At 36.7% G+C, this 72,089-nt stretch overlaps 1 protein-coding gene and 1 long non-coding RNA gene across 4 annotated transcripts; one reads left to right on the forward strand and one right to left on the reverse strand.

Moving 5' to 3' along the window:
* The first annotated feature begins 13,951 nt into the window (after nt 1–13,951).
* Nucleotides 13,952–30,737, forward strand: LOC149177370 (uncharacterized). The gene is made up of 2 exons (XR_016258106.1): nt 13,952–15,478; nt 30,354–30,737. It is a non-coding gene; the product is annotated as an uncharacterized LOC149177370 (long non-coding RNA).
* LOC149177371 (putative inactive cadmium/zinc-transporting ATPase HMA3) lies at nt 28,311–40,509 on the reverse strand. 3 transcript variants are annotated; one of them, XM_089420107.1, is made up of 11 exons: nt 40,111–40,509; nt 39,566–39,861; nt 38,987–39,244; nt 38,778–38,875; nt 38,430–38,685; nt 36,023–36,160; nt 35,600–35,930; nt 34,954–35,153; nt 34,718–34,848; nt 31,327–31,395; nt 28,311–31,228 (listed from the first exon to the last, which is right to left on the reverse strand). In XM_089420107.1, exons 2-11 carry the CDS (start codon nt 39,825–39,827, stop codon nt 30,290–30,292), a joined length of 2,682 nt encoding a protein of 893 aa, XP_089276233.1. In that variant the 5' UTR covers nt 39,828–39,861; nt 40,111–40,509; the 3' UTR covers nt 28,311–30,289. The 3 variants fall into 3 exon arrangements, with proteins under 3 accessions (XP_089276233.1, XP_089276231.1, XP_089276232.1); XM_089420105.1 differs by having other exon boundaries at nt 39,961–40,509; XM_089420106.1 differs by having other exon boundaries at nt 39,951–40,509.
* Nucleotides 40,510–72,089: the final 31,580 nt, after the last annotated feature.

A 72,089-nucleotide genomic window follows, 5' to 3' on the forward strand; every position in this document is an offset into this window, starting at 1 on the left:
ATATGTAAATGACAACAAGCATCCAAAGAAATCAAGCAAACAATACTCCCACAAGCAAAAACACAAAAAAACAACAAAAATGCAGCACAAGGCATGGGAAGTGGGCTTACCCCAAAACAGTTGAGTTGAACATGCCCACTGCTCCTAGATGTGATGTGGGATGTCAGAGCTGTAAGGTTGATGTCAGGAATGAGCTCTGCAGTGTCCGGTTGATGAGTTTTGATAACATCGATGTTGTGACGTGCATGCCACGAATCTAGGGGAAACGACACTTGGTGGGAGGTTTCAGAATTGCTCCTTGCATGTAACCTCCAACTACTAAACATAGATCCCTGAAACAAGGGATGCCTTTGTCTGCTACCTTGGGAGAATCATCCCATGCATGCAATTTTGTTTTGCTCGGTCTAGGAGGGAACCAGTCAACTCAGCTGCACATGCAAGAGACTGCTCGACTGCTAGAGAAAAATGCACATTTCTGGCTAGGAGCTGGGTTGGCTGCCCAGGAGATTTGCGCAATTTCTGGGCAGAGCAGCTGACTGCTGCCCAGATTTGCACAAATCCTGGGCTGAACAACCTGTTGCTAGGAAAATTTGCGCAAATCCTGCTGGGAGGGTTGGCTGGCAGGATTGCACAATCCTGGAGCCCAGCAGGTTGTCAGAGAGGATTGCGTAATTCCTGGAGGGAAGGATGGTTGCCCTTGAGAAATGCACAATTTTTATGGGAAAGTTGCTCAGCCTGCAGCTGGACCAAGTCCGGGTGAGCAGCCTGTGAGGGGAATGGATCAACTGTGATCGACAGGCTGTCTTTGTGCAAGGAAAACACTTGAAGCTTGAGTACTTGATGAAGCAAGACAAAGTGCTGTGTAAGGTTGATAGTGAGGCTCCAAAACAGGCTAAGGAAAAATTTTGGAGGGTGGTTGTAGCCGCTACAACACATTCTTATGTTTAATCCCATGAATCTTGATGAGGTCCGTGTTCAAGCTACACACCTCGAAGCAAGAGGGAAAAATGTACAAGAAGAAGGTAAGAAGAAGCCATTCCAGAGTCGTGAGAAAGTAAAGAAATCTAAAGGAAAGAAGAAGAAAAATGCTTTTGTTAAGAAATAAGGGGAGAAACCCATGTGCAATAATTGTTCCAAATAGGGCCATGATGAAGCGCATTGTTGGAAGCTTCACCCTAAATTAAGACTGAAGAAATTTAACAATAAAGGGAAACAAAAGATAAACATTGTTGTACAACAAGATTTGGGTTCCGACTCAGGTGATGAAACAAAGATTGCAACCATAGTCACTAAAGGAAAAGCTGTGACAAAAACAAACAAAGAGGAAGCTGTGGCAAGCACCAGTGCAGCAAATAACTCCAACAACACTTCAAATGAAGAAAACATAATTAAGTTGTTCCATATTAGAGTTATTTCCAAACACACCAAGATTGATATGTTGTTTGACAGTGGATCCCAAGAAAATTTAATTTCTACAGACTTGGTCAAGAAGTTGAATTGGAAACTATGCCTCATCATAAACAGTATCCGTTGGGTTGGATAACCATGGATGCAAATATTCAGGTCACAAGGAAATGCATTTTCAGGTTTTCTATTACTGCCAATTTTGTTGATGAAGTCGAATTAGATGTAGTGCCATTGGATATTTCTGGAATTGTGTTGGGAATCCCATATCTGTATGAATGGAAAGCCGTTTTCCATAGATTTGAGAACAAATATCATTTGTTCAAAGATGGAGTGGAGTATATTGTGAGAGGCCATCGTAGAAATCTTACTCTGTCTTTAGCAAGCGCAGGGCAAATGAAGCGACTCATCAATTCCAGCAAGAATCTCGTGCTCCTTATGATAAAGCAGGAGAATGAAATGAAGCGTGAATCCTTTACAGGTTATGATGTGAAGCTGAAATCCAAATTGGTTGATGTGGTCAATCAATATGGAGATGTGTTTCAAGTACCAAAGGGATTGCCACCAAAAAGAGGAATTCAACACGAAATTCAACTACAACAAGACTGTCCACTCCCAAATATCTGTATGTATCGAATGTCAATTCTGGAAAGTTTAAAAATTAAGAAACAAGTCCAAGAATTGTTAGATAAAGGTGTAATTCGTCCCTCTATTTCGCCATGTGGTTCACAAATTGTTTTGGTACCCAAGAAAGATGGAACTTGGCGCATGTGTGTAGATTTTATCGAGTTTTGAATAAAATTACCATAGAGAATCGATACCCACTACCCATAATAGATGATATGCTAGATTAGTTGAAGAATGCAGAATATTTCACTAAATAAGACTTGAGAAGTGGATATCATCAAGTTAAATTAGCTGTGGAGGATATTTGGAAGATTGCTTTTAAAACTAAAGAAGGATTGTTTGAGTGGCTGGTTATGTCTTTTGGTCTTTGCAACGCTTTGGCTACATTCATGAGAGTTATGAATGATGTTTTAAGATCCTTTCTTGATTAGTTTGCAATTGTCTATTTAGATGATATTTTGATATTCAAAAAATCATGAGAGGAGCATGTCAAGCATGTGAGGAAAGTGTTAGATGTCTTGAAAAAAGAACAGTTATTAATGAAGATGTATAAATGTGAATTCGAGAAAACTTCCTTAGTGTATTTGGGCCACATAGTTGGAGGAGGTGAGCTGAAGATTGACCCCTCTAAAGTTTCGGTCATTGTGAATTGGCTAATACCCAAATCAGTCATAAAAGTAAGGAGTTTTCTGGGAGCAACTTAGTACTAGAGGAAGTTCATTGCCAATTTCTCATGCATAGTAGCTCCACTACATGCTTTGACTAGCGTGAAGGTTCTCTTCCAATGGGGAGGCAAACAGTAAAAAGAATTCGATGCTTTAAAACAAAAGATCAGTTCAACCCCAGTTTTAGCATTGCCGGATTTGAAACAACCATTTGAAATACAAATAGATGCAAGTGACTACGCCATGGGTGCATTTCTTTTACAGCATGGTAAGCCCATTTCATTTCATTCTGATATTTTTAATGGTGTTGTTATTAACTATCCTACATATGATAAAGAGTTTTACACATTGGTGCAAAATGTGAAGAAATGGAAGCATTACTTAATGGGAAAAGAAACCATTATTCACACTTATCATCAACCTTTGCGATATCTGCAATCTCAAACAAAATTGCAACAATCAAGGCGCTTTTGGTGGATGGGATTCTTACAGCAATTCCACTTTGTAATTAGGGACAAGAAAGATTTTTATAGCATAGTTGTTGATATGCTTTTTAGAGTGGTTGTTTATGTAGCCTTTTTTCATGAAGAATCTTTCTGTTTTGCCTGAAAGTTATATTGAACAATACGCACATGATACTAACTTTCAAGAGGTATATTCAAACTTGAGTCAAGGCCACCAAGTTGAGGAATTAGACTACCATGTACATGATAATATGTTGTATCATTTGGGAAAACTTTGTGTTCCATAGGGAGAGGGAATAAATGTCACAAGGGAAGTGCACAATTCTCTTATTGCTGGACATTTTGGTGTAAGTAAAATAGTGGCAAATCTTTAGAGGTATTTTTACTGGTCTCGTGTGCTTGAAAATGTGTCATGTTTTAATAGAGGTTGTTCATTGTGTGGATTCAATAAGTTTAATAATAGGAAACTAGGATTGTACACACCACTTCCATTGCCTTCACGTCCATGGGAGAGTATTTCTATGAATATTGTAGGAGGTCTTCCTTTATCAAGAAAAGGTCATGATTATTTGTACGTAGTTGTGGATAGGTTCAACAAGATGTGCATATTATTGCCTTGTAAAAAAAAAATTACCGCTGAACAAATAGTTCAACTTTCTTTCAACATGTATGGGTTCATTTTGGATTACCTACTTCTATTGTAACTAATCATGATTCCCGATTTGTTGGGCATTTTTGGTCAAATTTATGGAACTTGATGGACACCAAGTTGAAGAAAAGTACAACCTTCCATCCACAAACAGATGGTCAAACTGAAGTGGTTAACATGACCTTTATTCATTTTCTAAGAGGATATTGCAGCAAACATCCTAACTTGTGGGATGAACAACTGCATTATATTCAACATGCTTACAACCCAGCGAAATACTCTTCTACTCTAACTTCGCCTTTTGAGGCATGTCTTGGTTATTCTCCTAAATCGCCTTAGTATTTCATCTTTGAGAAAGATGTAGTTGTAGATGGAAATAACGACATAGACAGAGCAAAGATATTCAATTGATTCACCAAATAGTTCAAGAACAACTAGAAAAAAGTTAAGGCAAGGCATGATAAGCATCATTTGAATCATCTGTTTCAAGTAGGTGATGAAGTTTGGCTTTACATTAGCAAGGAAAGGCTTCAAGGTGAAGGTAAAAAGCTGAAACCAATCCGTTATGGTCCATTTAAAATTATGGAAAAGATTGGTAATAATGCTTTCAAGCTTTATTTGCCTTCATATATGCAAATTTATTTCGTTGTTAATGTTGAAAATTTGAGATTGTATGAGCCTCCTTCGGTTGAAGATCAAGGAGAAAGTGTACAAATTTCATCAATTGAAGATTTTTCTCCAGAATTTCTTGATGAGCTTCAACAAGACACCATACTTGACTTTAGAACAATGACAACAAAAAGAGGGAATGTTGATTATCTTCAAGTGGGTCTCAAAGGTATAAATCCATCAAAGGCCAAATGGATTGAAGAGGGGAAGGTGAGGGAACAATACCCTCATCTGTTCAATAACTGAATATAATCTTTTGGTGTCCAAAAGGCTTCTAGTGGGGAGGAGTGATAAGGTGGTCAAAAATCAAAGTGTCAGAATTTTGTTAAACTTAGCTTCAGATCGAAGAGCTCATCATTTTGAATCCAACGGTGTGAACAACACTTGAATTCAAACTCGTATGCAAAAGTTAGAGCAAGTCAAAGTTCAAGTTTGACTTGGACATGTGGCAGATTGGATAACATGGCAAAGGTCCCAGCGAATGGGGAAATGCCAAGTGGCAGGTTGCCACTGGGTCTCACATATCGTATATTGGAGAATATAAGAGGTCATAGGTTAAGAATCGGCCCCCAGCAATGCTGATTTGCGATTACGATATCACATATCGCAGATCGGAGGTGGACGAGTATTATAGAATAAGCCCCCAACGAAGCCTAGTTGTGATGCGATTTATCACATATCACAATCGCAGAAAATGGTTGGTGTTTGTGACACGGTTCCGACAGTAATCACCGATTGTGATTTGTGATAGACTGCTCAGACGCAATATTTTTATATGTTGTAGTTTATATCCCGTTGGGTCCACCGATATTGCAGTGTATGGATTTCGGTCCTTGCCGACTACGACTTCCGAAGCCTCCGGGAAGTATGGCTTCGGTGGCCAAAATGTGGAAAATTTGGCACATTTAAGGCCGAATTTGATGGTTAGTGGCTGAAATAGGGGAATTTGTTGAGCAAAATTGTTGGAGAACTAGGAGAGGTCATAAATTCTTCAGTTCTTATCCAAATTAGGTGCAAAAAGAGTCAATTCTAGTAGTTTTGGCTATTTTGAACTTATTGAGACAAGTTTCATGGGCATTTGAGCATTGTAAACACACTTTTGTTGTAATTTGGAGCATAATAGAGAGGTTTAAGAATTGGAAGCTGAACCAAGGAGACGTAGCCTAGGAGGGGTGAACTCCTGATCAAATCTCTGTGTTGTGTGTTGTATTTTGATGTTCTTTGTTGTTATTTTGCTGATGTTTAGCATATGTTTTATGTTAGATTGCTTATAACATTTACATAAGAAACTCTCATGGGAATCAGTTAATTAAGCAAAAATGGTGAATCCTTAAGCACGTGATAAGCAAATGATAAGCATATTGGGTTTTATTCTGAATGGGGAATTAGCACAACATTACTAGCCTGCTCCATTACAGATCAATAGTAGCGAGAGGAATCAGTGGGATTGATGCAGTCAGAGATCAAAGCGATAAAGACTGGAGCAGTTAGATACTGAAGAGAGCAGAGAAGGGTTGAAAATAGTGCAGAAAGGTAGAGTCAACAAAAGCGCAAAGTTTTCAGTCGACAGAGGCAATAACAATTAGAGACTTTAATGACAAATGCATCATATTGATTCAGGTAGGATGGTTTTTTTTTTTTGAGTTGTTGTAGTAACACTAGAGAGAATTGTTGCGTGCAAAACATTGCAAAGGTTAAGGATCGAGATAGAGTTTAATTCCTTTCTTGTTGAGAGGGAGTGTTGAAAATAACAACAAAAATGTTAAAAATAGAAACAAAAAATTCCAATTTAATTTGTACTTGAATTAAATTGTGAATTAAAATTCTAATTATTTTCTCATAGAAACTTGTAATGGTTAACTAAGTTAAGTTGACTAAGTTAACCTAGGAATTTCGAGTTGGAAGTCTTTTGGAAGTCATGTATATGTTCTCCCTAAGTTTTAAGGTTCTAAAATGAGTTTATTTATGAGTTGTAATTAGATAACTCTAGTTACTGAGTTATGGTCAGTTAAATTATTTCTAACTTTTTGCGGAACTAATAGAGGATTAAAATTTAACAGTTAGTTAGTGCACTGGTGCATCCACAAGTGCTACTCCAGTTTACTGAAGATTCCTTCACTCATGCATGTCGATTCAGAGAAAGAGCCAGTTGAGACTAGAGTGCAGGGACATTGTACTATCAGTTGTATGATTTACTGAGTTGTAAATATCATGTATGCAATCAGAGAAGGACTTAATTTTGGATCGCACAGTTATGGATGAGGAATTTCCCTTTAAATACAGGCTAATTCTCTCAGGAATTGTGCAAAGAATTAGAAGCTTGGAGGCTTGGAAATTTGGCTAACTATTGACCAAAGGAAATCATCAGGCGAAGGATAGGAAAACTTGTGCAAGTTAAGCTCAAGGTTGAGCAGGGCATATTGTATTCATCCAAATTCTTTCACCAAGGACGCAAGAGATTAGGGGCTTGGAGAGCTGCAGAATTGGCTAAGTGGAGGTAGCTTGTGAGCTGAGAGAGTTGAGCATACTTGTGCAGAATTGTTCTAGTGAGAACAAACTTTGTATCTTCACTCATATTTTTGATATATGCAATACATATAGTGGGTTTTTGAGCTGTGGATTTCCCCAGATACATCTTGTGTTATGTGCCATTTATTTATCTTCTTCTTGTTCATATTGTTTTTATCGATCTATTGGCTTCCGCTGGTTAAAAATAGAAGTAGATTCTTGTCCTGTGCTTTAGTATATTGCATGAGCTTGTGAATCTACATGATTTTCTACACTTACTGCATTTCTTAGCAGAGATCAAAGAGATGGCGGTAGGTGGGGGCTACCTTTGGTATCCTGTATAACTTAGTATCCAAAGAAATAATAACAGAGCGAGGTCTAGACTCATATACAACATGCCACTTCCATAAGTATGGTTGTCCTAATAATACATCACAAACTTCAAGAGGAGAAACATCACACAATACCTCATTCGTGAAGGGCTTGATGCTATAGGGAAGGCGACATTTCTGGTTGATACAGAGATCTCATCCTTGATGAAGCCACCCAATGATATACAACTGCGGATGTGCTGTAGTTGGTAGGCCCAGCCGCTTCACGACCTCTACTGAAATGAGGTTCTTTTGTGTTATAGCTCTGATACCAATTGTTATAAATCTAACCCAAGAATATTATAGATCTGATATGAAAATATAAGATAATGCAAATAAACCCAGAAATAATATGAAATGATACTTTATTGATCAAACCCTTAAGGTAGGGCAACACCATACATTCACTCCTTAAGGAAGGAGAACACTCCACAAGCCATATGCCTCTTCATACAATAATCTTTCACTATCTCCCATGTGGAGTCTCTAGCCTCTATATAGGCCTCATACAGGATCATTACCATGGTTCCCTCATACCATCAAACTAATACCATGGGCCCATTACATTATTATTAACTACTTGTGGTCCCTTACATGACATGGGTTAACCACCTTATTTATTACTATTGCCCATCCCATTATTACATTATTACCTTGGGTACCTCCCTCGGTACCCCATATTATCTCCCCTAGGTATATAACATTCCACCCCCTAAGCATGTTTCGTCCCCGAAACATGGGAAGAACACAAATAATAAGATCTACTCAAAAGAGTAGTCCACTGGTACCATGCACGTGCATCTAGCCATCCAAGAGAAAGGTGAACCCTCGATCTCACTGGTGCCTCGCTCGCTTGAGATGGAAGTTGACTGTGCGGCTCTTCTATGTTGATGTGTAGTAGGTGGATCTAGGCTCCTTGCTATCCATCATACGGGGGTGTTGTCCTTGTGGCTAGTTGGTTGCCATCTTGTTGGTTGTTTTCTTGTGGGGTGATGTGGGTGATGATATGTTGAAGTTTTAACCCACGGTGTCTTTTTCTTTAATTCACCCTGCTGTGGTGCCTGTTGTCGTGGCTTCTTTTCTAATATGACTTCAACCACTGAGTCCTCTTCTGATGTATCAGCACCTGTAACCTTTTCTGCTTCAGCTTCTGTTTGTGTTTGATTGTCAATCATCAAAGGCTCATCATCGGATATGTCAGTCCCTGGAACATCTTCTGCTTCAGCCTCCTTGGATTCTACCTACTTATTAATGGAAATATCCTGTAATGTAATTTTCTTCTTTTTATACCAGAGCTTCAGGAATTTCTTCTGCACATTAATATTTATAGTACCCACTGATTCCATCCAAGGATATCCCAAAACAACATTCATGTTATCCATATCTGAAGCATAAAAATCACCATGAAACACATACTTATCCATAGAAAGCTTCAAATCCTTATAAATTTGAACATCCTTATCATCAACCTGTGTATTTTCAATTTGTTTTGCTGGGACTTGCAATTTTTTTGCCAAATTAACATTGATAAAATTATGTTTACCACTAGGATTGATAGAAACAATGATCTTCTCTTTCTGAATCAATCCATGAACCTGTAATAAGAAAACATCAGTAGAAAATAACCCTTTAGGTTTCATGGTTTCCTTCTTTTCTGTAAAAATAAAATCTTTGCTAGGCTGTGTGTCTGTCTGTGTGAGCTTATCCACAAGATTAGCTTTACGGTCAAAGCGGTCCATAAGAGCTTTTGTGAATTTGTCCCAAGTCAAGGGCCTTCGATAGCAACGTTGATGCCCTTGCCACCATTGCAATCTTTCATTGTCCAAGTACATTGTTCCCAAATTCAGCTGAGTCTCATCATTCATGATGTAATTCAATCTAAAACATTTCTCCATTTGTGCTAGCCATTTGGCTGGATGAGAGCCATCAAATGGATATAAGTCACTCAAATTCAGATCTAGGCCCGCCATCACAAAAAAATTTGGCGAAAATTTGAAATTGTCACAGTTTAGTCAATATTGCTCAGAATCCCTACTATAACCTGTTTTCAGAAATGGAACAATCATTCTGCATCTACCCATGTCATAGAAATCTTGATCCAGGCACTAGAATTCCAGATCTGCGCTGCTACTCTCCCGCCGTCACCCAAAATTTCTGAAAAAAGAGCTAATTTTAAATCAGCGATATCTCCCTCATCCGAACTCCGATTCCACTGATTTTTTTTTTGAAATTAGGTGGTTTTTCACAAAGATTCCAGATCTACAATTAGATTTTGCAGATCTTGCACAAGGACGTCCAGATCTGCGCTGCAAACTCGCTGCCCTAAAAATTGTCTGCAACCCTACTGATTTTTAGATCAGCGATATTTCCTTCATCCGGACTCCGATTCAACTAAATTTTTTTTTTGAAATCGGCTATTTTTTCACAAAGAATACAGATCTGCAATTAGATTTTGCAGATATTGCACCAAAACGTACAGATCTGATCTGCAACTGGCCACCCTTGAAATCCCTGCAAAAAATATATAAAAAAAAAATTTCTCCACTTTTGTGCCCAAGAAAGTGCTCTGATACCACTTGTTATAGCTCCGATACCACTGGATATAGCTCTGATACCACTTGTTATAGCTCTGATACCAATTGTTATAAATCTAACCCAAGAATATTATAGATCTGATATGAAAATATAAGATAATGCAAATAAACCCAGAAATAATATGAAATGATATTTATTGATCAAACCCTTAAGGTAGGGCAACACCATACATTCACTCCTTAAGGAAGGAGAACACTCCACAAGCCATATGCCTGTTCATACAATATTCCTTCACTATTCTTCATTATCTCCCATGTGGAGTCTCTAGCCTCTATACATACAATACCATGGATCATTACCATGGTTCCCTCATACCATCAAACTAATACCATGGGCCCATTACATTATTATTAACTACTTGTGGTCCCTTACATGACGTGGGTTAACCACCTTATTTATTACTATGGCCCATCCCATTATTACATTATTACCTTGGGTACCTCCCTCGGTACTCCATATTATTCCCCCTAGGTATATAACATTTTGGCTCCCGTTGTCACAATGAATTGTGACGGAGAACCCTTCACCCACATCTATGAGTGGAATAGGCGCTCCCCTCTTCTGGATCTTCAGGCTCAATCTTCTGGATATCGGTGGTGGACATAGTGGCACTGGGCTCCGCGTTAATGATTTGCTTCCCTTTGTCATTCCCCTTGTCGGGTTCTGACTCAGAGTTGGAACATGCGTCACCTCAAAAGCCTTTAGCTCGACCACCAGTGGCTGCTTGGTCCGACACTCACTTGTGTTGTGAGTGGAGCTTGTATGGAACTCACACCACTTTCCCGTGTCCTTCTTTGTCTTCGTGGTGTTGTTCTTTGCTTGTGGCTTCGACGGGTTCTCCTGGGTCGCCCCGCCTTGGCCTTGCCCTTTGCTTTGCAGTTTGGGGGCACCTTTCCCTTATTTTAGATTCATAGATCCAAAGTCACGCTTTTTCTGTTTAAGCTTCTGCTTGATCTTGACAATGTATTGGTACGCCATGCCGAGCGAGGAGATGTCTAGGAACTCCATCTCATTCTGGATGTACCTGTGTAGGCAGCCACGGTACTTGAGTACCAAATGTTTCTTAGAATCTTTGATATCCAACTTCATGCAAAGGGTATGAAAAACATTGGTAAAATCCAACACATCTTGGTCCCTTCTCTGTCGTAGTGTGGTCCACTTTATGTATTTATCCTCATAGCTTTCGACAGGGTAGTACTTCTCCTTGATGGCGTCCTAGAACGAATCCCAAGTGGGTGCGGTTGAAAATAGTGAGGGCATACTTTCATCCTTCTGCTTACAGTAGGTTTCCCACCAGTCCTTGACGTGGGGGGCCACTTTGAGAAGAGCAAAAGTAATCTTTTCTCGGTTAGAAAAATCATGAACAAAAAAATACCCTTCTAGCAGATTTAACCATTTATCTACGCCGTTTGCATCTATCTGACCCTCAAATATGCGAATGCCAAAATTAACTTGTACCTTAAAGGGTGTGGTGCTTCTAGAGTAGTTGTTGGAAGTAGATGCGTCGCCCTTGGGTAGCCGCTGAAGGACCTGGGCAAAGTTGTCCATCATCGCGTTCCTCTATCGCTCGAGGGCTTCTTTGAGCAAGATTTTGAAAGGATCTCCTGCCCCCTCATCTTTCTTTTCTTCCCCCATCAGAGGTCGTTGGGATTTGTGACGCTGGTATTGCAAAGGTTCGACTAATTCAAGCCCTAACTCCTTATATCTCAACCTCGTTGGGGACATGCAAAGAAAAATAGAGAAAGAGCAGACTGCTCTGATACCACTGATCTAAATTTAAATAGGAACGCAACAAATTACAGATATAACCATAAATACAAAGATGCAGTAGAAATAACGCTTCATTTCATTAATATCAAATACTGAAATATGCTTACAAACAAAATGGAAATAAAATTAGCTCGGACGATGGTAGCTTATCTCTGAGAAGAGATGTGGCAGCTACATGCCTCTCAATTGTGTTACAATGAGGCTCCAAGGCCTATTTATTATTGATAAACAATGGAAAACCCTAAATATCCAAAAACCTAACCCTAGGAGATGAAGCATCAAAACTGTGGGCCCCGTTTGGGTAAATTGGTACATCAATTTCCTGGGTTCGTAACTTTGGCATATGATCTTCGTTTGGTTATAATAATACCTCGTTTCGAAGATCTCAAAGAGAAGGTTGAAAGCAAATCAACTACTATATTTGAGACATTTTCAGTCTCTCCATTTTCCCTAAAAATGTCATTTAGGGCTTCAAAACGACTTCGGAAGTTTAGGACCCGAAAAACTACAAAAAATAGTAAATTGTGCTACAATTAATGAAACTGAAAAACTGAAAGAGATAGTGTTGGGGTTCCAAGTGGAATAGGAGGGTGGCCACCAATATCCACCTAGATCAGTTGGAATTAGGCATGTCTATTTCTAGGGGAGTGTATCCAAAGAAGGGGCTAAGGATTCAAGATTTGCAAGTGGCTTGAAGTAGTTGCTAGTGACAGGAGTTTTGCTAGTGTGTCGCTGCGACGTAAGAGACTTGGGTCCATGGCGGTGGTTTACTGGTGTTGAGAAGCCATCCTCATCTGCTACTTGGGTTTGATCTGGAGTGGTCTTAGGTACAAGTATGGGACAATTTCTATAAAGATGCCTATATTCTTGGCATCTTCGACAACATTATGGAATGTGTTCATAATCCAGTGTTTGCTTCTATGTCGCGTCTTGATAATAAATATAAATCAACTTGGGACGGGGTTTTGAGATATTCATGTATACACATATATGGGTGTAGGACATCTACCTAACTTGTTTTGTGGCTTTCAAAACTTTGATGAAGTGGCCCAAAGTATTGCCGATGCTAGGTAATATTTCTCCATCCCAAAACTCTCTAGGTAGGGAGGACGTTTAGATCCAATCCGAGGCTACTATGAAAGCTTCTTTGTTCGGAACAAATCTCTCTATCGAAAACCAGAGATATAATCCAATAAAGTTAAAGAAATATGGGTCATTTTCGAAAACTCATGCGATCTTCTACATTGGAAAAAATAATGGTGAAAATGCCCTTTGCTCCCAACTCCAATTTGATATGGCCCTTTGACTTCCACTTTTACTGAATCCAGTAGGAGAGGGCTTTTACTGAAGGTCAAATGCCAATGAATTTGCCTATTAAGCATGACCCCTCATATATTGGATATACTCACCAATTCAATTGGAATGCACTTCAAACTTTGGATTTGTGGCCGCTTATGGAAGGCAACTTCCTAGAGATCTCTAACTAGTAGAAGCATGCGCTAAGGAACCTTTTTGTTGGTCTCGAGCTAGTTCGTTTCCAACAAAACAAGGGTTAGGGTTCAAGGATTGGTTGGGGTGTTTATCCCTTGTAACATCTGCTCCCTCCTACAATGCCACCCATGGCTAGCAGGAGATGCAAAGGCAATGGAGATGTTGATGATTGAGTAGGGTTAGGGTTAAATGGGTTGTAGTATGTTGAAACAAGTGGATTTATCACATTTTTAGAAATACCTTAAAAATGAAATGAAAAAATGATGAATCAAAGAATAGATTCCATAAACCAAAACATGGATAAAATGATACAATAATTGCAAATTTCCATCACACATGCTATGGATGAGAGATTTCATAGAGATATCAACACTCCTATTGAGATTATGAGTTAATTACTTGGTGCCTATTTTGGAATAAGGCTTCTAAAATTTTAATTTAAATATCAATAATTATTAAGTGGTCACTAGAAATTTAATCTCTAAAGAATATTCTAGAATATTCTTAATAATTTAATTAAAGAAATAATAAAAACAAGTGTCATATAAAATGTGTTATAATTTTTTAGACATGTGTTATTGATAAACTATGATATTAGCCCATAAAATTCAATCAAAACCTATTTAAAATTAAAAATATATATGATAAAACAAATATAAATCTCCATAATTAAAAATCTTATTACACATTTATATAGCTAAAAATCTTATTACACATTGATATATATAGATCGATCTGTGCTTACGGTTGGAACCGTTAACCATTGTTTAATGGATCTGCCCTAACAGGAAGGCACGATATCCCAGCATTCTTGTCAGGGTGGGCTACTATTAGCTCGACCGGACACTTGGCGAGTAGCTATAATATGGGTTAAGGGCAGACTGGGCTTGTCTTTCGTTTGACAGTGGGTTTGTCTTTCGCATCATATTCTCTACTCAGCACGACCCTCCCATGTGTTTCCCATTCAATCCCTGCAAATGACCAGACGATTCTGTTTAGCAGTAATCACCGGAAGCCAGTATCTTACCACAATCAATTATGTTGCATGATAATAAACGCAGATTGCTATCAATTACAAAAGACAAGAATGATATACACCAAGCAAGAAACTGGAACCGCACTGAGAGGGCTTACAGTGTCATTTCCCAGCTATGTAGGAGGGGCGCACAAGCGCGAACCCTGTGTTCCAGAAACAAGAAGCAAGCAGCATCAGCAGGGCTTTCAATAGGTCTTTATTTCTGAGATTATAAAGCAGAAGAGAAGAGCCCCTTTCAACCATTGAACAGCACCGTTTCATCTAGCCAGAAGGTCAGTGCCAGCAACATGTACTCCCGTGAAGGTTTTCAGACAAGCTAAGGGCCTCAGGCCCCAGAGTGAGGTTATTAGAGAAAAAGGGTGGGTAAATTTAGCAAACGGTCCAGGTCCTTTGCCTCAAGTCACAAGAAGGCAAGTGCAACTAACTACGGAAGATTTCACGGGATACGGAAAAGGGACGATGCAAAACCTCTAAATCATAGGGATTTCAGTAAAGATTTAGTCAAGGGCTTGGAAATGAACCGTTTGGTGAAAAAAATCAGGTATTCTGTCAAAGAATGCATGAAGAGTTTGTATTCATATTCAAGAGGTGCAGTAAAGATCTAGTGACAGACCTTGGTAATGAGAATATTAGCGAAAATATTGAGGCATCCGGTAAGCGACTGGCTCTCGGATGCACTCTCCAATGGAATACTAAATGCGTGCTTCGGTATAAACTCTTCCTGGCTTGTAGAAGTAGCGTTTGACAGATGACACAAGAGCTTGTTGTCATAATCCAAGCAGAGCAAGAGCAAAGAGCATGGTGAAGCAATTATAAAACCCATAATTCCTAAGTGAACTGAAGCTTCATATTGGGATTGGTACTGTTTGAAGGTCATACTAGTCTGCATATTAATTATGAGGACATATATATGAAATGGAATTCAAGGGAGAGAACATGAAAACATGAACATAATACAAAGATTCACCCTTCATAATTGCTATATCTTATTTACTCGATGTTGAATTCTGTTTACTGGGTAGGCTCTTCAAGCTGCATATCCTTTCATTGAATTCTGTTTACGAGTTGTACTGCATTGATGTAGACAGCATTCTTCCAAGTTCTTCAGAGTGCTGTAGTGCATTGATGTTGAAAGCTTTCCTCAGAGTGCTGTGGCGGTGCCTTGTTGAAATCTGCCCCCTATGTCAAGAGGGCGTTGGCTCATAACGATTTCTGCCAGAGACGAAGAGGTGTGCCTCTTGTAACTTAAGTATCTGACGCTATTTATCTGTTACCATGCTGTGGATATAATTGTGATGGACGCCTAGTAGAATTTTTTTTAATCCTGTTTTATATTTACATACATATATTCAGAAATTTAAAAGTATGGATATAGAAAATGCGAGTTCATAGAAATTCAATATTGCTCTGAAAATAGTTTATAAATTAGTATAATGTTTTAATGATTGTTTTGTTCAACAGGTCATTTTAGGTCATGTTAACTGTCAAGTTTTAATTCTACGTGTCTAGTGATATGCAGTACAGTGTATCCTTGTATCCAAGTGAAATATTAGGTGTATGAAGTCACTTGTTAGCAGAAACCTACGTTGTACACTATGTTTGCATTCTCTTAAAGCAGATATAGAATCTTACATTAGATAGAACCTTGACACCGAATGGTATATGGGATTTGTAATCTTAATCATAGCATGCTTAACTTACAACTGATTTCTCCGTTATCATTGAGCATGAAATATGTAACATAGTTAGAGTTGCTTGTCGTATTTTAGGCTTCGAATCTTGTGTATTCATGTAGACCAATGCTGCCGCTGTTATCCCTTATTACAAGTGCTGGTGCAACCTTTGCATCTGGTATGGACATCTAGAAACTGAGAATGACATTTAATACTTCAAGATGACACTTGAATAAGAGTATTGTTTAGATACCATTAAAACTTTCAAATGTTTTTAAGATGAAATTACAAAAATAACAAATACATTGGGTGTTATATATGTTGGAAACCTGATACTTCAGGATTGTGAATTTGGATTATTCACTTGAGAAGAAGGTGAAAAGTGACAAGTAAATCTTCAGGATTGTGTGAATTTGGATTATTCACTTGAGAGGAAGGTGAACACTGAAAAGTCACAAGTAAATCTGAAAAGTCACAAGGAGTGCAACAAAACCTCTTGGAAGATGAAACCAAGGGTTAGAAATTGATGTATTTATGTGTATCATATAAATGAATGAAAATGGATAATACATGTCAGGCTTATCAAACCCGTCTTCCACTTTTGTGAGTCTAACAGTGGTATCAAAGCGAGGTTTTTTTGAGAAATCCACAAGTTTGTGAACTAAAGTTTTGTGTGGCCTTCTTTGACATGAGCAATTGTCATGGGGAATGATTTGGCTACTAGTGGCACTGTATCTGATTGTCCAAAATGATCTTTAATCGGTACTCGTTTCCCTCTGCTCGGCTATAACTTCTCCCTTGCTCAACTGTGCTATTCATCTACTTGATGCCCATTCTATTGACTCCGCAGCCTCTCTATCCCTTGCAGCTACTAGACTCTCTGCACTACATGTAGGGGATTTGGCCCTCTATCCCTACCGCTCCTTTCAACAACCAGACAAATAACTAAGCAAACATTGACAGCCTTGGTGATCTTCTTCTTCTCTGTAAATTATAGTCAGAGGTACATGACTTATCCTATTATTCATCTGCGACATGCACACAGTTTAGGTTGTGTTTATATAATTTGTGTATGTATGTTAGGCACGTGGGATATATCTTGAGTGGAAAACCTTCCACCTAGAGTTTATGCCTATGCTTCATTGCTTTGAGAGTTTGGACTGCTCATATAGACCATACCTGCTTTTGCAATCCAATTCTACCACAGAATTTCAGCCCTCGATGTCGTGAACTTATTGCATTCAAATAATTTTGTCTGTATAGGAGTAGCCACATCAGGATTTCCTTTCCAATGTGCAACAGGTTTTTTGTCAGTCTATTTCAAATGCTTTGGACTCTAGTTTAATGTTTTAGAACTCTTCTTCCCAAGGTGGCAGATTCAGTTCAACCTGTCCCCAGAACAACCAATCTGGAAAAGGAATGTTAAAGTGATATTCATTGCTGGAGTACCAAAATAGAGGAGGTAGTGATTGCAGTACCGTAACATGAGATCCACATTGGGTACCAAACCAGGAGCTGCAATAGTCCCCAAATTTTGAATATTATTCTGGTCTGGGTACAGGCATAGTATAGATCCGCATACAGGGGACTATCCACAATTTCAGATTGAACTCTGGACATCTTCGTTCACTGGCTTTTGAATCATTGATGGCGTTTTCTGCTATCATCCGGTAAAGAATACCCCATTTTGTTTGAAATCATAATTTTCCACTTAAAAATGTCCGACGTAGGGGAAGCATAAGAACGGGACCATGGTCTATGTGTCTGAGATGTTGATAACCAAAACGCAGCACTTTGAAGATCACAAGAAAGAAAATCATGCCGTGACACTGTCACAAGCAGAATTCAAGGTTCCTTCAACGCAAAGAATAAGATTTGTGGGCTTTGCAAATGCCATGCACGGATGAAGCTATCTTGAATCTTGACCATTTTGGATTATATGTGCTTTTTGGCTCTGCATACATGTTGAGGGTGTGGTCAACCCTTTCTTAAAAGCTATGAGCCACCTACGAATGAGACTTGGACAATTGGCATATATGGTTGTGCTAAAGATTGTGAAAGCTATCATTGAAGCATCATAAAGCTAGTAATGAAAGGACGCTTGAAGATCAAAATTCAACTCTAGAATAATTGCAACTTTCAAAGAGTTGTTAATTGTTAATATTTGCATGATATGATTGAAATGGTAAAAAGTGCCTCAGCACTGGTTAATATTCCAACACTTTCACATTAATGGAAACGTTTTCTATTTATAATCTTATTTTTTCTTGAATGAGTCTTATTATACTAAAGCAGTCTTATTTTCTTGTAAGTAAGAATCTATACAAACTCCAGTAGGAAACTGTGTCAAATAATTAAACCAATACTCGGGCTTGACTTAATTGCCTCTTATTTTCTTTTTAAAACTTCTATGCAATATAGATATCTATGGGCATGGATGTCCAATTATAATGACCTATATCATGCCTCCATTATGAACTGAGTTATGTTCATATAAGGTCCTAAAAGTTTTTAATGTGAGCTCCTATGTTCATGTAAGGTCCTAAAAGTTTTTAATGTGAGCTCGCTCTTCTCAGGGAGGCAGGTAAGGTTGGGTTAAATAGTTGCCAGTATGCAAAATTTAATAGATGCAAATTCATAGTATGATTTAATGGAATTTATATCCTACACATTTAGTAGGTTTTGTCAAATTTGTTGAAACATAGAAGTATGTTAGGCTATAATAAATAAAAGTTTATATTTTATATAATTAAAACTAGTGTAGATCCATCTAAACCATGAATCTAACATGAGTCTAGAGGGATCAAATTTCTTTAGATACAAACTTATTTTAGAGTGTAAAAACCAACACGTATAATTTTTTATTGTTTAAATTGCATTTTTGAATGTTATAGATATTACATAACACATGCATTGAGCCATTTTATGAGTGCACATTAAACTATTATTTTTTGTTATTAATATATTTTAAAGTAAAAGTCAATATTAATTCATATTAATATATTTTATTCATAACCCAATTGGATATTTTATTCTCTCTACAACATTAAAATATTCTCTTTTAACATTTTTATCTATATATAGATATATATGAAGTTGATATCACATGTTAAAAATCTTTTTTTTTTTCCAAGGAAAAATCATTAATTTTATTAATGAAAACAAAATTACATGTTGTAGATGCTTGCAAGCATTCCATCATCCAGTCAAAGGCTGATGATGATAAGTTCATACAAAATAATCAACTAACAGATGAAGGGAAAAGGTTAACCTTTTCTCCATTTATTCTTTTCAACCTTCCGCCATTCTCCTTGAGATGGTGTGGATGAGACAATAGCTAGTTGATTTCCTTCTTCTATTCTTGTAATTTCCTTGTCTGAATCAGAATTATCCGATACATGGTGATGTTTGTATCTGCCAAAGTCCTTCGCTTCAGGTATCCTCACTAACTGTGCCACAGGGACTTGTAATTCTGTTGCTTCTCGAGAGGTTTTCGCCTTTCCTTCTTTTTCTTGTGTATTTTGGTTTTCCACATTGAAAATGGGATCCTTTTCTACTTCTTCCTCTTCCTCTTTTGGCATATTAGAGGGAAATTGCCATCCTTTGGGTTACTTTCCTGGTTTCTTCTTCCTTCGCGACTCTTTCTTGGCATCAGGGCACATGTTTTGTAGAAGTCTTGTTTGTCGACATATTCGGCATCTGAAGGCTGTGTTCTCGAAATCTAGGAACTAAGTCCAGCTCTGCTTGTTGTGTGACAAGTGAATGCGATCCGACAAGCCTTTACTGAGGTCCACCTCCACACATATTTGTTCAAATGTATAGATTCGTTCTTCCATTCTTTGTGTGTCTGTCCTTATGTATCATCCTAAGAGATTCCCAATGCCTTCTAAAGCTTGGGGATGCCAAAAATGAAGGGGAAGGTTATGTAGCCTAACCTAAACCGACATTCTTGATACAATCATGGTGTTTGCATCAAAATTTGGGAACCATGGGGTAATGAAAAGTCTCGTCGATCTCCAAAACCATGGACCTTCCTAAAGGATGAATTCTTAATCTCCAAAACCATGGACCTTCCTCCGATGATGCAAACTTTACGATGAAGAATCCTTTGGAGCAGAGGTGTATTTCACAGTTTGTTGTCAAATTTGTCAAGATCAATGGAAGAGATCCATTGGTTTTGGCCAAAAACTGTTAAATCTGCAAATGATGGCTTGAGTTTCATAAGTTGTGCAGAGATTGTTTGTTTCCGGAAGATTAGTTCTGGGACATGATTCAATTACTCCACTATGTAGGGGCTGGGAGTATTGTGTGTTTGTTCTGGGTTTGTTGTAGTTGCTGGTTCCCCTTGGAGGATGTTTTTGAAGGAGAGACCACCATTTATATGTTCTTTATTCAGTTCTGTACCTTTGGGTAAGCTAGAGCCAACAACACCTCCTACTCCCTTTGATTTACTTGATCCAGCTGCTCTGCCTCTCAGTCTCAGATTTAGGATGATGGTGGTCGTAGGAAGAATGTTGTATTCATGTAGACTCTGATCATCTTGCAAAGATCTGCCACCACAAATCGGGTTTTGCTGATGTGAAGGATAGTCGAGATTTTGCATGATATTCTGCTTCATTTGAGAAACCTTATCAGATGCTTGCAACCAAACTAATGATGATTTACCAACTGAAGTTTTTAATTTTTTTTGGAAAAGGTTCTGTTCAACTTGATCTAGGGAGTCATGTGATTCGGGCTTCGGCTTAGTGCCATATGGCGATTCTGTTGCCTATAGCGGAGACTGATACGAGGGCACAATCGTCGACTGCGAGTTCCTTAATACTTTGGGATCTATTATGTATGAGAGTAGATTCGAAGAAAAGGGTACCAGAAACCGTTCTTGACAGTCGTGCAATTCAATATCTGGATCTGTCTCAACATACCGATCTATATGGTTTTGAGGAAGCTGTGGCATAAAGAACAATCGCATAAACAAGATCCACTCCCCTGGAGACCTCAGATCTAGCAGAAAGAACCTCCAATCTGACAGATTGCACCACAAATCCGACTTTATACCTCCCTTTCGATTGCTCAGAACCCACAGAGAGATGATAATCTCCCAATATCGTTGGCTTGTCCATAGATCTACTTCTGGGTACTTTTTAGAAGTAAAGGCTGTCACAATATTAGCACCGTATCGACTATCAGATTGGTGTAGGTCCTCGCCTTTGGTTAGGGAAGATTCAAACAACAATCTCTATTTAGACTGCTTGTATGTCCAAAACAACGCCAGATCCGGAGAAGATCTGCACCTCCCTCCACCTTTGATCACTTCATCTTGCAGAAAGCTATCCCACGAAATCATAACCCACACATTGTCGCGTCTCCTTTGTTCATCGATCGAGCTGCCTTGCAATGCATTCTCCTGTCAAACTTCACCGGCTACGCTCATGGAGCACTCTGCCATCGCTCCTCTCCCGTTTTTCCTAGTCGAGAAAACTTCACTTATTTGTTCATCACATGTTAAAAATCTTACTCACATAATTTTTTTTTACTTCTAATTACTTTATATGATATTAGGTCATATGGAAAACTAATTAAATATGCATATCATATTTTTTTTCTTTTTTATTATAGCCAACATTGCTTTTCTAGTTAGAGAATATTTTATTTTTATTTTAAGAGGGACAAACATACTTACACATCGTTTTCACACTGGGCTGAAGAACAAACCTCTCGACTCAATCACCTCCATAACCACAGAGGTACTCAAATAATATATAGTGTGCAACATCTCTTTTGCTATTTCATACATATAAATCTTATAGCAAAACATAATTTCAATAACCACAGGGGTAATCAAATAGTATATAGTGTGCAACATCTCTTTTGTTATATCATACATATGAATCTTATAGCAAAACATAATTTTAAGAAAATGACAACATCAAATTAATTTAAGAAGGAAAGGTTAAAACATTATTTCAAGGGAAATATGTTAGGTCCTTATACTACTAGTGTAGCCCCTTATTGTTATTAATGCAACCCCCTTATTGTATTGTTGTGCCCATGTAGTTCCCATATTGTTATTGTTGTGCCCCATAGAAGCCCACTATTGTTATTGTTGTGCCCTTACAATATTATTGTTATGTAGGCTCTAATTATATTGTGACCTCTTAGACTCTTATATATAGAATTGAGGTCTTTTTATTTGTATCATCAAAGAATTTTTCATTTGTGTAATGTAAAGGAGGTTGCCCCTTCGAAAAGGCTAATTTTGAAGTCGTTGATCTATCTCTTCTTCTATTTTGTGAGCTGGTTGCATAACATTTGATATTAGAGCTTTGGATTCTAGGGTTTTGCTGCTTGAAATAGGTCATCGTGGAATTTTCACTATAACTTTTTTTTCTACGAAGTTTCATAAGCTGAAAATAAAACCCATTTGAGCTGAAATCTTGGTGAACTTTGTGTACGAATTTCAGATCTTGTCTCGCTATATTTTCGGAGATATGATCCGAGGAAGTTAGGGTTTTTGTAGGTTCCAGAATTCGTTTGCAAACAGGTGACCTTGGGAAAATCGTCATAACTTTATTTCTGAGCATCAGTTTCAAATTTCGTAAAAAGTGACAAAAAGAGGACGAACTGTAGTTTGTTGGGTATCGTTTTTAGGGCCAAAGGTTGAAACAATGACACGTGGCACTTCGTACAAGTTCGCTCTACTGAACTAGTCTATAATCAAGTCATTGTGGGAGATTGGGCATAACTCTTTCTTGGAGATTCTAATATCGATCAAACTTGTGGGGTTGGAAAGAGGACTAAGAGGGCTACCACATCATGAAATTTCAAAATTTGAAAATCTGAAATTATAGAGTTACAATCGTTTCAAGATCAAGCTCTTAAGAGAGAAAAAAAATGACTCGAATCAAGAAAATAGAAACACCTAGTAAGAAAAATTGGATTGATGATTTGAAGAATGCGATCGAAGCTAAGATAAATGATTGTATATATGGCATGGAAGCTAATATCGATGGTATAGAAGCAAAATTGATAGACAACATGGGAGATTTGAAGAAAGACATGGAAGGTTTGAATTAAGGTTGGACAAAGTTGCTACAAGAAAGACTTCCTAATGACGAAAAGGTAGTAGAGGAAACTTATGATGAGAATAAAAGAAATGTTAATCATGATTTCATAAAATCTAAAGTTGGATTGAAGACCCACCATATTCCAAAGATTGATATGAGGAAGTTTGATGGCAAAGATCCCGTAACATGGATACTGCAAATGGAACAATATTTTGATATCCATAATGTGCAAAACACACAAAAGGTATGCATTGCAACTTTTTATTTAAAACCCAATCAGTTTGTATGGTATCGATGACTTTGCTCTCGTAAACAAATTGTCACTTGGTCAATTTTTACAAAGGAAATGATAGCACATTATGAGGATACAAAGAGCAACACCTTCTTTAGTCAACTGATAAATCTCAAACAAAAGGGTTCAATGGTGGTGGAGCACATTGAAGACTTCCAAAAATTGAATATAAAGGTAAATAATATTCTAGTGGAGCATAAGATTGATGTGTTCATAGGGACTTTAAAGGATAACATCCAACATGAGGTTCGTCTTTGAGAACCTGATTCATTGGAGAAGGCATTCAGACTGGCAAGAAAATTTGAAAGAAAAATTATAGCAACAAGAAATCCTACCACTCACAACTATAAAGATGAAAATGTTGTTGTTCTTAGATTTCCACAACTTACAAGGTTGACACCACAACAATTGGAAGAAAAAAGAGCAAAAGGACTTTGTTACAGTTGTGATAGCAAATAAAGTAAAGGAGCAAAAGGACTTTGTTACAGTTGTGATAGCAAATAAAGTAAAGGTCATAAGTGTGTTGAGAAGAAATTATTTTACATAGATTGTGAAGAGGAGGAAGAAAATGATAAAAAAATGTCAAAAAATAGGATATACACCAGGAACCAACCCTAGAGAAAGAAGAAATGAATTCGATGATATCCTGTAATGCATTGGCAAGAATTACCACTCTTCAAACTCCCAAGATAAATGGACAAACGAAGATAGTGAACAAATGTTTGGAAGGATATCTTCGTTGCTTTGTATCTGATAAATAAACACAATGGGTCAAGTGGTTACCTCTGGTTGAATGGTGGTATAACGTTTCAACAAAAATGACCCCGTTATCATCCACCATCCATCACATCATCTTTAAGATAAAATTCTAAGGTTCAAGCAGTGAAATATCACATCAAACATCAACAACAAGTTCTCCAACTCTTAAAGGATAACCTCACTTTGGTGTAGAATCGAATGAAACAACTGGCAGATCAACATCGCAGCGAAAGAAGTTTTGATGTAGGCAACTGGGTATTTTTACGGCTACAACCATACAAACAAATGTCTCTCAAACAAGCTAAGAAGGATAATAAATTATCACCAAAGTACTATGGTCCTTACAAGGTGTTGCAAAAAATTGGTACTATGACATACAAATTGGAGCTTCCCACATCTTCCCGAGTGCACCCAATTTTCCATGTTTCATGCTTAAAGAAGGTTAAAGGTGACAAACTCCTAGTTTAAACAATATTGCCCGAACTTGACGAGGAAGGAAAAATCATATTGGAACCTGAAGCAGTCACGGAAACAAGAACCCGACAGCTATGAAATCGATCAATTTCAGAGTAATTCATCAAGTGGAAGAACATATCCATTGAAGATTCCACATGGGAGGACGAGAATTTTATACGGAAGCATCCGAACTACTCAAGCGTTGAGGACAACACTTTTTTGAAGGAGAGGGGCATGTTAAGTCCCTATACTACTAGTGTAGCCCCTTATAACAAATAGTGCAATCCCCTTATTGTATTGTTGTGCCCATGTAGTCCTCATATTGTTATTATTGTGCCCCATAGAAGCCCACTATTGTTATTGTTGTGCCCTTACAATATTTTTGTTATGTAGGCTCTGATTATATTGTGACCCCTTAGACTCCTATATATAGAAATGAGGGCTTTTCATTTGTATCATCGAAGAATTGTTCATTTGTGTAATGTAAAGGAGGTTGCCCCCTCAAAGAGACTAATTTTAAAGTCGTTGATCTATCTCTTATTCTATTTTGTGAGTTGGTTGCATAACAAAATATAGCCAATAAGATTAAAAGCAATACTAGTCTTTATAAAAACTACCTTTTTTCCCCTTTTGTGTAGTGTATTTCGTGGAGAAACTCACAAAGGATGGTGTTAGGGAAAACCTGATTTTCCATGGCCCAAATCCAAGCCAACAGCCAACAATTGGTTTAGGAAGAGAACAAGCATGTCAAATTGGGATTTGAACATAGACGGGAGGATAATAATTTTGTTTTCAACAAATCCATGAAAATAACTCTTGCTGGTTCACTTTCTCTATTTGTTAGGAGTCTAGGATATCTTCATTAATCTGGATTATTTATAAGTTCCATATAAACTAAATCGGTTAATAGGCATAATGCCGAGCACTGACTTCTCACAAATATTGTGTGCACCAATAATGATAGAAGCATTGCTAATAACTTGCATAGGTTTAGAAGTGTCTTCAAGGAGCAACTTGTATACTGTAGAGAAGCAATTAAAATGCTCACTGGTAGTACAATCTCAAAGCAAAACTGTAAATCATACCAATATTTTGTAATTTTGTTCGCAGAAGTTGTAGATATTGGCTTTTGGCCATCTAAATATATCATTATTTTACCAATGAAGATATCACAATATCTTGACTTGAAGAAGAAAATATGTTATTACATTGTGCAAGTGTCTTGGACATGGGCACTCAAGCTATATATAAGCATCTAAAACAACTAGCCTTATAGGAAACTATTACATCCAAACATATGGGCATAAAAAATACAAGAGTCATTGATCCACCATGAAATCGAGCACAGACATGAAGATATAACATCTACATCTTATCTGCAGGATATGCTTATAGTTCTGTGAGGCTTCTCTTTCACGTCTTACAACAAGAAGTTACACTTCTAAAATAGAAAACCAGATTTACGGGAGGATGTGTCTGGATTTATGTGAGGATGTGTTTGGGTGCTGTAGGATGGTCCCCACCCTCACTATGCTACACCAAGACCAGCATGCCAACCCGCATTGAAGTGCATCCTTGGAAGGCCATTTGCTTGCATATTGTGTTATGTATAAATGTGGAAAAAGCCATTTGCTTGCATATTGTGTTCTGTATAAAGATGTGGAAAAAGTCGATCTCGAGAATAAATAGGAAAAGTTCTGAAAATTGAAAAGTATAAAGATGTGGAAAAAGCCGATCTCATGAATAAATAGGAAAAGGTCTGAAAATTGAAAAAATTGAAGTCGGCCAAAACTTGTCAAAATTTAAAAATATTTATTAAAAAAAATTATTAGCATCTAAAGTATCCACAATATCATATAAATGCATTGTAATATAAATATGAAAAGAAAGCTAATATATAAACTGTACAAGACGTATAATGCTACATCACACATCAACAGTGAATCAAGTCCTGAATCTTGAGTCCTCCCTCAGTCTCAAAAGTCAAAATATCAATAAAATTTATATTAAATGTATATCATCATCCCGAGTCATCTATATGTCATAAACTAATCAGTCACGAAATTTCTCTGCCCCTCCAAATCCACACCACCACAAAACCAGTGAATCTCCTCCTCTTGGGCAGTGACAAACACCTCCTCTCATAAGCACAAATCGTCAAGGTTAGAGTGCAAAATGAGTGGAAAAATCGACCCTTTATTAACTTATACGTGGCCGCCCTACACCTCACTCACGAGCTTTTGGGTAAACTCCCGATTTTGTCTCGTTTTACGATTAAATCCCGAGTTTTTTTAATTTTTGAAGAAATTCATGAAAAATTCGGCCGATAACATCGGCCAGTTGAAAAAAACTTGAGTTCCCAATGTTATCGCGATTTTTTCCACAGTTAACATGATTAAAACTGATAAAACTGATATTGCACGTTGTGTTCTCTATGAACATTGTTAAAACTGATTTGCTGAAATTCCCCCATCATGTCTAAAATCTGTTCCAAAACTGGCTGAAGCTACACTGCATGGGAGCACCCCCCAGCTTTGTTCTTGTAGTATCCTCCTCATGCGAGTGCCCCTGAAATGCCTTCAGAAACGCACTTTTGAGTTGGTCTTGCCTGAGAGTGTTTTCGGGGAGTGCACTCCCAAGGGTTTTGAAGTGCTCCTTGCCTTTGTGTGAAGCACTTTGAGAGCAGTGCTCCCAGGATGCTCCTGAAGTGCACTCCCTTAACAAATGCTCCTCGAGTACTCTCACAGGAAACTGACTCGCTTCTTGTGCCAACTTGTTTGTTTTGTTTTTTACAATTTTTTTTTTTTGCTTATGGGGGCATGACAAAGGAAAGAACTCATCTCTATGGAGGGTTTGTTGGTGGTGCCCAAGAATATTTCTGGTTCCTATTCCTATTCCTCCTTTGTCTCTGGCATGATATCAATTCATCGTTTAGATACTCGTTATTCATACCGGTTACCTCATTTAAGAAACACCTCCATGTTATCAATTCTGGATCCTACACGTCCCAACAGTTTTGCATGGCCCATGTAGGTGGGGCATGGTAGTCACATGTAAGTGTATATTTGTTGACATTGAGTTGGTAGGACGCAGCCATAAATGGGTATAGCTGCAAGTCCTTAGAAAGAGAGTTATTATTTGTGGGCAGTTTTGTGACCTATGTCCTTGGGCTTGCCTGTTGCTTAGTTTCAAGTGGAATTTGTGTAGTTCCCTTCCGTGCCTCGGGAGTTTTTCTTCGTTATCACATGGCCGTTAGGTTCGATCTTTGGGAAGTAGTAGTGTTAATTAAGGTAAGAGTGATGACTTTGAGCTTTTAATAATTGCCGTACAGCTTCTCGAGGGTAGGAAGCAGGGTGGACAACCTGTGTTAGGGAGTATGTATGCTATCATTGCTTTCCTAGTCGATCGCTAATCAATACGTATGTTCCTCTTGAAAACAGTGGTTTGTAGATATGGAATATTGTTGTGTGGAACATACCCTTTTTCGGTTGGATTTGTACAAATTTATAGGTACACGCCTCAAAAATGCCCCTCCTAGGGGTGGTAGTGGCATCTTCTGTCGGATTGCTCAGATGCCTCACGTATCCAATTCAATCTAACTCTTTAAGCGGTGCCCCTAATTTTCGAGCCAGGCTTGGACATACTATATTGGTAGCTTATCCAATAGGAACCCGTCAGTATATAATCACTGACAATGTGAATCGAAAATCTACCATTTAAGAAGCAGATACACTGATCTACCATTTAACGAGCGGATACGCTATATTGATGGGAAGGGAAAACTCATTCTATTGCTGATGGATCGAACATCCCTCTGTTTCAGATTGGGGATGGCATTGAGGGGGCTGAAGATCATGATACAAAACAATTTTCACTTTATTGTATCAACAAAGTAATGAATATAAACAAATCTCAAATGCTTCAAAGAGACATTTTGCTTTATCGAAGTGCAATTAATCATGATTTTAAAAACCAGAATTGGGTTTCAAACTGGTCAGTTATCTAACCATGATTCGAATTGGAACCAAATCAAACCAAATTCATTAACTGGAGTTGAAAAATATAAAATAATTAATTTTTAATGAAAAAAATATTTTTAAGATTACAAACCATAACTCCAAACCATTAGAGACAAAATATGCAAAGTCTGCTCATCTATATACCATGTAAAGGTGCATATATTAAAATGGCACTGTATGCACTACATATCATCAATGAAATACATAAGCAATGAGGCTCTAAATGGCCTCTAGAGTCCAAAAACGATGCTACAACTCAATCTATTAGGCCACTGGCCTACTGCAAAATTACAAATCACTGATCAACATGATCACTCATCAAACTCATGTTTTCACATTAACTTGATTGCTTGATAATAACTCATCGAGTTTCCTATAATAACATTTTTGCTAAGGTCATGACAAAGGAGTTCAACGATCAACACCACCAACACTAGGGTAGATATAAGGCTTGGTGCTCTTGATTAAATGCCAATCACATACTTTCATACGTGATATAATCTAATGAAATGCCACACTCCCATTGACCCTGAAATCTTGAAAAATGTTTAAGTCTACTAAATTTTGAATGGGACATGAAACTCTATTTTATCCATATGAAGTCCGATGAGGTTGCATCTAACTCTCAAATATCTTGTGTCATTTCATGGTAATGTTAAAAATTTAAGTGAAATGATGAAAATGAAAGATAAATGAGAATGTCACTTTTACTTTAAGAATTTAACATTACAATTAGGGAGCATCAAGGGCACACCTTGGGAGTGCTTGGAAAGCACGGTTCCTGACATAGTGGTCTGAGTGGACAATTTAGACTTGCTACCCCTCTCACCAACAAGTCTTTTGCTTCAAAATTGCAGAACCACTGCATGCTTATTCCTAGGGGACAGATGGTTTTTTACAGATCCGATCGATTAGGACCTAACTTGTCTTAAGTAGCCATGAATTAGGTTTATTTCTCTGGTTAGCAAGCTCAGGTATCTGACCGGCCAGTTTGGCCGATTTCCAGTTCAACCTGGCTGGTTTTTAAAACTATGCAGTTAATAGAAATTTTGCATAACTGGTTATAAAGTATGAAGTATAAATTAAGACCAATTGACCCAATGGTTATTTTGCATGTCACAGTTTGAGCAAACATTTAAATTTGTTCTCGATAAAGATGAGAACATTGCATCCCATGCAGCTTACTTGAACCTTTAGCAGGGACTAGCTGCTATTCAGCTTTCCCTTGTTATTCTGTTATGCTTCATGAATCCTTGAAGAGCTTTTATAGAAAGGGAAAAATCTTAACATTAAGTCCATTAAACATATTTACAATAGTTTATACTGTCAGAAGTCAAATGTGCTTTACCACGATCAACATTTTCTTTTATGCATTTTATACGTAAAGCACATTGTACTAAATAAAAGCTGCATCATATATGCTATCCTACGGTTAAGAACCACATAAGATAACACAACACAATGAACCAAACACCTAACACATGAGAATACAAAAACCTAATACTGTCAGAAGTCAAATGTGCTTTACCACGATCAACATTTTCTTTTATGCATTTTATACGTAAAGCACATTGGACTAAATAAAAGCTGCATCATATATGCTATCCTACAGTTAAGAACCACATAAGATAACACAACACAATTGACCAAACACCTAACACATGAGAATACAAAAACCTAAAGCCTAAAGGTAATCTAGGTCAGATCACAAAAACCGATAGGCAGTCGAACTGATGAAATAATGGACAGTTACCTTCAATCTCAACTGCAAGCAATACTATTTATCTTGTTCAACTTGAACGACAATCTCATGTGGCTGATGATCACTTGATTGGCAACAGTTATTGGAGGAATTGCAGCGTTGCTCAAATCTTGAATCGCTGATTTGACTGACTTCGATCTTATTAGATTTACAACAGTTATTGGAAGAATTGCAGCGCTGCTCGAATCTTGAATCGCTGATTTGACTGCTTCCAAGCTGCCTTTTCCCTTTTCTACAATTTCCAGAGGCACAGACGTCAACTTGAGGAGAAGAAGAATTTTGACAGCAGCGATTAGTGCTTGGCTTGGCGCAGCCGTCATAAATTGGAGGGGACAAATTGCATGCACTGCATTTCACAACGTCACAAGTATTGGCCTCCTGTACTGTCTGAGTGGAATCTGCTGATGTCTCAAGATTCCTGGCTGCCTGGTGCCTGTTTCTATCACCATGAACATAGTGATCACCACCGTTGTTATCCTTATGCAATTGACCTCCGAAATCACGATCTTGGCGAGTGCAAACGACACGGTGAGAGTCTTTTGCTCCTCTCAAGAGAAGCATACTGTTGAACGTGACAATCATAGCAGTCCCCACGTCTGCCAGAACTGCTATCCAGAGGTACACAAAACCCACAGCAGTGAGGACAAAGATAACAACCTTTGTGACAATGGAGATGGCAACGTTTATGTATATTTTCCTCAATGTTCTTCGGCCAATCTTCACTGCTTCTGCGATTTTCCTGATATCATTAGACATGAGAGCTATGTCTGAAGTCTCCATGGCCACAGCGGAGCCCGCTACACCCATAGCTATGCCGATGTCTGCTGCAGCTAAAGCTGGGGTATCGTTGATTCCATCGCCTATCATGGCTGTCTTGCCCACCTGCTTCAAATCTCCAATAATTCTGACCTTATCCTGTGGGAGTAGTTGAGAATAAACTTGAATCTGCCCCACCTGAATGTGGATACATGGTCAATGAATGCTTGGAAAGCTAATAATCTTTTAACATTTGTACAAATAGTCTAATTGGTGAGAGCTTCTTGTGATTTTACCTCTGTTTCGATCAGAGCAGCTGAGGCGGCCGTATCGCCGGTGAGCATGGCGAGATGAATTCCTAATTTCTGCAATGGTAACAAACAGAACATCGTAGACACATCATACCTCAAAGATCAGACTACTCAGTACTCAGTGTATACAGCTGTGACTTGTGCCTTACTGTGTTAGTACTTTTTTTAACCGGAAAGAATATTGTATTATATAATTTTGTGCCTGGTTCAGAACAAATACAATATATTAATATATTATATTAAGTATTGCAGAGCTAATTTATAAAAAAATTGCAGGTATTGTTTTTTACAATAATAATATACGATTAAGAATATACGATATAAGAATATACCATTTATATTTGAGTAATTAAAAGAGAGGCTTTGTATGGGAATATCTTACAGAACTATCTCAACAAAGCACAAAATTTACAACACACAATGTTACTAATCGATTATGAAATCTTTCATGATTACAAACTTCTTGTTGTCATGGACTTCCATTAGGGAATTATAGCATGCCTTATTTGCCTATTAATCTTTAATTCACTTATCTTCAACTTAACACCCTCATTAGCATACTTGTTTGCTTCTCTCTTGAAGTCTCCTAAGACATGGAAATATGCTTTGGATGAGATATTTTCCCCACTTTTATTATCTTGAAGTCTCCTAAGACATGGAAATATGCTTTGGATGAGATATTTTCCCCACTTTTATTATTTTCATGATGATTTCCATAGATTTCTCCTTTGGGAGGGAGCGTGATGAGACGATGCAAAATTGGGAGAGAGTCTCCCAAACTATAAGCATGTCCACTTGTTGTTCTTTGGCTAACAAAAGTCTCTGGTAGAGACCATATATCTTTGCGTGATTATTTGTCATACGACCAAGATCCCATGATTACCTGAACTCTTTATCCTTCTTGAGTCATAGAGTACCCTCCCTCTCTTGCCACCCCTACCTTATTGTGTTACTATTAAAAATAGGTACAAACTATATTAATGCAAGAGCACATGTTGGCTTTAATAGCATGTCAATATTTTCTTGTTAATGTTAATGTGGGTGCAAACTAGAGTATTCATGCAACTCAGGCTGAAGAGCAGTCTTGTAGGAATGGAATGTCAATTTTTAACTTTGAAATGGTTAAAGTTACCACACAAAGGGGATTTTCTCATCTCCTAACGCTCGTGGCATAATGCATGTGAATGGATATCAACTTATAAAATCCCTTTAGTGAAATAAGATAAGTTCATTTATGCAAATAAATGATGCTATTCATTATTTATTGATGTGTAATGAATTATTGTTTATTTAAATCTATGAAGTATAGGTTAGTTGGTTTGAGTGGGATTTAGTCTCATTAGATTATAGGTTGACTATGAGACATAGATTAATTGGTTTGAATGAGGGTTTTACACATCAGATTATTGGTTAAAATTTCATGGGAGGGTTTGAGTATTGGTTGATTATTCATTGAAATTTCATGAGAGGGTTTGAGCATTGGTTGAAATTTCATGGAAGGGTCTGAGGGTGGAAACCACTTGTGGAGATAAGAAGTTAAAATTTCATGGGAGATTTTGAGTATTGGTTGATTATTTGTTGAAATTTCATGAAAGAATATTGACTCTTGAGCATTGGTTGAAATTTTATGAAAGGATTTGAATGTGGAAGCCACTTGTGGAGATAAAACTTTTCAGACACAATATATATATATATATATATAATTTTATTATTATTTTAAAATATAAATGATTTTTTATAATAATTATTATTAAAATAAAATAATTTTGTAAATATAAATTATCTCATATTTATTGAGTATAAATAAAATATAAAATTTATATGGTTTAAAATTTTATTTTTAAAATTATAAGAAATATTTTTAATTATATATTATAATTTAAACTTTTTTTTTAAGATTGGTATTATTTCAAAATCTTATAGTATCACTATACATTTACTATCTATTTATGGTTTTCCAAGACTTATGAAGGCAATCTTAATCTGCTATGAGGGAAACCAAATATGTTGACCACCTTTTGAGAAAAAGTCATACCAGTAAAAAAGAACCAATAAACAACCGGACTATCAACTATGAACTGCAGGAGAAAATATTTCTAAAGAGCATGAAACTTCAAGTATCTGAGGAGGTCACAGGGGCTAAATCTTTTGCACTAGAACCAAGGGGCCCTGAAGGTTGAAGTTCACACTATAAGTGCCTCTCCAGGTGAGCTATCCGGCCTTCTATGCTTTATAGACAAAAACATTGGGATCTTTGAGCATGTTTAACATCATTCAGAGCAACAAATATGTTGTATTGTTCCTCTCGCTTTTCTTGCAAAACTCCGCCAAGAAGAGTTTTGAGTTGCTAGTTGACACTGATTGATTTGAGATACTGATTCTATCTTCCCCTTGTATTACTAGGGTCGGGAACTTATTGAGAGACATCTTCAATAATCTCAGACCCAGAATAAACAAGGCATTCATCAACATGCATAGTTTCTAGACGTCGAATCTCTACATGGATTTGCAGAGGAATAACAACAAAGAAAATATTTGCTACCTCATGGGCCTGAGTTTGGGAATGGGTTTGAGTTTGAGGAACTTGGTCACCCTTGCCTATGCGGCCACCCTCACCTCCATGGCCCCCCGACCATGTCGACGACTGTGCATTCACTGATGGGGTTGGGACCTCATAATTATCAGAGACTAGGGGAGTAGGACACATGCAAAAAATTTAACATAGAGAGACAAGGAAAAGGAATAAACATAGAGTTAGAAAAAGGGGCTAGGTCTCCAACTAAGGGCCATACATTAAATGGAGCTAGCAAAAAAAGAAAAATAACGAGCCAAGATCCATCTCAAGAACTGAGAACCAACCTAGATCATATTTTGGATCTACCAAGCACCAAGAGGGATAAAATCTCTTTTCAGTGTAAAAGAGGTTCACATCTCAAGATATTTGATCCCTATCCACACTTGGTAGATTCAGAGTTTAGATGAATCTATGTTATATATATATTACTTCTTACATAAACATATTATTGGCAAAACCATGGATTTCAAAATCTCGAGCCCAAAAACTGCAAATGGTAACTATTTTACCTCAATTTTATTTTAATTTTTATATAAATATAATTTGACCAAATCAAAATATATAATATTTTAATTTTAATTTTTATATAATTTGACCAAATCAAAATATTTACATAACAATAAAGCATTACAACATCTCTTCATCTCTTCATACTAAACTAGAGAACACCTCTCCACACAATAAAAATATAGATCTCACCTCTCTCCTAAATTCACCAATACGTTAAATGCGATTACATCTCAAATTTCATATAAACGAACAAACAAATATTAAAAGTGGATATGATAAGCTGATTATTACCTTGAGCTGATCTAGAGCTTCTGCTGCTTCTGGCCGGCTGTTGTCGCCCACGCTGAGAGCCCCCACAAAATTTTCCTCTGTTCCAAAGTATCCGACCGTTGCTCCTCGGATATCCCAGGTTTCTGGTATATCTACAATATTCCATCCTTCATAATGTTAATTCTTCGAAACAGAGATGAGTTATACCCTAAACAACACTAGGGAATGGCTTGATGTGAAATTAGACGCAAACCTACATTCGGTCCAACCTAACCGATTTGATAAACGAATATTGCCAATGTAAACTTTGTGGTTGTCCACCACTCCGCAGATGCCTTCTCCTTCCAGTATGTCGAAATCGTCCACCTCTGCTGATGCCTCGAGGCCTTTTTGTCGACAGTATGATACAATTGCAACTGACATGGGATGACTTGACCTACTTTCAAGGCTGGCAACCCTGCAATTCATTCAATACTTAATTCTCACTAAGTTTTCAAGTCTAAAATTTATTATGGTAACAATTGCAGAGGGTGGAGATTAAAACGGCACAAGTGGCTAACCAATTTATCACTAATAACGGTTGAATTTATTTTGATGGCAGATTCTAAGAATATTTTAGAATATGATGTACAAATTTTAGAAATATTTTAAAATATGATATAAAAATTTTAAAATATGATGTAAAAATTTTAAAAATATTTTAGAATATAATAAACAACTATAAAAATCAATTGTTTGACCTCCTTACTATCATGAGATTCTGACATATTACTAGGATTCTGAGATGATATTCTAAATATCTACCATCTGAATAAAAATACCCTGTAATAACTTACCAAGTTATCCATTTCTGCTTATTCTAAATATCTACCATTGGAATAAAAATACCCTGTAATAACTTACCAAGTTATCCATTTCTGCTTCTGAATATTGTCAGACTCAACAAACTTTACATCTACCACCCTGAATATTCCTTCTGTGAGTGTTCCAGTTTTATCAAAGGCTATCACCTTAAGCTTCCCCAAGGCTTCCAGATACCTCCCACCTTTGATAAGGAGGCCTGTTTTAGCAGCATAGGCCAACCCACATGCTACAGCCGCTGGAGTCGAGATAACCAATGCACATGGGCAAGCAGTCACCAGAACAACTAAGGCTTTGTAACCCCACTTCCGAAATTTAAGAGAGCGATCGATCAAAGGCGCTAATGCCATTGCTATGGCTACCAATACAATAACTGCAGGCAACCACATGATAGAAACTGCTATCAGATGTTTCCCAACTCCATGATTGATGAAAGCATTTTCAAAAACATTACTGCCTACAGACCTGGAGTGTAATATTTTACAAATTTTTGAACGAACTCTTCGGTGGGTGAGCGTTGACTCTGGGCTTCCTCTACAAGCTTCGCCATCCTTGCCATTGTAGAGTCTTCCGCCAGAGCCACCGTCTTTACGCTTAAATAACCTGCAATTTTCACCATTTAAGCATTCAAATAAATTATTCATCACAGACATTTACTGCGTAAAAGAAGTATACTTAAACCCTATACGTTTTTGACGGATGATGTATATTTTTGGACATGTTTTCTGTACTCTTTTTAAGACGATGTCTAAATATTTGTCGAATGTGTATTTTTTTTACATGTTTTCTGTATTCTTTTTTAAGACCATGTCTAACTGTTTGTCGGTTGTCGGTGGTTGAATATGGTGAAGTAATTTTTGGTTTAATTATTTGGTGACAAATTTTCACTAAACCATTCTAGCTAAAATCTTTTAACTAAAAAATTATATTGTTTAGAAATTTAATTTTATTAACTTTACCAATATAAAACTTTTATGAAATTTATTTATTCAACAAGATTATTTATAATTATTTATAAGTAGTTGTTCTACTTCTCCCTCAAGCTTCTTTATTCAAGCGTTCAATAAGCATATAAAGATGGTTCTATTATCATCTTTGCAATATCAAATCAGCCTGTTTATGTACAATTGCCAACACCTCTTCATTGCTTTTACAATCACAACCACCATACTAATTCTATAACTATGTATATTTGAAAGTTCATATGTAATCACTGCAGATGTGAGGTGAAATGATGGTAACCAGACGGTCAAATACTCAACCTAAGGGCACGCCTCTTGAATGCTTGTGGATTAACCAGATGATTAAATGGATGGTGTGGTGCGTGCAAGCTTGTGTTGAATGTTCACTTGTAAGCTCTAACAATCAATTAATTTAGCATAATTTACATCAATCAACGAATTAAATATATCTATTAAGTTACATAAAGAGCAGAATGGCTTGTGTTGAATGTTCACTTGTAAGCTCTAACAATCAATTAATTAAGCATAATTTACATCAATCAACGAATTAAATATATCTATTAAGTTACATAAAGAGCAGAATGGTTTTATCAATATATCGCTCTAAGTTACATTAAAATAATAATAATAATAATAATAATACTCCTCCTCCTCCTGTCATGTAATTATTTGACATGACAACACTTTGATTGTGCACCACTATAACCAGTCACTTTGATTGAGAGGCATGACAAGGGAAAGGCCATTCACTAGCTCTGGGAAGAGTCTCATTCCCAACAGGACCTATATATGTAAAATCTAGCGCAAGAAGTAATAAATGTATGGGAGGTTCCAATAATTAATGACAGATGACACAATACACTATATTGTTTAACGATTTTGTAAGTAGACAAATCAATGAAGTGCTCAATCAAATAATAATAGAGAAGTTTTATTAACAAAATGAGCAATATAACTAAATAATTACATCAACGATATGATAAGAGTCATTGATTTCAGAATTCAAGATGAAATGGACGGAGATGATCATAGCACTGTTTGCATTTGTGAACTGTTATGGAATTTTTTTTAAACAAAATTACAATTGGTTATTTTTCATTTTTACTATTACATTAAAAGCAACGCATTATATTTCATATATAAAATTTACTCAACAATAACCAAAAACTTCATACATAATGACCTCAGAAACTCAAATGAAAAAACCAGTTTTAAATGGTTAATTTTCTATTTGAACAATATTTAGCTCAGGTTCTATGTGCATACTCTGTTTTTTCAATAGGTTCCTTGAAACCTAAGACTCTTTCAAATCTAAATTACAATGAGGTATTTAGAAAAATTCGAGATAATGAAAAGGTTAATCCCTTGAATTCTCAGATTCCTTGAAACCTAAGTTACAATAAGGTTTTCAGAAAAATTAGAGATAATGAAAAATTCAACAGATTAACATTTGAATACTTATTACTATCTATCTTTTCTTTTATTTTTATTTATCTATTCCATTTAATTATTTTTCTTTATTTCTCTTATTTAATTTTTATTTTACATTTTTCTAATATTCAAAAATATATTTTTATAATTTAATTAATATTTTTTAATCAAAAAATACATTTGTAAGAACTTATACTCGATTCACTTATTTACATCCATTTCAAATTAATCTATATAAATATTTCGAAGTAACATTATTGAGGTCGGTTCTTACAGACATACTCTTGGATCCAGACGAAGTTCCTGAGAATGTAGAATTGTAATAAATTTCCAAAGTTCAGATTAATAGGAATCTGTCATGGAGAAAAGTAAGGTTATTGGATTTATCGTAATTTTCAAAGTAGGGTTATAGGAGTAATCGTAATTTTCAAAAAATCAGGTTAATCTGACTATGAGAGTCACTGTCATCATAAGATTACCTGTCAGATTCATGGTACCGGCCCATACGTTGGCTCCCACTTCTTTCTCAACTGGTAATGATTCTCCTGTCAAACTACTTTCATCCACTGAACTGCTTCCAGACATCACAATACCATCTAGAGGTATCAACTCGCCTGCTTTGACAGACAGCACCGTGTTGATGGCCACATCATCCACAGATATTTTCTCCCCAGTTTTTTCAATAACGGCTGTTTGTGAAGCTAAATTCATAATAGAAGAAATCTCTGCTCGAGCCTGCCATGAAATACCAAATGCCAAATAGAATTGCTAGTAAAATGGCAAACATTTATAAGCATCATCTAATTGTCTTGAGAGGAACGCAGTACCTTGTCACTCGATCTTGCTTCCAGCCATTCAGCAAATGTAAACAAAAAGACAATGGTACCTCCTTCCAAATAATCCCCCAAACCAAGAGTGCCTAGAACTGTTTCAAAGCCAACTAGCTTATTTAGAAAATTACTATCTACACCCATTATGGAATAATTATGCAGGTTGCCAATATGGCCTCATCTGTTAAAAGGTTTATAACAGTTACCTGCAATAAACATGAGCACATTTATGTCCAGCATGAAATTGCGGATGGCCAAGAAACTCCTGTGCATGATTGGAAAAATACCTACAGCTATGGCCCCTAGAGCCACCCACCGGAGAGGATGGTACAAATATTGGAACAAAGCTATGGCAAGGCAAAAACCAGAAGCTAGAGTGTAAGGACTGGGCCATTCTCTACCACTTTTCACTTGTCCAACTACACGAACACTTGCATCTAGCCTTGCTTGATTCAAGGCCTTAACTGTACAAAACCATGAGAAGGTTACTGCTGTGCATATCTAAATTTTTTTGTTCATATATTTTATTTATTTCAAAACAAATAATCATGTTTCAGAACTATAAAAAGTTCAGATGTTGTTGACTATTTAACCTATTCATCTAATAATCTAAGAAAACACATCTTTTTTATCATTGCCTGGAATACCAATCCACAAATATGGAAAAGCATTCATCAATTTCTTAAATTTCTTATTTTACAACACGACATGTATTACAAAAGATTCATACCTATGTGTGCTGCTTGAATAAGATTGGCATCATATGTATTGCAAAAGATTCATACCTATCTGTGCTGGTTGAATAAGACTGGCATCATACAGCACAGTCACTGTTTTTGAAGGAACATTGACAGAAACTTGTTCAACACCGCGCAGAGGCTGAAGAAGTCTCTCGATCAGAGACGCCTCCGAAGAACAGCAAATCCCCGAGACGTTTAAAATCGTTTTACTCAACTCATTGTCACCAGCTGAGATGCCGGGAATTTGTGCATATTTCCCCATGTTATCACCAGCTGAGATCTCGGAAATTTGTGCATATGTCCTCATGTTTTCAGAGAATTTCTTTGTCAGGGCCTGAAAACTGTGACAAACAAAATCAAAATCAAGAATAAGTTGGTGTTAATGAAGATTAAACGATATATGTGTTACTCGTAGTTAAAATTTACATACATTTATATACCTTGATCCTTGAAACTTGGTAGCTAATAAACCCCACACAAATCAATTAATCACACTTGAGGTGTAAAACTAACGAATCTACTGGTTTTGTTTTGTTTTGGCATATTGCTTCGTAAAAAAATAAATTAACATCATATGCCTTGCATCACACCATTAGCCCTGGAATATTCAGCAGAAATTAAGCTACTGCAACTGCACTTTCCTTGTGACTCTCCCAAAGACATCCCCATTAACTTGAATCCGTATTCTTCTAACTTTGACTTCAATCCATTATCTAATCCCAAGTTCTAGGGTTCTTGCTCTTACAATCTCTCAGGTTAAAACGAATCTACGATAATTTTCAATGCTGGTTAGAATGAATCTAACGCTTAATATAAATCTCTCCCACCCAAAAGTGTGAACATGCTACAAACTGCAACTCAACCAAACCATTTTCTAACCCAAAACTGTCAGAACATGTTACAGGCGGGCAACTCCATAACCATTTCCTAACCCAAGAAATAAAAAAGCAGCCTCGAAAACAAAACTCACTAATTTTGAGCTTCTGAGAGACTTCTCGCTTCTTACCTTCAATGAAATAAAGAAAAAAAAAGAATGATTCCTTTGGTTGGATGCCAATTAACCAGTGACATCTTTAGGAAACAAACACAACTTTTTAAACTATATTCATATGCTGAAAGTAAATTAAATATTCCAACGTTCGGTCCACGATATTAATTAGTTAATGAATAATGAATTGATGACATACATTGATTGTTATATTTGTATTTGTCTGTTTAGGTGAGTCTTCTGCTCGGTTGGGCTGTAGTTTATATTAATTTTTCTTTTTAAATAAAATTGAAAATAACTATTTATTTAAAAAATGATTATAAAGTTTAGTTGGTTTGTCCTGAAAGGTTTGGGAATAACATATTTGTTTTGAAAATTTCTTGGGCTTAGAAATGATGATAAAGATGAGTTTGTTTGTCTCGAAAGATTGGTGAATAATATATTTGTTTTGAATTAGAAAATAATTAATAGGGAAGAATCAATTTGTTAGGGTTATTAATTTGAGGATAGTTAATTAATTTTGAAAAATTGTAGTTTTTTTTAATGTTATTTTTTTTAATGATATTTAAAGTTGTATATAAATAAGGAATGAATATAATCTATTATAATATAAAGGAGGATATAAATTAGTGTGTAAAGGGGTTTTTTGTTCTACAAATAAAGAGGTCTTATACACCATTTGTTTTGTTGTATTTGGTTATAACCTTAAAATTATATTATTATTAATTAATATTGAAATGTTCTATATGTATATATTCAGTGGTTAAATTAAGTATTGTATTTTTAATAGTGTTAATATTATGGAATTTGACATTTTCTTCTATTCTTCAATAATTCAACAAAATTTGATATTTTTATTTTTATGTAAGTTCTCTTGATTTACATGTAATTTTGAATGGAGTTTGAATACATTAGGTATCTAGTCATAAGCCATACCACTCTTAATGGGGGAAAGAGTTGCTTCTATGAGAAGGATCATAGAGGGTGTCTTGGTTTAAATTGTAAGATTAAAAATTATAAAATGTTTTTGAATTTTATCTTTTTGAATTTGTTGATTTTTCTTCACATTTCTTTATAGATGTTTTAGCCTCCAACTTTACATCTATATATAACAATAGTGAGATGTTGTAGCTTCAAACTTCACATCTATATAAGATAACAATAGTTACGAGAATCTTGAAGTGGAGCTTCCCTTTTTCCCGTTGGTTTACAATGGTGTCCAAGACAAAATAGGTCTTTGCATCCTATTAGTCTTTTTCTCAATGCTATATAGTTTTGGTTAGGCTTGTTCTAAAGATGAAGGTCAACTCCAAGATATTTGCATGAAGTAACTTCCATCAAGTTGTTATTGTCATAATTAGTATAAATAATCTTTTTGGATTTGATAATCATAACCCTTGTTTTGTCAATTTTTAATATCATACTTGTCCTAAAACAATTGTCACTCCAATTTTTCATTGTTAACTATTCAATTTCGACATAGCTTTTACCTCTTCTAATATATTCCAAAGGCTAACTCTAAGCACCATGTCAACCGATTTCCTAAAGTTAACAAAAGCAACACTAGAGATTGGTTTTATAATCATGACATTACTTTACAATAATCCTGAGGCTAAGTAGGTGGTCCATGGATAAATGATAGCTTTTAAACATGGTGTGGTCTTTAGCCATGTTTTTATAACTTTCTAACCATATGCTGATGATCTTTCCAAAATAATTCTAGATAACTTGGCTAAAAGAGTGCTTATCATAATGATATTATAATTAGAGGTGTTGGCTTTATCCTCACTTTTAAAACGCAAACAATAGATTGAGTTTTTATTCCATTTTTTCTCCTTTTTTCACATTCATGGACACTTTGAGTACTTTCCTATGATCCATGAATGGTAAAGGGGTAAACCGTTGGCCATAATTATGGAGCCTAACCCCAGTCGAATGAAGAGAGAAACCTATGGCCTCCCGAAGTTTATGGGAGATAAAATGTCTCATGTTTGGCTCATGACTACTTAAGCTAACCCTTGGGGCCAACGATGCTTTGATTCTAGGGTTTAGGGAAACTCTTGTGCATTATTAAATTGAAGAGCTTGTGATTGTGAAGGATAAGGACAAGTCCTCTCATTTTTAGAATTCTTCCTTAATAGATTTTGATACTTTCGCTTTTCGCTTTTGCAAGTAGCTTAATCGAAATTCATTGTCTTAAAAATAAAATCTCTTCCTAAGTGTTGAGGGTTTAGTTATTGTACATAATATTAGGAGACACATTCAACTCTTGAGGTAGAAATTCCAATGTCCAAAGGTATATTATTATTTTTAGTTTAACGAGTTGGAATTTTCCTCCATAATTTTTAGGATCGACATAAATCAAAGTTATCAAGATTGTTTAGTATGGTTGTGAAAGTTATATTTGAAGAAAATAATTTTTTTAACTAAAATTGTGTAGTTAGTATTGACAGCTCGCAAGCTAGTGCTAGTAGGAACTTGTAAGTTTGACAAGGGTCAATACATCCAAAGACACTCCCATATGGAAGTCTTACTCTAAAGGGATGCCTACCTTGACTTTGGAAAGGGTTAAGATGTCTGAAGACACTTTCATATGGTGGTCCCACTTCAAGGAAATACCTACTCTTTAAACCTCATCATAGTAGGACAATATATTCATTAAACATCTATAGACTCCCTCTAGTTTTAAACATGTGACCATCAACGAGGAAACACAAATCTTAACATTTGAATCCATTCAAATTATTATTAAAAACATGAAGATAATGTTTTTTTTTTTGCAAGTTTGACGAGACTATATCTCCATCATGTCCAATATATCACCCCGATTGGGGCTGGGAATTGAACTGATGACTTGACATCAAGGAGTGCCTTAACAAAGAACCGATCATCGTCTATCCAAAACCTCGTGGACAATTTTTATTTAATTTTTTTTTATTTTTTATAATAACATAATTGATTAATAAAAATAATAATTTTATCTATTTAAAAAATATAAATGATATATTTTTATAATAATAAATTGATAGTCGAAGGAGTTTAGCTCAAGTGGTAGAGGCACATATTGTGTTTCTAGTCGTGGCAAGTTCAAATCTCCAGAGACATGCTCTACTTGGTGAAAATTGTGAAAAAAGCCATATAAACGAGTTCTATTGGGTAGTCCCATAACCATTTCATTGAATAATAATAATAATAAAATGATATAGAAAAAGAAGAAAGAAAATCGAGCAAAATTGGAAATGTTGGAGATAAATATGTTCTGTTGCAGGGGCTCTTTGAAAAATCCAACTTGGAGTGCAAAACCAAATTAGTTGTTATGGACATTAGATTAACTGAATTAGAAGACAAGCTTGGCATTGGAGAACAAGACTTCTTGGCAAAGGTAGAATTGAGCAAGGGACCTGAGCAGAAAAGGGCCAAATGTGCTAGGGGAAGTGACCAGTAGAATGGGGATAAAGACTCAGAACAACCAACGGAAGCTCCAACTGTGCTGACCATCTAAACTCAGTTAAATAGATATGTATTAACCTTTGTTTTAATTTTTGTAATAATATGCAACTACAAGCTAATATTAGGGGTCTACAGTAGGCATCTATTTCAACTAGTTGGGAAAAGTGTCACATGCATAGATGTGCCATTTTTTGGACTGTAGAATACAATGTTTTTGTAGAACATGATGAATATTGTATGGGTATTGGCTCGGATCCCAACCTTTTATAACACAATTATCTACTTGTTTCTTAAAAAAAAAATGATATAGCCCTCATAGCCCAATTGGTGATCACCGTGATAATGAAATTTTATGTACCATGATATCCAAGGTTCAAATTCCCCTAGTTTACCGGTGGGCCGTGTGGTTCACCTAGAGTTATAGTGGTACCGATTGTAAGCAACCCCATGTCACACAAGTATGAGTCTAGCCCAATTACCTTTAGTTAAATAATACTAATACTAATAATAATATATTTTGATGTGATTCTTTTGGTTCTATCAAAATGTGTTTTTGAGTCAAATTATTTAATTATAATAACATGATTAATTAATAATAAAAATAATTTGATCTATTTTAAAAATATAAATTTTATAATTTTATAATAATAAAATGATATAGGCCTTGGAGTTGTTCAATTGGTGATAAACATATTAATAAAATTTAATGTACCATGAAATTAGATGTTCAAATCTCCCAATTTACTTGTAAGTTGCATGTTGGGGAAACATGGTTTAACTAGAGTTATAGTGAAGCTTTCCTTAGTCCATCTCTGGTATAGTTTGTAAAACATGGCGAATCTCTTACGCTCTTTTTCTACAATCGATCGTAAAGTAATCACTGAAGTTTCTTCTCGCTCTCATGAGTCTGAAATAGATAATACTGAAAATCATGAAGTAGTTGAAACTCCTGCAAATTGGAATCCTCCTGCACTGCATGCTACTGATGTATATAAGCTCCCTATGTCCTTTGTTCTGAAAAGAAAATCTTTCTTAAAAGAAGTCGAGGTTACTATAAAGATTTCAGGCCCTGCTGTTCAGATTCTTGCTTTGAATTTATTTTCTGATGATGAGATAAAGAAATTCCGTCAGTATGTCAAGGAGAAGAAGTATTCTTATCTGCACTTTGGGGGAATAAGAATAGGTCTTGCACCTCTGTTTCATCATGGTATAAACACCCCTTGTATTGCTGAATTGTTTGACACCCGTCATCAAACCTATGATAGTGCAAGAATAGGAACTATTATGGGAAATTTGTCCACTGGATGCCAATATGGAACCATATTTCCTGATTACTCTATAAGTTTGAATGATGCACATTTAAAAGATTGCTGGAAACTTCTGACTGGAGTCCAAGGTCTTGATATGGCTGAAGATAGTGAATACCTTTCTGCAATTGTCCAAGCCTCGTTTCAGTTGACTAACACTGCACATCCCAAACTGAAACAACCTGTTTTAAAAGACTGTGTTACAGTTGGTTTATCTAATGCACAGGTCGAAGGTGTACTGTATGATCCTTCTGAGTTACCAAATAACTGGTACTTTCAATACAAATCAATTGTTGATGAAAGAAAGCCTGAGTCTAAGCTTAAAAGGGTCTCAATAGACAATGGTCAAGTAAAGTTGATTCTTGCCAAACCAAAGGTACCCAGACCAGTAGCCAGACCTCGTCGATATGTTTTTCCGATTGCTCCAAATGATGTCCCTTCCAGTAGTTCTAATTTGTCCACAGTTGAAGAAGTCAGTCCTTCTGAACCTCAGTTGTCTTCTACTGAGTTGTATATACCTGAGTCGAAACCTTTTCTCCCTGTAAATAAAATGCATCGTATAGGTCATTTTCCTGCTGTAGAAGAATGGCAATATGCCAATCGTCGTTTTGTAAAAGGTGGCAAGTGGCCTCCTCGAACCAAGTTCTGTACAACCTCTTCATCATCTAAGCAACCATCAACAAGAGCTGATTGTGCTCCTCTCATAGAACACAATGCACAGAATCCTAATGATCTGGATCAGACTTACCAGATTGGTAATTATCTGACCACATGGTGTGCACATGCTGAAGATGTGCTTGATGATTTAGGTTGCCAGAGTGAGTTAATCCTTGCCAATCTCAAATTACTGCAAGATGAACAACAAGCTGACAAACAAAAAAGAGAGGCTAAAGAAAGAAGAAGGAGAGAAAAGAAGAAAAAAGAATCCCAGCCTCCAAAATTTTCTAAAAGCATGGACATTCCTCAAAGTTGGGATACGAGTGAATCTCAAGATGAAAATACCACTGAATCAAGTAGTCAAGTTGGACACAAATTAGAAATGCCTAAACCAGTTCAAATCCACAAAAATAAAAGTGAATTAGCCACTTTTGAAAATGCTGCTACTTTGTTTCCATCTTTTATCATGCCATCTCTCCAAAAAGCAAATATGTTTAATGAAGCCAAGTTCCCAAGGGTAGAAGAAGATTTATTTCCTACCAATTCATCTGGTTATGTTCTAGATTTAGATAAATCTAAAAATCCAGCAGAATCTATTCGAGTCTGGATTGGTGCTCTCTACCAGATGCAAGTTGTTTCAAAATTGGATAATTTTTCAATCTTCCTTCTAGCCGAAAAAAGAATGGCCGGTATTGTGTTTATGATTGGTGGATGGGTGGAACAGATGAAGAAAGGAGAAATGTTGCAATGTCAGGTTTAGCCACATTAGAAGTTTTATTGCTGACACAATTTGTTCCTGAACCTGTTGATGAGAAAAAGCAACTTATTACTGATTTAACAAGAATGGAATTAAAAGATTTAAAGGATCTGAATCATTTTGGTAATGACTATATGTCAAAGGTATACAAAGCAAATCTTGCAAATGATTCTACTCAAAAGATTTCCTTCTTGTCTAAGTTGCCAGGAAATTTAGGTGATATGATAATGAAAGATCTTGAAGTCCAGGGCAAAAAGATAGAACAAACCTATTGGATAGATCTTTTATTCAGATGTCAGGAAAAGGTTAAATATTTATGTTGGCAAAAACAAATTCATGATGTTTCTCCAAATCTGAATGTATGTCGTTCTGTACTTCCATGGACACCTTTTAAGAAGAGAAGGTCCAAAAGGTATGGAAAATACAGACCAAAGCGTGTTGCAAATCCAAGGCGACCATTCAGAAAATTCAAATATCTGAAAAAGAGAAGGCAGCCCAAAAGAGACAATGCTTGCTTTATCTGTAAGCAAGAAGGTCATTTTGCTCGTAAGTGTCCAAAGAGTTCATCCAATAAGTTAAAAGCTTGTATAGAATGTGAAGATTTTGTAGATAATTGGTCAGTCGTTGATTCTCAAGATGAAGTGTCAGATGTATATATTTTGACAGATGCTTCTTTGTCCGATAATGAATCCCTTCCTGAAGTCAGTCAAAAGATGAATCTTTGTTATAATGCATGGGAAAGTGAACCGAGTGATCAAGAGCTTCATTATAGTGATGAATATGATTCAGAAAGTTATACAGAAGAATACTCAGATGACTCCTCAGTCGACACTTTGACCACAACAGACTCTAAGAATTCAACTCCCGTTTTAGATTCTTTGCCTCCACAGCCCATGGTGAATTCTTTCTGTCCATATCCAAAAACAGTCGCGTCATCTTCCTCATCACTGCCTGTAAATACTACTGCTCTTGTTGAAGAAAATGCTTTTCTTAAGAAGATTGTGAAGTCTAACAATCTCCTGTACATTCCAGTTGAAGTCCAGGTAAAAGGAGAATGGATATCTGTTGATGCTTTCATAGACACTGGTGGTTCTAACAATCTTGCTCGTCCATCTTTATTTAAAGGTTTATGGAAACCTTTACAGCATATTCTGGTATCTGAAACCATTGGTGGATCAGTAAATCTCACCCATTATGTAGATAATGTGTCTTTAAAAATTGGGGGGAGTATTATCAAAATGTCTGCAATACAACATTATGATGCCTCTGCAAGCCTGTTCTTAGGAATGCCATTTATTAATTCAGTATTGCCTGTTACTATCAGTGAAGATAAAATTATCTGTAATATTAAGAAAAAGGCAATAGCAGTCCCAAGACTAGTTATGGCAAACTCCGAAGCAAGAAAAGAACAGAGTCAAAAGAAAATAGGTGTCAGAAAATCAAAAAATGAATCTCATGACTGGAAAGAAGTTTTGCAGATATATGAGGAAAAACACCAGCCCACGCAGAAAGCCAATAGAAATCCTGATTGGTCCCAAGAACAATTGAGTTTATATGAAGAATTGCTAAAATGTTGTTCTGAGAATCCTAAAGCCTTTTGGAGTGTCGAGAGCCCTAAACAAGAAATTATTACTTTGCATGACAATGGGGTAACTGGAAAGTTAATACCCTGCACTCCAGCTGAAGAAAAAGAAATGCGAAAGCAGATTGAAGAATTGCTTGATCTTCAACTCATAGAACGTAGTGGTTCTCACTACTCTTGTTCTGCATTCTTGGTTCGAAATCATTCCGAAATAGTCAGAGGAAAAGATAGAATGGTTATTAATTATAAACCATTGAATGCGATCACTAAAAGTTTTAATTATCCTCTGCCTCGTCAAGAAACAATAATGCAGAAGATTCAGAACAGTAAGATCTTTAGCAAGTTTGATATGAAATCTGGTTATTATCAGATTCAGATCAATGAAGAAGATCGCCATAAGACTGCTTTCACTTGTCCTGCCGGTTTTTATCAGTGGAGAGTTGTTCCATTTGGATTAAAGAATGCCCCTGCGTTCTTTCAGAGAAGAATGGATCATATCTTCGGTAAATATGATTTTATTGTTGTATATATTGATGATATTCTTGTACATAGCCAAGATCTTGAAACACACTTAAAACATCTACAAGTGTTTCTTGATGAAGCCAAAAAACATGGTCTTGTTCTGTCCGAAAAAAAGATGTGTCTCTTTCAAGACAACATTGATTTTCTTGGTATTCATGTTAGTCAAGGAAAAATTCAGATGCAACCACATGTGTTAACTAAACTCTCTGAATTTCCTGATCAATTGAAAGATGTGAAGATGATTCAAAGGTTTCTAGGAATCCTGAATTATGTACACAAGTATATTCCTAGACTTTCTGAAAAAACTGCTCCTATTCGTCAACATCTTCATTCTGGTTGGTCATCTGCAGCTACTAAAGCAGTTCAGTTACTTAAAACTGAATGTCAGCATCTCCCAGAACTCAAACCCCCAGGAAATGGTTTTCTTATATTGCAGACTGATGCCTCTGACAATTTTTGGGCAGCAGTCCTTTTTGAAAGAAAGGGAGAAGGAGAAAAATTTGAAGAAGTTTTGTGTGCTTATGCTTCTGGTGAATTCTTGAAACACCAGAAAAACTATTTTCCTGCAGAAAAGGAAACCCTTGCCATCTTTAATGGTATTCAAAAATTTGAAATCTATTTAGCCCCCGCCAAGTTTTTAATCAGAACTGATTCAATGAATTTCAAATATTTTTTGACAGCAAAGATCTCAAAGCAACTGGCGCGTGGAAGACTTTTAGCATGGCAAATGTGGTTTCAGATGTATGATTTTGAGGTTGAATGGGTTCCCGGTAATTCTAATGTTCTAGCCGATGCACTTACTAGAGAGATGAATAAAGTTCATGTTCACAGAAATAATATTTTCCATCTTCCTGGTAAGACCCCTGCTGATGACAGTTTTGAAACTTTTGTTCAAAGATTTCGCCTTCTTGATTTTATTTTAGGCGATGTGGTTCAAGAAATTAAAAATATTGTTGGTTTAAGATTAAGAAGAAATCAGTGGATCCAAAGGTGCCAAGCATGGCAACATAAAAATGTTGGAGTTTTTCTGAATTTGGATGAAGAATTGGTAAAGGTTTACCCTCTACCAAACATGAAGGTAAAACTGTATTTTAAAACTTTGGATGATTCTTGGACCAGGCACTATACAGATGAAATGATCAGAATTTTGAAAATTTTGAATTACTATCAAATTATTGGTGGAGTTGATTTTTCTGTTGCTGTATATGTTACTGCAAAGATGCTAGATTTGGAAGAAATAAATATGCATGAACAAGTTGAAAGATTCTTAAAGTCTTTAAGAATCCCTGATTTATTTGAAGAATTGGAAGCTGCATTTCTGCAACGAAATGATGATAATTTTGCAGGTACTGATTCCTTCCCACAATATGAATTGTTTGCACCTTTTGTTGATTGGGAATTCAAGGATGGTCGATGTCAGAAGAAGGTTCAAGTTCGAGCCTCTCAATGTATTGAGAGAACACTTCAGTATTTAAGAACCTTTTCATCACCTTGGGATTATCAAAGTATGGAATTTAGAAATCCTATAATTCCTAATCCTTTCTCACAAGTCTATGGATCTGATAGTATGAGCGAAGCTACTCTAGCTACTAATGCAGAAGAAATCAAGAAAGTATCAAGCTGGCTCAAAGAATTTCATACTTTAAAATTATCAGAAAAAGTTTCTTTGATAAAAACCATAGAGCCAATGCAAGGAAGATGTGGAGTAATGAGGCTAATTATAAATCAAAAGGCACTAATCACGATTAGTATATCTTCAGGAGCTTGGTATGATGATGTGGTATGCCTTATCAATCTGCTGTTATCCAATAGGGTATGCTCATCTATGATGTTTGAAGTAAATTGGCAAGAACGCGGAAATATCAGTCATCATTGTAAATTATGGGTACAAGCAGCCATCGAGCAATCAGTCAGTATGTTCCAGATCTTCAAGTGGGAATTGTTGGATGGAGTGGAGTTGTCAGTTCAGTCCTTGCCCGACTTTAGGAAAAGTAAAAAAGATTCTTTTCTTAATATTGAGATTGATCCATTTGCTTATGTGAACAGATGGAATAAAGATGATTATCTCTTTCCGCAAAAGAATCTGAGAGTCACGACAGATACGGTAAAGTTTGACACGGGACAGTCACAGAATCAACCTCGTGTCAACATTTATGAGTCGAGTTATAGAAGCAACCTTGTGTCAACATGTATGAGTCGAGTTATAGTGGTACATGTTGGAAGCAACCTGTGTCACACAACCCAATTACATTTAATCAACAAAAATAAAAATTAAAAAACAACAATATAATTCTTACAAATCCATTGGATTAAAAAAATGTTACATATAAGTTAGGTTGTTAAGATAACTAAATTTATTAAAAAAATTAGTCTCCAACAACCATTGACTTGAGGAAGTTGATTATTTCAATGAATCCAAATCCCTTCAGCTAAGCTATGCACTTACATAAGGTCTATATACAATTAAATAATTGAATTAACTTGGGGAATTTGATTAGGTTTATATACAAGTAAAAAATAATTGAATTAACTTGTTCATTATTTCAAAGAAGCCCAATCCCTTAGGTTACACTACATACTTAATGGTTAAGTTTATAAAAATAATAAATACAATTAAAATATTTTTTTAGGTTATTTAATATTTATATTATTATTTTTAACAATGTGTATAATTTTATGATAATTTAGAATTTTTTTGTTTGGAATTTCATTTGGAAATGTGGTTTATTTTTGAATTTATATTTTATTTTTAGGTGACTTGATTTTCTAAGAGATAATTCATAACAGTTATAATATATTAATAATAAAATTTGGTTTAAAAAAAATTTAAATTTTTTATATAATAATAATAATTTAATTTTAAAATACTGTGCTGCAAGAGTTAATCAAAGAAACGAAGCAAAGGCTCCAGACGCTCCATTTGGATACTGTCATGCGTCGGAGAGGAGTGCCTCGTCGAGGCGGTCGTTCTGGGGTGCGCATTGTGAGGGATGAGGAGGCGCCGCATCCCATAGCTCCCATAGCGGCCAGACCCCCCTCGTCATCCAGTTCAGAGGAGGAATTCCTGTTCTTGCCGGACTCTTACCAGACTTTTCGCTTCCGAATTCCTAGAAGGATCCTTCAGTCGGACGTAATCGTTAATTTTTCTGTGTATCTCTCTGAAGCGCCCTCGGTCAACCCCTCATGGTCTTCCCCTGCTTCTGCTAGCCTCCAGGGCAGCGAAATTCTTATGGGGGATATGCAGGGCAGAGTATATCGTATGCCCCATCCGTTGGCAGCCGCAGATCAAGTAGACCCGCCTCAGCCGGCTCCGGAACAGGACAACGCACTCCGTGATGTTTCTGTGCAGGAGATCTTGCCTCTGCGGAACCGAGATCAGAATAGAATTGAAGGACATGATTCGGTTCATCCGGGTTTGGAGGGCCAGCAGGAGGATGATGAGGAGTCGGTCATTTGGCTTGATCCGCCAAGTCCGGAGCAGAGGCAGCCACCTGTATCGCCTAGTCACCTTACCTGAACCTGTTCGGAGGTGTTTCTCAAGGTTTTTGCTCACTTGTTCATGTCTGTGTTGGTTAAACTTTCCCTTTGTTCAGTTTCTGTTATAAGCCCTATAGAGGCAGTTTGTTAAAAGTCAGAGTCAGTAAGCTTAAAATGTCTATTTTTGGCTATCCGAAACCATATGGGATCCAAGAAACTCATTTGGACATTTTTGTAATGCCAGCTCAGTGGTCTGAAAGTCTGTTTCAGTTGTCTCAGGTGTCTTTGTTAGAGGGTGGCCTCGTCCCCCTTGGTTGATGTAATTTATGTAAATATTTTTCTTTCTTAATATAGAAGTAGCCTTTACCCAGAAAAAAAAAAAAATTAATTTAATTTTAAACATATATTGAGGAAATATATTGAAGTTAAATTATTAAATTTTGGAATTGAAATAGATAGGAGAAACTTTTAAAAATAAGGGTTATTAAATTTATTTAATAATTTACATTTTTTTGTAAGCTACAATTTTTCATTCATTTATTAAATAGGTGTATAATAGTTTATCCCTGGCGCGGTGGTTTGTCACAAAGGAAACTAGACCATTGTTGGAAGAGTAGAGTTTTTGTCCAAAATATGATAAACATAATATATTGCTTGTACTAGTGTTTAATAAAAAAGACTATCTAAATAACTGCTGAAAGGAACTAACTTAGACCTGCTTGACATCACAAGATCATTATTCTTATACTGACAAACAGTCAACCTTTTCAATGAAATGAGCATGCATGGATCTATGAAGATGTGGAGACATCAATAAGATCAATAGGGTTCCCTAGTGAGGGAGGCCCCTACCTCGCTGCAACAATGCTTCAATCTTGGCCAACTTGGTAGAGATGTCACGGTGTTCCAAATTGAGATCCTTGTGCTCCATTTGTAGTTCATCAATTTGCAATAATATTTCCCTACAAGCTTCATTATACTCTAGTAAGACATTGTTGGGGAGTGATTTCATGCTCCAATATAATTTGATTGTACATAGATATTGGTTTTGGCACCCTCGAGTATGGCCTGAATCAAGCACCAACTCAGCCATAGAGGCCAAGAACTCCTCATCCGCTGCTCATCATGGTCAACACGAAATTCAACATCAACATAGTTGATTTCCTATTGTATAGGAGCATGGGTCTGAGAATGATATCTCTGTGCTTCCTTATGAGCTTGAAGTGTGCCTCGAGCGCTCCCTTCTACTTGAGAAGAGGTGCCTCAACAAGATTTGGCTCTTTGTTGTGACAATGGAGCTGTCAAGTAGAGGAGAAATAGAGTATGGGTATGCACAGAGATCGAGACTTCAAATGGATATAGCCGAGTCCAACAGGAAGGAGCTTCAATGGTATAAACACCAGGTAAGGGCAAGCGTAAATGAATTTCAAGTTGGATAGTAGAAGGTGTAGGGTTGTGGGCACCACTGAAGGAGGTAGGAATAACATCATAAATCATAGAGGCTGCCTAAGGTGCGAGGGGGACTCAAGTATCTGACTTTGTAAGGAAAAGCCCAAGTTCACAACTTAATTTCCCTACTTTGACAATTGCAAATTTGATTGCTTTACAATAGATTGTAACAATGAATTAAGCCAACCATGCATTAAAGAAATTTTGTAGATGCAAAACTGAATTATCTCTAAGGGCTCTTAGGCTAAAGGGTTGGGTGTGCGATGGAGACCTTTGGTGCCACCACATGCAAACCCTTGCTTCTTCATGCACTTTTTCTTTGCAGAATGCATGCCTTCGCCACAGGGAAATACTGCCCCCGGAAGGAGCATGTAAAATTAAGGATCTTGAGCAGGTTATGGGCCTTAGGAGGATATTGTGCAACTCGAGAAAGGGGTGGCCAACCCCTTCAACCAAGTTAGAAACAATAGGCCCAAAGGGGTAACACAAGTCTAGATAACACAAAAAAACAGAGTGAGAGAAATCCTCACCGAGCTCCTCTATGTAGCTTGAAAAAACCAAAATCCAATCCATTGCTAAAACATAAAAACCTAGATATGATTCATTGGAATGGTCATCATTGAACAAAGAGTGCTCATGAAGGATGAGCATGTGAGGATAATGTTAATGGATGGCTGAAACAATTGAAGGTTGATATGGCTATGTTGTCCCTCTATTGCTTCTGGTTGTGGCCATACAACCATTATCATCCCCCTTCCATGATCATTAAATGTGTTGTCACCTCCCTCTGCAAACCTTGGGATTCCACCCTGTTTGGGGGCCTGTGAATCTTTCTCTAGGAGCTTAAGACAATCCTCCTTCCAACTTGATGGGGGAATATCCTCCCAAGAGGAAATTTCTTTAATGCATCCCTTGTTAGTAAGAAGATCTACTATTTTTTTGCCCATCCTTCGAACATGAGATGGAAGAAGGATAGGGATTTGAGATGTCAAGCTTGTGGCTCTAGAAATATAAAGCTCTAATCACCAACTTGTAGATACCTTTCCAGATTGGTTCCATTTATTATTTTTTTGATAGTGGAGATTACAAGGGTTGAATCACCTTCCACAATCAGTTTAGGGAATTCCTTTTTTTGGCTAAGAGTAGCCCTTCTAAGAGTGCTTGAAATTCCACAACATTGTTGGTGGCATATCCCAAAGAGTCGAAGAAGAGAGCAAGGGGGATCACTTCATGATCTTTGAATATCCCTCCAAAACCTATCTCACCTGGATGTTGAAATATGTAACTAGTTTCGGTCTTCATAATGGCATATGTAATCGTGATTTTATATATTTAATGAAAAGAGAAAAATAAATTTATTATTTGTGTTCTTGAGGCATGGGTTTCATGCTAAAGGGAAATTTATTTATAGGTCAACCACCCATTGAGTGCTTCTAGGTTTGTCATAAAGTCAATTGAGTCATTGTCATGTATTGAAGACCCATTTGGGCATGTTACATAGTGTAAAGAAAAAATTATTGAGTCAAAAGATCCTCCAAGACCTCGTCATGGCACAAATATCAAGTCAACCTACATGAAGGGACAAGTTAGCCTCAAGATAGCAATTCGTATCCCTCACAAGCCTATAAATAAGAAGGAATTCGACCTCATTTGAAGATTCACTCAAGCAACTTCGATCTCCTCAAGATAGAAGCTAGAAAAGGATGAAGAAGAAGAGGAAGATCAAGATCAAAGTTTTTGGGCCTCTCTCTCTCTCTCTCTTCATTAGGGTTTCTATAGTTTCTAGGCTAGACGAAATTATGAAGTTGCATCAAAGCTGTGAAGCTACAAGGTCGAAGCTGTGAAGCTGTGAAGTTGCCTCTAGATCAAAGCTGTGAAGCTGCTAGGTCAAAGCTGTGAAGTTTCTAGGTCGAAGTTGCATAAATTGTTGTTGGTGTCGAAGTTGCTAGAAGGTCGAAGTTTGTTGCTGGAAGTTGTGTAAGCAAAGCTCATCAAGAAGGAAGGATGACTTGGTCTTGGAGGGTCTTGGTCAAGGGTCATGGGCCTTGGAATTCATCCATTGAAGTTCTATAAGAAGAGAAGGGTTCTAGTGGGTTTTCCTCTCAGTTGGAGAGGTTTTGGCCATGGTTGATTGCCTATATCTTATGTCCTATTGTCTGATTGTTCTTTATGATTTGGTAGCTGTTTGATGATAAATAACACTAATAATAATAAAGGAAAGAATAATTTAATCAAGTAAAGTAAAAAAACATCACAAGCAGTTATCAAAGTTAGAGAAATCACCTACACTTGTTGCCCCCTAGATTTCTCAACATGGGATGAGAGCTAAGGTGACTACATCAAGGAAGGGCAACACGAAGAAGGATAATCTATAGCCGAAGTATAAAGAGATCATCTTGGAAACATCAAGAGCACCAATCATCAAGAAGTACTAACCCTCTCATCATATTGAAAGGGAATAATTAAGAACATCAAAGAAGACCTCAAAACCCTAGCTCATCCAAAGAAGGGTTCCACACCTGAAGTGTTCTTGGGAAACTCACACATTCTACAATCATTATCATGAGGAAGGAAGAGCGAAGCACTTTTGGGTTTGTTTTTCTAGGCTATATTCTCCACACATGCGAAGTATTAAGACATCCTTCTGCAACATCAAGTATCGAATCACAACCACCATCAATGATCAAGTTTTGTGCCAAGAAAGGTCTCCTTTGCAAGCTAAAATAACAAGAAAAAGAAGTCAAGTCAATCGAAGTAGAAAAGAGGCAAATTTGTCCATATTCTAGCCACACGTGGGAACTAGGGTTGTTGCAAAAAAGGTTGAAATTGCAGAACTACTACAACAAGCCGAAATTCTGAAGAAGGGACAAAATTTGAGGTTGTTAAACAAGTTTAACTAGCATTGTCTTGAAGGAAGAAAAGCAGGAAAAAGCATTGTCATCATCATCAAGGAATTAATGTGATCTCCCTTTGAGTCAAGGATCACTTTTGAAGAAAGACATCTTCACCAAGAAAACGTCTTTTATTATCTACATCATCATCAAAATCAAGAAGGCATCAAGTTGAAGATTTCATCATCTAGGAGTATCTTCACTTGACAAGTAAGTATTTTTATATCGATACTTGAATATGTCAAAATGACTTCATTGCAAGGAGTGCAACAAATTGGTTGGGTCTTCAAACTTTCTTGCATGGAAGAAGAGGATAGATTTGATCCTCATAGAAAATGAAGTCGTTGGTCATGTTAAGGGTTTAATTATCGAACTGCCAAAAGAAGAATCTCAAGCTCTACAAGATGAAGATATCAAAAGAAGAAGGAATAGCCTCATACTTTATAAGGGTGTCAAAAATAAGAGATCAACTCCAAGAGTTGGGAGAAATAATGTTTGACAAGGAAATGACTACCATAATGCTCAATGCACTACCAGAGGAATGAGGCAAGTTCACATCAAACATCTATGGGAGGAAGGGAGCTACTCCATTCAATGAACTATGGTCATTGTGAAAAATCAAAGAAACCAGGCTAAAGGAAAAAATCAGTGTAGGATCAAGCAAGCAAACTCAAGCATTTACTGCCATGGCTGGAAGAAAAGGGAAGTTTGGGAAGCTTGGTCCTCAGAAAAAGAAGAAGAACATGTTGAAGGTTCAATGCTATGACTGTCATGAATATGGGCACTACAAGAGAGATTGTCCAAATCTCAAGAAGGACAACAATAAAAGAGGAAGGGAAGAAGCCCATATCACCGAAGAAGTGGAAGGAGCTGAAAAGAAGAAATCCAAGGAGGAAGTAAAAGATCTCTACTATGATTGAGATAGTCTTCCTCACCTAGTTCTTTTCAAGTTTTCGTTTCAAGTTTTCTGTTGTAAAGTATAACTATCATGGTAGGAATAATTAGAAGTATGATAGGATGCATCATGTTAGGATATGACATCATAGAAGCATATGATTGACAACAATGGCTCGTGACATCATCATAAAGAAGCATGAAAGATAGCTGAAATAGAAGCCTATGGCTCTCACCTATAGAAGGATGTAGCTCTTGATAACCTCATTACAAGCACAAGTAGTACTTATGGGAAAAAGAAAGTCATCTAGTATAGAGCTCATCATACATCATTCAAAAAGGAGCATTTGCGAGATGAGGATGATCAAGATCCTCTGTTGGAACCTTCATTGGAAGGTTCACCTATTGGAAGAAGCATGTATCTCATTGAGAATTCCACCTTGTATGGGATTCATGGAATGATGGTATGATGTCAAAAGAAGTGAAGCAAGTCAAGGTGATTGAAGTTATTTCAATCAAGGAAGCTACTGAAGGAAGTCTAGATGACCAAAAGGAAGAGATGAGGTATGTATGCTTGTATTTGATAAAATTGAGTCATGTCATATAGTTGCAGATAGCATGGATAAATGCTCCACCTCATGAGCATGATCAAGAGAAAGGGATCTCCTCCTTTGGAAGGATGCATAAAGGCATGGTTCACATATTGACTAGATGAAATCAATATAATATGTCCTCATATGGAATATGAGGTGGTTGAAAAAAATAAAGGAACTATGAATGGAAGTTCTTGAGAAGCAATATGTGAAGAAAGTAAGGAGAGATTTTGAAAGATGCAACTACTGTCACATAGAAAAGGAAATCAACATCTGATAACTAGAAGAATTGACCGTGACATCTCCATGGAAAAGGTATGAAGACTTCAAAGAAGTTTGGAAAGGAAGATGACCCTTGACATTTCATATCTTTTTGGAGATGTGTCAATATGAATATAGGATGTTGATACAACAAGAAGATGTCATGATGTAAGACCATCACAAAGGTAATTTGATGTTCATTTTTTTAATTTTTGAACAATATCTGGATGGGCTAATGCAGGGCTACCAAAGGAAGAGTTGTAGATGTCATCTACAACTAATACTCATGTGGTGGGATGATAAGATCCTGAAGAAAACATGATGTGGAGAAGGTAGTTGTATGAAGGAAAGTCAGATATGGATTAGTGAATCACTTTCCAATGAAAGAAAGGATGACATGGCTGACATGATTCATGAACGAAAGTGATAGATGGTTGATGCCCTATGAAGAAGTCCCAAAATATGTAGCCTCCATAACAAAGAAGAAATTCATGATGGAAAGAGGGAGTCCTACAAGCAATTGGTTGTCCCATGATCTCCACCTAGAGAGTTGATGGAAGCAAGTCCCTAGTTAAGGGGAGGCTTGGTCAAGTCCCTAGTTAAGAGGGAGCTTGGGTACATTCCTTTTATAGGAATGGGTGCATTCCTTCATTGGAATGGGTATATCCTCCCTAGTTGACAGGGAGAGGTAGACACATCATTCTTGTCTTCACTTGGGAAGAAAGAATTGAAGATTGGATAAGAATCTAGCATCCGATACTCTTTGAGGATGTGGTAGGGCATCCAAGATAAGAGTAGTCGTAGAGGACCAATATTCTTTGAGGACTAGGAATCCAAGATAATAATATTCTTGGTGGCACTTACTCTAAGAGAATCCAGGTGGGGTATGTTTTGAGAGAACAATGATGAGGGTGTCTATAAATCAATGGTCTCGCCAACATTGTGCTCTAATCTTGTGGAGAGATAGAGTTGTTAGTCAAGGCCTTGCATTGTGAAAATGTCGGATGATATGATGCTATAGAGATGGGTTACCAATCTGACTCTTCTTATTAGAATTCTTCAGATTGAGAATGTCCAAGTACCTTGTATGGATTATGAATACCTCCCTAGTTAAGAGAGAGTGTTGAAATATGTTACTAGGTTTGGTCTTCATAATGACATATGTAATCATGATTTATGTATTCAATGAAAAGAGAAAAATAAATTTATTATTTGTGTTCTTGAGGCATGGGTTTCATGCTCAAGGGAAATTTATTTTTAGGTCAAGCACCCATTGAGTGCTTCTAGGTTTGTCATAAAGTCAATTGAGTCATTCTCATGTATTGAAGACCCATTTGGGCATGTTATATGTTGTAAAGAAAAAATTATTGAGTCAAAATAGAGTCAAAAAACCCTCCAAGACCTCATCATGGCACAAAGATCAAGTCGGCCTACATGAAGGGACATGTCGGCCTCAAGATAGAAATTCGTATCCCTCACAAGCCTATCAAGCCTATAAATAAGAAGGAATTTGACCTCATTTGAAGACTCACTCAAGCAAGTTCGATCTCGTCAAGATAGAAGATGGAAAAGGACGAAGAAGAAGAAGATGATCAAGATCGAAGTTTTTGGGCCTCTCTCTCTCTTTCGTTAGGGTTTCTATAGTTTCTGGGCTAGACGAAATTATGAAGCTGCAAGGTCGAAGCTGTAAACTGCCTCTAGATCGAAGCTTTGAAGTTGCTAGGTCAAAGCTGCTAAAGCTGCTAGGTTGAAGTTGCAAAAATTGTTGTTGGGGTCGAAGTTGCTGGAAGGTCAAATTTTATTGCTGGAAGTTGTGTAAGGAAATCTCATCAAGAAGGAAGGATGAATTGGTCTTGGAGGGTCTTGGTCAAGGGTCATAGGTCTTGGAATTTGTCAATTGAAGTTCTATAAGAAGAGAAAGATTATGGTGGGTTTTCCTCTTAGCTGGAGAGGTTTTGGCCTTGATCGGTCGCCTATATGTTGTGTCCTATTGTCTTATTGTTATTTATGATTTAGTAGTTGTTTGATGATAGAGAACACTAATAATAATAAAGGAAAGAAGAAGTTAATCAAGTAAAGTAAAAATACATCACAAGCAGTTATCAAAGTAATAGAAATCACCTACACTTGTTTCCCCCTAGATTTCTCAACACTGGATTGTCTTTGTAGGCTCCATTCAAGTTAATCTTAACAAAATATTCTAGAGGAGGAGACCAAGAGAGTGGAGAGGTGAGAAGAGGTTGAAAGATAGGGGAATGGGAGAGAAGGGGAGGGGTAAGGTTGAGCTTGGTAAGAATGGGAAGCTCCTTTGGGGACTCAGACTAGTATGAAGTAGACCATGGAATAAAGATACAATTTCTTTGGTTTTTAGGAGAATTTGTGACCAAACATAATCCACAGTGGAGGATGTAGATCCAAAAATACAAAGTTTCTCTCTTTTCATACTAACCAAAGGAGGAACCTAGGAAGGATGATCCAAGCTTTGTTAATGACCAAGTTGTGGAAGGCTACGAAACTTCAATTTTCGATAGTTTGGATAAGATTTGATAAGTTATTATCAATTTTACGAAATAAACCAGAGACTTGGCCCCATAGATATACAACAAAAAAGAACGAATTCAAAAGGTGCTCCATAGTTTCTCCTTATGGATGACATAAATGGTAAATAGATGGCCCTTAATAGTCTCTTCTTAAGATTTTGTGCCAAGTCAAAGCACTTTTCCTAGTTAATTGGCACTAAAAATGAGCAACTTTTGGCCAATGGTTTTGGAGCCAGATTTTCTTCCATAAGCTTTGTGAGGGAGTTGTTGATGTTGTGCTACCAGGGTGTAAGCCTCCTTATTGTGAATGTTCCTACTAGCCTATGTCCCTAGCAAAGTTCATCATATTCATCATTGATTAAAATTTTCCGTTTGTGAAGCATTTTGTCATAAGTTTCCCATTCTTCTGTTGTGTTTGTAAGTCCCCAATTGTTTTTGTGTTTCCAACTTATCCAAGTGATGTTGCTTTACTCTATTTTCCAGTAATCAACTACCACCAGGGTTTGTTGTCATTTTTTTGCTTCCATTATTACTTCTAGGTTTTCTTCCTTAGCAAGGTGGGTTAATTGCTGCTAAGAGTCCTCCAAAAAGAGGGTTGTTTTGACATTAATTATTTCCCAAAACTAATGTTTTTAGACTAACTTCTTATTTTTATTATCCAACTTCCAACATGAGGAGCTTTCAGTTAGGTGATCCTTGTGGAGTATTTTCTGGATTGATAAAATTTCCCCATATTTGGCATCCCATATTTGCTTCCAAAGTTCCTCTCCCCCCTGGATCCACCTCTGCCATAATTTGTATCCAAGGACTTGATTTAGGATTTCTGGATCTTTCAATCCTAGAACTCCCTTTGGCTTGGGAAACCATAGCTTTTCCTAAGCCACTAATTCCCATTTATTTTCTCTGAGAGCTCCCCCCCATAGAAAGGACAGATATAACTACTTGATTGAATTCAGGATGCCCTTAGGGGTTGCTAATGTTGATATTTTGTAATTTGGTAGTTCCATAAGAACTAATTTAAGAAGCACCAAACACTATGTTAGATTCAGAGATATGAAGGTCCAATCACTTAATTTGTTTATCATTTTGAGAAGTAGAACTTTCCATTGGATGCATATTAAAGAGTTATCCGCCATATGAGCACCTTCATACTTTGATGAGAGCGTGCTTTGTTGGAAACCCAAAAGTATAGATATATGTGCTTGAAATACTTGGTGAATATTGAAAGAATATGTTTGAGACTTAATATGATTTATGTCCCTGAAGTTAGCATAAAATCCTCCAAGATTTTGTTGATGGTGTTTTCTTGCACTTTTGGAATCCCCATGAGCATGGTATCCTGTACAAATTTTTGATGAGCGATCGACATGCTATTTATGGAAAATTTTAATCCCTTAATCCTATTTTGTTGAACCATGGTTGAGAAGTGTCATCCCAAGCCCTTTGCTGCCAGAATGAATAAGAAAGGGGATAGGGGATCTCCTTGTCTGGTACCTCTTGAAGAGTTGAATGCATGAGTTGGGGAACCATTAAAGGAGATGGAGAAGAATGGAGAACAGATGAGAGAACTAATCAAACTTCTCCATTCAGTCGAGAGCATAAAGGCATGAAGAACTTGAAGGATATAAAGAAGAGATGAGAGAACTATTCCAACTTCTCCATTCAGCCGATAACCTGAAGGCCTGCAAAACTTGAAGAATCTACTTCCAATTCATCTAATCAAAGGCTTTAGAGAGATCAAGTTTAATGATCATGCCCATTTTTCTGAGATTTTTAAGCGAGTGAATGACCTCATGGGCTATTATGATCCCATCCAAGATTTTTTTTCCTTTTAGATATCCAAATTTTTCCATTGAGATAAGAGAGGGGAAAAGAGTCTTAAGCCGATTAGCTATAAATTTAGTAATGATTTTATATATGAAATTGTAGAGGGTTATTGGTGTGAAGTTGTTGGATTTTGTGGAGTCATTAGATTTCAGAACTAAGGTGAAGAGGGTGGCATTAAGGGTGGGTAGGATAGTGGATGTTGTCCTTGACTCTTCCACCCCCACGAGGATGTCATATTTGAGTATAGGCCAATATGCTTGGAAGAAGTTTGTCGTAAATCCATCCAGCTTGGGGGCTTTGTTCTTTTACATATTCATAACCGCCTCTTCTACTTCTTTAAGGGAAATCTTTCTCATAATTTAATGTTGCAGTTTTCTCTTTGCAATTAGAGTAGGAATGTTTGTTGTTATTTTTCTTATCGTTTGTTCCCTATCCCTGTTGGGTTCTTTCAAGAGAGAGCTATAATAATTAATGCGTTCCATTTCTAAATATTTATGGTTTCTGATTCTTTTCCTTATGAGTTTATCAATGAGAAAATTCTGTTGTTGTTTCTATGTTTTATCATAGATTTGTGATTTTTTTTTGTGTTCCTCTCGAGATTTTTGTTTCCAGAGTACCTCCTCTTTAGACCCGTGTTCCTCCAGTTGGGTTAGGGTGTTGGTTTCCTCTTGGATGAGGTATTCAAATTTTCCTTCGAGTATCATTCTTTGCTGAATACTTTCCATATGCTCTTCTAGGTTTAGTTTTGCTTCAAAGATATTGCCAAAATCCTCTCTATTACATTTCTTAATGTTGCTTTTGAGTGGTCTGAGATTTTGTTGAAATATGTACATCACCGTGGCACCCAAAAATTCCATCTCACTCCACAATTCATTGATATTTTTTATAAGGATTATGGCTCTGAACTAAAAGATTTCAAGGTGAAATGGTCTATTTTAGGGCTCCCATTGAGGTAAAATTCGAGGCAGATTGGCCAATGATCAGATTCGACACAGGAGATAATGAAAGATTTTAGAGTGATGTCCCTTTCCAAGAGGGGTTTTGAGGTTAGAAACTTGTCTAGACGTGAGGGTATGATTCTTTCCTCCACAATTATTATTCCAAGTATGCAATCCATTTATTGTTTCTACACATATGAATGCCTGCCTTCATATCATCTCCTTGAATTGATATGAATCCATATCCAGTCTACGGATTCCCCCAAGCTTTTCAATCACAATTTTTATCATATTGAAATCCCCTCCAAAAATCCATAAATCCTCCTTGTGAATTCCTCGAATTGAGGCCAAATTATGAAGGAACTGCAACCTTTCCAAAGGTAAGAGGGGTCCATTTATGGTTGTGATAAATCCCACTTCTGCTACACCTAAATAATTACATTTTCTTGAGAGAGTCCTCATCCAACCAACCAAATAATTCTATTTTTTTTGGGTTTCATATAACATCTAATCCTCCTACTTGGTCTGTGGCATCCAGAGCTATATCCTAATAGCCCTTCTAACATTGGGTCATGATTTTAAATAACTATTCTCCAAGCACTTAGTCTCTTCGAGGAGTATTACTGTTGGCATTTCCTTCCTTATTTTGTTCTTAAGATGCCTTTGCTTGCTATGACAATTGAGGCCTCTTATATTCCATGTGAGGATTTCATTGTGAAGCTTGATGGGTGGAGGAAAACACCTCCGAGATCAGTTGAACTTTACTAGTATTGGCTAGAAAATCTTTTGCTTCTTTGATCAAATCCTTATTGTTAATTTGGCAGCTCAATGACAAATTCCAATCATGGAACTAGATTCCTCTTTTCAAGAGGACCAAAATTGACCTTTGAAGCACTTGATTTGGACAAGGGAAAGTATATTTTTGAAGTGAAGCCCACATGTGCACAAAATGACAGGTCAGCACTAAAAGGAAACTGGACACCCTTAGAAGCCTATAAATATAAGTCAAGTGACCCTCATTTGGACATCATCATCAAGCATCTTCTTCTTCTCTTTTCTTTGGATTGGTTTGCACAAATTTGAAGTGAGTTCATGGAATTTGGTTCGTACAAGTCTGGAATTGAAGGGTTCGAAGCTCACACATATGATTAGGGTTTTTGGTTTACAGCCACAAGGTTGACACAAGAATTTTTTGGCTACAACAACACACATACATGCCTATCCGTGAGGTTGTAAAGCTTTATCTGCACACATGGCCCTCCCTCTGTGCGACTGGGACTTAGGGTTTCATTTTTACAGATGACCGTAGATTGGGAAAGTTAACTCTTATCAATATTTTTGCTGGGATCATATTTTTGGAAATCATTTGGTTGATTTTAATGGATAGTTTTGTATTGACTCATTGTACTCTTTGCTGAACATTTAATGACAACCTAATAGAAGAAGAATTACAAAGGGTTTTCCCCTTTGTGGGGTTTTTCCCTAGCCTTTGACCAAATTAATGTCTCTTGTTGACATTGTTGATTGTCTCCTTTTGTCATTGCATTACTGTTCTATAAGTTCAGTTACTATTGATTGATGAAAAAAAATAATTTCTATTGAAAAATTTCCAATTGAAGAATTGAATCGGGCTAAAGTAATTGAAACAACATAGAGAAACGTAAAATTAACATGGTATCAGAGCTAAGGTGAAGGGAAAGCCCAAAGGAGACAAGCATTGAAGGAATCATATTTGGAAGAGTTGAAGGAGCCTATCTAATCAAGTCAAGACATCAACCCCTTACTTTAAGGAAAATGAGAAGCTGGGTGACTTATCTAACTTTGCTGTTTGGAAGATCAGGTTGGAAATCATAGCCGATGTCAATGATGTCTTGGAATGCATTCAAGGAAAAGTACCCGAGCCTTTAGAAAATGCTTCCATTTATGCCAAGAACAAGTACAAGAAAGGTGAATTAAAATCAAAGAAAATTATAGCTAATGGTTTACAATATCATTTACTTGCATATGTTGGAAACTTGAAAAAGTCTAAGGATATGTATGATAAGCTAGTTGGCATGTATGAAGTCAAAAATTTGAATGAAATCATCACCTTGAAATATCAACTGAAAGACATGAAGATAAATAAAGGAGAGACTGTGCAATCCTATATCATGATGGTATCTCGTCTTAAAGATCAATTGAAGAGAGTTGGGGAAATTGTGCTTGATAGGGGCTTGGTAGTGGTAACTCTTAGAGGTCTCCTTCCTGTTTGGGAAGCCTTCGTTACCACTGTAAGCAATAACAATATTTTTCCATCATTTGATGAACATGGTGGAAATCTCACTTAAGAAGAATCCAGGATGATTTCAAGAGGGAGAATTCACAAGCATGGAGAAGAAGAGTCTGTTGCATTTGTTACTCAAGATAAGAAGAAAAAGGAAAAAGGAAAAAGGAAAAAGGAAGAAAATTTGGTTCAAATAGGTCCTTTCTCGAGTCAAAAGACTCTCATAGAAGATCAAGGGATATTGAATGCTTCAATTGTCACAAGCATGGTCACTATGCCCGACACTGTCTGAGAAAGAGAAATTCTCCAAGATCTGATCGAAGCTACAACAAAAACATGTACGATGATAGAAGAAGAAGCAATGATGGAAGAAGAAGTGATGATAGAAGAAGGCTAGATGATAGAAGAGAGAGAGATGATCGAAGAAGAAGATATACTTCAAATGATCATGAAGAAAGTCCTCGTCCTCGTCCTCAAATGAAGTCAAGAAACTCTAGGTATGAAAGTAACGTAGCTACTGATCAATCTGAATACATTCTTATTTCATCCCTCTCTAGTTCTTCTCCTCTAGATTCGTACAATAGCTGGATGGTAGATAGTGGGGCTTCTAGACACCTCGATGGGTATAAGGAAGTCCTCTCAAATTTGGTTGAGAGGGATACAAGTTTGAATATTATTGTTGGGGAAAAATCTACATATCCAGTGATGGGATTTGGTATTGTCAAATTTGATTTAGACTATGGAAAACATATTATTCTTCATGAAGTGATTTATATTCCAAAATTAAAGAAGAACTTGATTTCTATTTCTCCCTTGGAAGACAAAAGAATGAGAATAACCTTCATTAATGGAAAGGTACTAACCTGACCGAAGGGATCCTAGTTGAAAGATGCCTTTATCTTGGGATATAGAGTGGGAGGACTATATAGAGTCACTGGAAGACCTCTTCTAGCAATAGTCCATGACACCACTCGTCAAAATTAGCTATGACACCGAAATAAAAAGAAGTCAAGGGGACCACTCCCCTCTAGTAGGATCAAGTCTGATGATAATTTCAAACATAATGAAGTAGCGGTGAGAGAACATGTTTGGAAGGGTACTATGGCCGAAGAATCAATTATGAAGGATGTTGCATGGGATGGTGTAACTTCAAAATGACTATACAAGATGAAGAGTGAAGCAAATGGAAGCATTGAAAGGTTCAAGGAAGTGGTATGTGTTGTGAAACCTCAGGGGTTTGATGTACAGGACAAGAAGACTTACATTTTCATATCGAAAACATTATGTGGTTTGAAGCAAGCTCCTTGAGCTTGGTATGCCCAAATTGACAGTTACTTGGTGAAGCTTGGATTCACAAGCAATAATACTGATCTAAACATCCACTTCAAACTAGTCCAAGGTATGAATTTGATTTTTATTTTACATATTGACGATCTATTCTTGACAAGTAGTGAGCCTCCGATGATCAAGCATAAGAAGGATTATGGTCTGAGATATACTTCCAAAGATATGAGACTATATGGATACATTGATAATGATTGGGTTGAGATATTTCGTCATACTTTGACTGATGAGAAACTTGCAAACATAAAGCAACATGTATTGATGGAGGTGACCCTCCCGAGTAAGGGTTAGGGCAGATCAAGGACACTTAGCTAGCTCTTCCCCCCTTTCTGAGCTTCCAGGGAGATGAATTGAGCCATAGAGATCCTGGGGTTGAGGTACCTTTGGATTTGATAGAGTATACTCCAATTGGCATCTATCTTTACCACCCATCTAGCCAATGGGTGTTGGCTGCTTGAGTTAGGCGCAACCCTTACTATTTATGGCAAGTGTTATCCCATTCAAGCTAGAGATGTAGGTGTTCTACCACTGAATCTTGAGGGTCAATTTGGGAAGATTAATATATAATAGGATAGTTGTGATCCTTACAATTTATGATAAGTTGTATCCCAACTTATCTTATTGTAAATGGCATCCCTCCTATTATCTATAGGTTTTCCGGGTCATAGCATTGGCTCCCCATTGGTAGAGGTTTCCCGTGCCGTAGCATTGGCTCCTTGTTGGCAGAGGTTTCCTAGGTTGTAGAATTGGCTTTCTGCCGACAGAGGTTTCCTGGGTCATAGCATTGGCTTCCCACTAATAGAGGTATCTCAGGTCGTAGCATTGGCTCCCCGCTGGTAGAGATTCCCGAGGAGCAACATTGGCTCCCTGTTGCCAGTTATTTCAGGTGGTAGTAGTGGCTCCCTGATGGATAGAGGATGGTGGCTGGATCTCCCCTATGATTCTTCTTCTTTAGATTCGAGAATGTTTCAACATATATAGTTGAGTAGAGATGGGATATGATATGATGAAATGATACTTGTGATGACTACATGATGCAGCTGAAATTTCTCCCTAAATAAGAGGCAGTGTTAATTTGGATGCTTAGTGACAAATTCCAATCATGGAACTAGATTCCTCTTTTTGAGAGGACCAAATTTGACCTTTGAAGCACTTGATTTGAACAAGGGAAAGTGTATTTTTGAAGTGAAGCCCACATGTGCACAAAAGGACAGGTCAACCCTAAAAGGAAATTGGACACCCTTGGAAGCCTATAAATACAAGTCAAGTGACCCTCATTTGGACACCATCATCAAACATCTTCTTCTTCTCTTTTCTTTAGATTGACTCACACAAATTTGAAGTTATTTCATGGAATTTGATTCGTATAGGTCTGAAATTGCAGGGTTCAAATCTCACACATGTGATTAGGGTTTTTAGTTTCTAGCGACATGGTTGACATAAGAAATTTTCAGCTGTAACCACACACATATAGGCCTATCAGTGTGGTTGGAAAGCTTCATCCGCATACATAACCCTCCCTCCGTGCCACTGGGAATTAGGGTTTCATTTTTACAGGTGACCACAATTGACCGCATATTGGGAAAGTTAACTCTAATCAATATTGTTGATGGGATCATATTTCTAGATATTATTTGGTTGATTTTGTTGGATAGTTTTGTATTGGCTCATTTTACTCTCTAATGAACATTTTATGACAATCTAATATAAGACGAATTACAAAGGGTTTCCCCGTTGTGGCATTTTTCCTTGGTCTTTGACCAAATCCGTGTCTCTTGTTGATGTCGTTGATTATCTCCTATTTTCATTGCATTGTTCTATTTTCAATTAATATTGATTGATGAAAATAATTAATTGTTATTGAAATATTGCTAGTTGAAGAATTGAATCAGGCTAAAGTAATTGAAACAACATAGAGCATTGTAAATTTAATATTTTTGAGGTTAGAAACCTGTCTAGACGTGAGGCTATGATGCTTGCCTCCACATTTGTTATTCCAAGTATTGAATCCGTTTATTATTTCTACATATATGATTTCTTTCCTTCGCATCATCTCGTTGAAGTGATACAAATCCGTATCTAGTCTACGAATGCCCCCATGTTTTTCGGCCATGATTTTTTTCATATTGAAATCCCCTCTGACAATCCATAAATCCTCCTTGTGAATTCCTCGAATTGAGGCCATATTCTTAAGGAACTGCAACTTTTCCAAAGGTAAGTGGGGTCCATATATAGTTGTGATAAATACCACTTCTCCTACACCTAAATAATGAAATTTTCCTGAGAGAATACTCAAATAAGCCAACCAACCAAAGAATTCTATTTTTGTTGGGTTTCATATAACATCTAATCCCCCTGCATGGCCCGTGGCATCCATGGTTATAACCTAATAACCCTTCCTACAGTGGGTCATGACTGTAAATAATCTATTCTCCAAGTAATTAGTCTGTTGGAAGAGTATTACCGTTGGCATTTCCTTCCTTATTTTGTTCTTAGGATGCCTTTGCTTGCTGTGACAATTGAGGCCTCTTATATTCCATGTGAGGATTTCATTGTGAAGCTTGATGGGTGGAGGTAAACACCTCCGAGATCAATTGAACTTTACTATTATTGACTAGAAAATATCCTACTTCTTTGATCAAATCCTTATTGCATTTATTCCCTTTCCTTTGGTCATCCTTGGTTGATTTCAAGGATTCTTTGAATGAGAGGGAAAATGCCCCCAAAGAGAATGAGGAAGAGCTACCCCTCGCGAGGAGGAGGAAATTTCTAATGATATTTTACTTTTAAATATGAGTAATGAAGTAATTTCATTTATTGTTGTATAATAGAGCATGGGTCCTAACCTCAACAAGCCTCCAACATGAATAATAATGCTATTTCATACGTGTCTATATCTTCTGCATCACTGATTTATCCTAGTTCTTCTACGTCTATTGTCTCCTCTTCATCATTCCTAGGAGTTCCATACTAGGTTCTAAGTTTTTACTTTTCTTGCTAGCTGGATCAGAGTTTGGATCCTGTTGGTTTTTAGTCACCCCAATGTTGGGGTTTTGTTGTTTCTTTGTTTTCTATATATAAGAGAGTGATTCAAATTTGTTCTTGGACTAAAGGGTCTCCCCCGAAGATGTGTTTTCTTTCCTTTTATTTCTTCATTTGTTGTTGATTGTTTGAAACCCACCTTCCTCCTATTGTGATCGCTCATTACGTCAAGGGTTGGATGATTTCTGGGTTAATATAGGATATCTCTATTGATTCTGGTAAGGGATCTAACATATTCATATACACACACATTCTAGTATATGTAGTGTATCAACCTTTCTGTTGGAAAATATGGAGACTTGTAGATTAGGACTTATTTTCCTTATCATGATAATTATTTGTGATGTTAGTTGATTATGTATAACTTCTTTAGTTATGTTGATCAAGCAATTATTGAGACAATGAAGATCACAAAGAGACAAATTACACAATATATAAGCTTCAAGCCAGGGAAAAATCCATCCAAGGGAAAAACCCAGAAAATGCTTTTCTTCTTCTTTAAAATCTGCTTACAAAAGAGACTTCCAAGACCTAAAGACCAAAGCCAACAAACCCTCCATGCCCCAAGCTAGCCCCCAACAAGATCTTCCTTGAGACAGCTTCCAAAACTTTGATACTGCATCCTTGATGCTGTAACTTTGGTCGTTGCGACAAAATTTCGGCCCTACAATTTTAGCTTCTTGCAACTGCTTCATAATTTCGGCTTCCCGCAACTGGTAACTTCACAAACCCTAGTGAGACAAGGAAATAGATTCTTGGGAAAACTTTGACTTCTATTCCTCCTCTTCGTCCTCCCAACTACTCTTCTTCTTCTTCTTCTCTATAGCAAATCGAACTTGCTTGAGATGAGTATCCAAATGAGGTCAAGTTCCTTTGTATTTATAACCTCCTTGAGGGGGCGAATAACCCTCCTTTAGGCTGGCTTGATCTTGATATTGGGCTTATCCATGGCTTTTTCTTGACAAATTAAATATTTCTCTTCATTACAATGGGTCCAAATGGGACTATGACACATGATCAATATTATTCTTTATCCTAGAAAGACCTAACAGCACAAAGAGCATACTTTTGACTCAAGCTTGAGTATGAAACCCGTACTCCAAAAATAAAATATAATTTCTTTTTATTTCTCTTTTTTTAATAAAGAATATACAATGTCATGATTACAATTACATCATAATGAAGATCAAACCTAGTTAGAATTTTCAACACTCTCTTGGTTCCAAAACTTTCATGAAGGACATGATGGAGTTTTCAATGCCTTCCAGGATACTTTCCTTCCAATATTCCTTTGGAAGGGAGTACAACCGTATCCATACTGGTGCTGCCAGGTATTTCTCCTTCTCTAGGATATATCTTGGGATCTAAAACCTCATAAAGAGTCCAACACTGTTGTAGAAGTAAGGTCCATTTTCAAAAACCCTTGTGTAGTATTCCAAGTTGGAAAATATAACTGTTAAAAAACCTATGGTACCTATCTCTAGATTTATGTGCGCTTTGGGTTGCCATTTTTTTATATCCAAGTAACCAAATCGTTTTCTTTGGGACAAAACCTAATGAATTTGCAAATGATTGCGTGATCCTACATGTGTTGGATGAACCCTTCAATTTTATTTGAGTGGACTTCATATTTAGGGTTTTCTACAATTTTGGGCAGGTGGCGGTTTTGATAGAAGCTTTGTCAGAAAGCCCCGAGAGATGGTGAGTTGGTCGGTTATGCTAATGTCTGACATTCAACGTGTGCTTGTTTCGGAGTTGATTGATGAGGCACTCTAGATTTCCTATGC

The sequence above is a fragment of the Pinus tabuliformis genome, chromosome 4_1, assembly GCF_031772625.1.
Source record: "Pinus tabuliformis cultivar Carrire ecotype Pingquan chromosome 4_1, CPIR1, whole genome shotgun sequence".
NCBI lineage: Eukaryota > Viridiplantae > Streptophyta > Pinopsida > Pinales > Pinaceae > Pinus > Pinus tabuliformis.

Excerpts from the sequence above, each read along its gene's own strand:
- LOC149177371 (XM_089420107.1), bottom strand. The coding sequence starts at position 39,827 with ATGAGGACATATGCACAAATTTCCGAGATCTCAGCTGGTGATAACATG. Across the intron at positions 38,876-38,986 it reads TGTGCTCATGTTTATTGCAG|TTCTAGGCACTCTTGGTTTG; the intron begins GTAACTGTTATA and ends GCTTTGAAACAG. Across the intron at positions 35,154-35,599 it reads AAGCAGAAATGGATAACTTG|GGTTGCCAGCCTTGAAAGTA; the intron begins GTAAGTTATTAC and ends AATGAATTGCAG.